The sequence below is a fragment of the Anser cygnoides genome, chromosome 13 (assembly GCF_040182565.1).
Source record: "Anser cygnoides isolate HZ-2024a breed goose chromosome 13, Taihu_goose_T2T_genome, whole genome shotgun sequence".
NCBI lineage: Eukaryota > Metazoa > Chordata > Aves > Anseriformes > Anatidae > Anser > Anser cygnoides.
Genome location: NC_089885.1, coordinates 6,340,122 through 6,401,069, shown reverse-complemented (window position 1 = coordinate 6,401,069; position 60,948 = coordinate 6,340,122). Strand labels below are relative to the sequence as shown.

Here is a 60,948-nt window from a genome sequence, read left to right as displayed (position 1 = left end):
GCAGGGATGGAGCTGTTCCCCGATTTGGGAGAGCTGAGAAGGCTTTGAGCATCCTTTAACAAACCTTTCCTCCATCCTAGGAGCAGCAGAACCCAGCGTGGCTGGCCATGCTACGGACAGAGAAAGGAGGAATATTTGGGGCTGGGATGTGCATGGAGCAGGGAAGAGCTTGTTTATTCCAAATTGAGGTGTTTTGGACCACCAGGATGGGCTGAGTCAAGAGGAGCATCAGAAGGAGTTAAATTCATGTTTTCTTTGGAAAAGCAGGGTCAGCGTGGGCTATAAATGGCTCCAACTACCTGCAAGGTGGCGGCGCTAATGAAGGGAGGGAATTGCCAGCAGCCCCCAGAGAGACAAGGGCCAGCAGCAGTGGGACGGGGGGGACAGACACGATTTTTGGTTGATGTACCTCTTAGAGGTGTCCTGGGCTCCCCGACCATGAGCAAAGCGAGGTCATGCTGCAGCTCTGCTCTTCCCTTGGTGGCTCTGGTGCTCCTGAACCCTTCTGGGGTGGTCCCTGCTTGGGGATGCTCCAGCAAGCATCTGGGATGGGCTCCCCATGGGTGGGAGATGGGAGAGGGCACCTGGGTGGTGGGAACTGAGGGATGGGGCAAAGGGATGGATGCTGGAAGGGAGCAGAGCAAGCAAGGGAGCAAAGTGTGGGGAGAAAGCAAGGTCTGAGCCTTGCTGAGGTTTATTAAAGTTTAACAGAACAGAAACCCTGGTTTGCGTGGAGGGGACCAGCTATTTTTAGCCGTGGGTAGGATGTCAGCTCTGAAAATAGCCCGCTACCAGATCCTAATGAAATCCCTCTCCCTTTGGCTCTCACCCGGAGCGAGTTTGGAGGGGGAGGATCGCTGTCACACCCGCAGCTGAGGAGCTCCTGACATTCACAATGACTCGCCTTTTTGCTTTTTTTTTTTTTCTTTTTCTTTTTTTCCCCCCTATTCTTCACCGACTCTGCCTTACGCCGAGCAGAGGAGTCACCAGCCAAAAAAGTGAATGCGGGGGTGGTGCTGCTTAGCTACGGCCAAATCCCAGGCAACATGTGACCAGATTGGCAATTTAATACCGAGCCTTTCTCCCCTGTACACACGCGCTCAAGTTAAAGTGACATTGAAATCGGAGCTCAAAGAGCTGAAGGAAAAGAAACCGGGGGGAGCCGCCCCCTGCCCCATCCCCGGGGGATGAGCTTTGCTCGTTGGGTTGGGTTTGGAGCGGGAAGGTGGTACCCGGGTGTGGGAGGGTGCTCGGGTCAGGTACCTGGGCTGGGAGGGGAACGAGAGGTGGAAGATGTCTTGGGTGCATGGGTCTGCAGAGAGCTGGGGACAGCCGGGCACCTGCAGGAGGACTTCCTGAAAGCTGTGGTGGAAATTCATCTGGCACCTCTGGAAAGCCAGGAGGCCCAAAGCGATGGCTGGCGATGGCTGCTGGAGAAGATCAGGGTGGTGGAGAAGCCACGGAGGGAGCACAAGGTGTAGGATGCAGGGAGAGAGGTGGCCCTGAGGTCTAGGGGACACGTGCCCATGAGCCCCGTGGAGCAGTGTGTGTGCCCAGGTCTCCGTGTTGCACATCCACTTGCTTCTCCAATGCTCTTTGCTCTGCACCGTGGTTTCTCAGCTGGGAGGGCAACGTGGATTTTGGTGGGGGAACCTTATGGTCCCGAACACGTTTTTTTTTGCAGAAGAAGAGCACGTGGAGCTTGTCGATGCTGGTACTCAGCACCAGCACCAGCTTTGGCCAACACTTGCTGCTCGCTAGCTGCAACGGGACGTGGGGAGAGGCTTCTGTGCCCACCATTTGGTGGGGATCAGGTGCTGGATGCTCCCCCCGAGATGCCACCTCCTGCCTCGCCGCCGCCGCGTGGGGACCGCGCCATCTGCACCCGTGAGTCAGCAGGACCCACTCAGCACGTCTCCCGCAGGATCCGGGCAGCTTCTGCTCCCTCCGCGTGTTCCAGTCTCAGCTCATTAAAGGGACGCATCCTGAGCTCTTCGTTGGTGTTCGGTGCTGCCTGGCTCCATCTTCAGAGAAAAAGCTCTCACTGCACTCAATGGCTGCGCCTCCGCGGTGCCGCAGGCTGAGCCAGGGGCGCAGGATCCGGCCCGCGGGGCTCAGCCCTGCCTGCTGCCGAGCCGCGCCAGCGCAAGCAGGGTCAGCAGAGCGAGGTTTGACTCCAAAGCAACCGAGAGACGTCTCCGGGCCAGAAGTCTTGCGCGGCAGTTTCTTTCCAGGGATTAGGAAAGGTTCGGAAGGAAAGCGCAAGGAAGGGCTTGCTTTCCTTCCCACTGCCTGCTGAGCAGAAGAACTGTGTGATACGGAAGGGAAATTATGTTTTCCCCCTCCCTGCGCTGCCATCTGTTTGTTTCAAGCCCGGTGGGGTGGCTGTACCTGGTTCCTCCTCACCGAGGCACGTTTTTGGAGCCACATGCCCCTGCACCCTGGGAGAGCTGCAGCCTTTCGATACCTTTCCCTGCACTGGCTGTTGCTTCTGAAGAGCGGGTGGCACTGTCTGGCTTCAAGTGGCTTTCACATAATACAGACTGTCAGGCTAGATGAACATCACCGTCCCTTCTGGCCCTAAAATCTGTGAATCTAAAAATTAGAGGGCACCAGCACTTCTTTGTTTCTGGCTGATTTAATCAGGGGAATCGCATGTTCTCTTTTTCCCCCCACCTTGTTTTCCTCCCCCTGCATCATCTTTAGCTGGAGATGAATTTTCCCTCCCCCGGTGCCCAAGCTTGGCTACCAGCATCAGAAGAGATCAGACACCTTCAGCCTTGCCCTGGGACATTCCCCTCTCCCGACTGGTTCGCGGCAGTGAATTGTCCCACCGCCTGCACAGGGTGACCGGGGGTGCTGAAGCTTGGAGGCACCAGGCTCTCCTGGTTGCATTAAAATCCCAGCTGAGTACTTCAGGCTCCAGATTTAGCCCTTTTGCCTTCGTTAAAATGCGCGCGTGTTTCTGCACATCTCCAAAAAAAAAAACTTTTTTTTTTTTCTCCTGTTGAGGAAAGGAAAATGGGTAACTCCCCACTTCTTTTACTGTCAGCTGTCCCAGGAGGAGATGCTCCAAAATAAGAGCAGAGAACAGGACTCAGGGGAGCTGCTTCTCTCCCCACCCCTTAGGACAGGACCCCAAGGGCATTTGAGGGGTTAAAAGGCGGCGGATTCAAGCTGGGAGGAGTGACGCCAACCCAGCGGGGGAGCCGGGATCAGGCTTGGCTGGCTGTCGCAGGTAGCTTGGGGACACGGGGCACAGCGCTGCGGGAGGGATGCTAAATCCTCCGCTCGCCTCCACTCATGGGGAGAGATTATCCTAGAGCCAAGGGGGTCTCGCATCATCCTCTGATACAGCTTATATTGTGGCAGTGCATGGCCAGGGGTCTGCATCCCCATCCCTATGGCGAAAATCCCTCCTAAAACCTGCTGGAGGCTCGGTCCCAGACCCTTCCTTTGGGAGCATCCCTAAACTTTTCTCCTCTGCACATTCATTCCGGTTCCCAGCCCTCCTCTTCGGAGATGCTGCGGTCAATAACTCCCCAGGAGGCTGCTATTCTCCCTCTGCTTCCCACCCTCCCACTTGTCTCGGCATCTCCGCATTCATGCCTCTCGGCCCTCCCTCGGCAGCCGGTGAGGAATAAAGCGGCGCGGGCTGAGCACGACGCGGGCTGCGCCAGGGATGCTGTGAGCCGGCGGAGGGAAAGCCTGAATCACCGCGCGCCTCGAGGTGGGAGTGAGAGATTGGGGCTGGGAGAAAGGGAGGACAGGACGCACACGTGCTGTTCGGAGGCAGGCGCTGGCAGCCAGCCGACGGTCGCTGGGATTTGGGCACCTCGTTCCTTTCTGCGCCTTTAAAGCCTGAGCTGAGGGCGATGTGGAGAAGAGGAGGGGCTGGTCGGAGCGTGGAGACGCGGCGTTAAGGCTCTGCCCGGAGCCCAGGCTGAGGGATGCTCTCAGGGCTGCCTTCACCCCTCCTGGAGGAGCATCTCTGGAGGCATCCCGTGTAGACGGAGAAATGCTCAGCAAAAAAATGAGCCTGGAAGGGCTCAGCTGGGTGCCACTGGAGGGCAGAGGCCCTGGTCGCTGCTGGCCTTCTGCTGGCGTGAACTGGGAGGGAGCCACTGAGGTCAGTGGGATCCTCCTGGTTAGTGCCCATGTGCTGTGCCCTCTTCTGCCCCCCCAGCCCATCCCGCTGCCACGCACCCAGACCTGCCCTGCCCTGGGGAGCGGGTTCTGTGCTGGCTTCAGCCCAGCTCCTCAGAAATGGGTCCTCAGCATCCCCCGAGCTGCTGATGTTGTTTGCCAGGCCAACAAACACCACTAGAAAAGGATGCAGGAGGGCTCGAGGGGAACAAAGTGAGGCTGGGAGCTCCAGCAGGGTCCGTAGCCCCGTCCAACATGCAGAGGTCTTGTGTCTTCAGAGCTGCTAATCCCCACCCAGTTACCTCTGGATGGGGCCGAGGGGTGTCACAAGGGTCCTCAGTGCACCCAAGCCTCACAGCAGGCAGCACGAGGAGGGAGGGCGCAGTGTTTGGGACAGAAGGTCCCCATCCCGTAAGGACCTTGAGGCTGAGTTTTGTTTCTGGGAGAACAGAGAGCCGGGGGCTGGTGTGGAGGAGCCTGGCACGCTGAAGCCCCTTCCCAGCCTCTGAGCTTCTATCACAGGAGCTAATTTGGGCATCAGCATGGACTTTTCAGTAGAGTAAGGTGTGGACAGCATCCAGGCTCCACTGATGCTCCTGAGATGCCCAGGAAGAGGTGACTGGGACGGGGATGAGAGGGCAGACGGTGACGGTGCCCATCGCCCGGCCAGTTCCGTGTCGAGGTGACAGCGCGGGTCGATCCCAGCCCTTGCTCCCGTGGCCAAACCCGACACAGCTCGGCCACGGCACTGATCTGAGGGCTTACGCCGGGCTGCCACCCGCGGCCCCCGGGGACCAGGGCCGGGGAGAGCGGGGCCGTGCCGGTGGGCGCGGAGGGGGGAAGCGGAGCCCGAGAGGAGACGGAAATGTTTAAATAGCGCCTGCTGCATCCCGCAGCTCTCGGCTCTGTTGCAGTCATTATCTGGGGAGCGGATGCACAGGGCTCTGTGGGGACCGCTAATGGGCCGATTCAATTTCAGCTGGATGACGCCACTTAGGTAAGCATTAAGAGCTCCAGCTCCGGGAAGGCGAGCGGCAGAGAGAGAGAGGGAGAGCGAGAGATGCTAACGGGCAGCAATAAATCCCTCCCTCCCTCCCATCCTCCACGCTGCCCCCATTCACAAGGAGCTCCGGGGAGCTGCCTGCATTCACAAACCCGGCCCGGGCAGCCCTCCCGGGCTCTCCCTCGCTGCCCCCGGCTGCGGGGCCGGGGGGGCGGGCGGTGCCCCCCGCCCATGCCCGCCGCCCGCCCCTAGGCAGCCCCGCGGCGGGGGCTGGCGGCGGCCGGGCACGGCGGATGGAGCGGCGGCGGGGTGAGTGGGGACGGGGCGGGGGGCACGCGTGGGCGCCGGGGCGGCCGCGGGGGAGGAACGGGGAGCAGGAAGAAACAGGGAAAAAGGTAGGAAAGGGGGGTGTCGGCCGCCAGCGCGGGGTGCGTGGGTTCGGGGTGTCCCGCGTGGGGGCCGTGCGGGGAGGGCTGCGGGCGCCCGGAGGCGGCGGGGATGGGCACGGGGGTGCGGGTGGGAGCCCGGCCACGCGTGGGCACCGGGGGGCGGCGGAGGGGAGAGCGTGGGTGAAGCCCCCCTCTTCTCCCACCTGGGAGCTCTGCGAGGCTCGGCCCCGGCTCGCAGCCGCCTCCAGCGCCTGTAAATCATTTGCTTTTACGATCCCCTCCTCTGGCCCATTATCACACGAACTTTATATGTTTGGGGCTGCTGGCGGCCATAAAGCTCGCCCGGTTTCCGGGGCTGGCATGCCCGCTTGGCAGGCAGGGTGTGAGGAGGAGGCTGGGGACACGCTGCCCCGGTCCCCCCCCGGCCGGGCAGGTAGGCAGGGAGGGGGGACAGTGCTTTGGGGACAGGGCAGGGACCTGCTGCAGCCCCCCCCAGCCCGGCTGGTTTCTGTCTGGAGCAGGGAGGGATGGGAGCGAGTGGGGTCCCCACCCCGCTCATCCAGCCCCTCTTCCCCCGTCCCGCCGTACCAGGGGACCCACAGGTCCTCCACCCCCATTTCATGTCCGCTCAGGTCCCAGAAGGGGACACCTCTGTCTAACCCCTGCGTCTGGGGATGGTAGGTCCAGGAGCATCCGGACCCTGCTGTGGGTCCTCCTAGGACTTGTCACGCCCTGGGCGCTGCATCCAAGGCCGGGACCCAGATCCCAAGTGTCCCGGCTGCAATGCGCTGTGCGTTCCTACTGCCAGCTCCTCTCTGCCCGCTGTCCCCCCCACCTTGCAGTGTCCCCCGCACTGCTCCTCCTGCCTAAGCGTGGCTCTTGTGTCTCCTGGGCTCTGCTTCTTGCCTGGAGGATTGGGCGTAGCTGTGCTGGGTCTGCTCTTTGCCTGCTCTCAGTCTCTCAGTTCCACTCTTTCCATCCCCGTGGGACCCTCCACTGTCCCTGGTCTCTCCCTTTGGCTCACACCTTGCTTGAAGCCCCCCATGGGAACCTGCCCAGAGCCCCCCGTCTGCCTGGCTGGAGTCCTAAAGCCCAAATCCCGTCAAATCCCAGCACCCAGGATGGAGGGGACGGACACCCAGATGCGAGGAGCCCCTCCTGCACTGGGTGTAAATCATTGCGATTCCCCTCCTGAGATGGGATATGGGTACTGAGGGACACAGGTCCCCACTGAGGTGGCTCTTCTCCCTCCTGCACGGTCCCATCCACAGATGTGCCACATCTCCGCAGGGGTCCGGAGGGCTCCAGCTCTCCAGCCCTTGCCTCAGCAAGAGCCTCCGGGCGATGTGCTCAGCGGCAGCAGGTAACAGAAGACAGGAGGCTGTTTCCCATCCTGGAAACATGTTCACAAAAATTGTCTGGGCCAGCCGTGCCCTCTCAGCTCACCTTGCTATTGCTGCTAAAGAAATCAGTACCAAACCAGCTGTGGGCAGCCAGGGAGAGTGACCCCCTCGCTGCCCGCGTTGCCCTGGATGGGGCGAGCGTCTCGCTCGAGACAGCTTGGAGATGGGCTCCTTGCAAAGGAAAAAACAACAAATCTAAGCAGATTGGTTGCCTTTTCTTTCCGGGAAGGGGGATGGGAGAGGGCAGATCTTGCTTTAACAGTCGAAGTAAGTTGCCTTTGCTTTTCCCTGCTCTTCAAGGTCAGCCTAGCTAATGAAAATCAATCTTCCCTCTGCCTCTCTCTGCTGCATGAGCAGATTCTACCTGTGGCCCCTCACCTACTTGAAAGCCACCGCCTGGCCTGCTGGCCACGGGGAGCGTCCTATCGAAACGCAGCCTTCCTGTGGGCACCGTGACAATATCGGTGTCACCTGCGGATCACATGTTTGATCTGCCAGAAAATGGCTTTGTCCCGGGGAAGCTGGCCGCACACGAAAAGCACGTATCCGACGTTGAAGTCTGGACTTGATTTTGTTGGGGGAAAAGCTTCTGGATGGGTACTGGCATGCAATGAAGGGCATCCCTGCTGCTGCTCCATTTTTGCATGGCAGCTTCGGTGCAGGAGCAAGACAAGCTGCTAAATCAGCTTTGCCAGCTTCACACTGTGTTTGTGGTGGGGCTAAGGAGACACTTGCCCTTCCTCGGTGTTCAGGATGGAGATGCAAGTGGGAAACCTGGACACTGCAGTGGGAGATGCCAGGACTTGGGGAGTCCCAGTCCCTGGCCAAGCACATGTCGTATTAGTGGTGATTTGTTGCTATTGCTGCTTGAAATTAAATGTGTTTGGTTCCCCTCCTTCTCTGTGCCTCTGGCTCATGACAGTCTCCTGATCTGGAGGAGATGCTGTTCCCAGCTCCGGCACTGGACAAGCCTCAGTTTCGCATTTCCCCTCCTCTAGGGAGGAAGGACAGCGCCCATCAGTGCTGGCAGGAGGATGGGGAACCTCCTCGGGAAGGACATGGAAAGCATGGGGAGATGCTGCACCCTCCTTTGTCAAGGGACAGCTCTCACAGTCCCACTTTTTGGAAATGTCCGGGCCAAAGTCTCCCCAGACTCAGGAGTACTTTGAGGCTTGCTGTGGGAATAACTTCGTTAGGAGCTCTGCGGTCAGTCTTTGCTCCCAGGGCTGTAGGGACGGTCTCGTTATGAAATGTAACATGAACGTTTTCTCTGTCTTCCTGCCCCGTTTTAGGATTTTTAGATGTGCCCTGATGCCGCAGGGTCTCTTTGCTCCTGGAAATGCAGCTCTCTTCCAGTGTGGCTGAGCTCAGCTGCGACGAGACGATGGACCCACCCGCCGAGGACTTCCAGCAGGTCCTGTCCATTGACCAAATCCGCTCCATCCGTGCCAGCAACAACTACGTGGAGAGGCCGGCTGCCTGCTTCCAGCAAGCCCGCTCCAACCCGTCCCTGTCGCAGCCACCGCACAAGCAGGAGTGGCCTCAGGACCGCCTGGTGTCTTCCACCTTCCCGGACCTGCACCGCAGCCACAGCCAGCAGCACCAGATGCCACCCCTGCAGCAACCCATGAGCCATTCCAGCACGGCCAGCTCCGTGTCCCAAAGCACCACCGCCTCCGACCAGCGCCTCCTGAGCAGCCTGACGCCGTCCCACTCGGGCCACTCGCTCATCCGGACGCAGCCCCGGGCCGGCGAGCTGAAGCCGGAGGAGTCTCCGCTGAAGGGGGCGGTGGAGAAGCCCAGCCTGCACGCCGGGCACCTCTTCATCTGCGAGGAGTGCGGGCGGTGCAAGTGTGCCCGCTGCACGGCCGCCCGCAGCCTGCCCTCCTGCTGGCTCTGCAACCAGCGCTGCCTCTGCTCCCCCGAGAGCCTCCTCGACTACGGGACTTGCCTCTGCTGCGTCAAGGGTCTCTTCTACCACTGCTCCACCGACGACGAGGACACCTGCGCTGACGACCCCTGCTCCTGTGGGCCGGGGTCCTGCTGCGCCCGCTGGGCTGCCATGAGCTTCCTCTCCCTCCTCATGCCCTGCCTCTGCTGCTACTTTCCCACCTTGGGGTGCCTCAAACTTTGCCAGCGGGGTTACGACGGCCTGAAACGCCCCGGCTGCCGCTGCCAGACCCACACCAACACGGTGTGCAGAAAGATCTCCTCCTCCAGCGGCACGCCTTTCCCCAAGACGCTGGATAAGCCGGTATGACCCTCCCGGGGAGGAGAAGCAGGCTTGATTCCTCTTCCTCCTCCTCTCCCCTTCATCCCTGTCCTCCTTTGTCTCCCTCCGCTCTGCTGCGCTCCCCCTGCCCACCGCCTCCTCTTGGGAACGAGACTCAGGGTCCCCCGGCCACCAGGAGCACGCAGGCTGTGGCTCTTCCCATGGGAGGAAGAGGTGGTTCCACGCATCCCAAGCCGGAGTCCTCCAGGAGCTTGGACTCGTTTTCTCCTCCTCTCCTTCCAGCACTTTTCATGGGTGGTCTCCACTTTCTCCCACTGCCCACAGCCCACTTCCCCAGGTGCTGCAGGGCTCCCCCAGGCAGCAGCGGCTTCCCCGCCTGCTTGGAAGCCACTGGGAGATGCCAGCTAGCTCTGAAATGAGATGGCATCTCATTTTGTGCTGCCTCCAAGAGGAAGGGAAGGTGTGGGAAGCTTTCAAAACCTTTTGGCTCCCGCCCAGCTGCAGCGAGGGGAAGGTCCCCCTGGGATTTGATGGAGAGCGAGACGCTGGTTTGAAATAGCCATTCATTCCTCCACGCCTGGAGGTGCAGTGCTGGAGGGGCTGCCTCCAAAGTGCAAACCTGGTGGGATGGGAGCGGGTTGGTGCTCCCCCCAAGCTCTGTCCCATCACTGAGCAGATGCTGCACCTCCCCTTCTACCCTCACAGGCTTGTCCTTGGGGGTAGGGTGAAGTAGCCATGGGGATAGGAGCTTTGTCCCACCATCCTGTTCCCTAGATCTGCCTTCTGCCTGTCTGGTACCTTCCACCAGCACTGAATTCACTTTAAAAGAGTCCCTAAACCCAACTATCAACAGCCAGCGCTGCTCTCCCTGCCACTTAGCACTGATGTGGGGGGACTCCCCATTGGGGGGCCCTGCTTTGGGTTGGGGAAAATGGAGAGCAGAAGGGGATGTCCAAAGACGGGACCCTGACCTTCTCTCCCTGCAGAGGTTGCCTTTGAGTCCTCGCCTTGCTTTCCTTTGCCATCAGCGTGCCACACCACCACCAGTGTCACTGCTGAGGGCATTCTGTGACAGCGCTGGCAAACTGGAAATGGGGCTGAACCGAGCCCTTGGGCTGGGCCATCTGCAGACCAGAAGGAAACCTGAGACAGGGTCAGTGCTCCATGATTTATGTGCTATGATAAAAAGTCAATCCCATTGCTGCAGCTGGGGGGAGATCCTCCTGGACCTGGACCCCCATCTCCGCTTGCATCGGCCATGGGTCGGGGGAGTTTGGAGCTGGGATGCTGTCCCAGCGCTCGGCTCTGCCCACCCGTCCCTCCCTCAAGACGCGTGTGTGCGGAGGGAAGTGAATGGTTCCCCTGGAGAAATATATGCAATGTCTCCCTTGGCTTCCTCCAAGACCCTGCCGTCCAGGGCTTGCCCATTGCATTCACTCAGCCACCTCTTTCCGTAGAGTTCTGTGGATCTATTTTTGTATATATAAATATAACGTTAGGATGGCTAGGACTATTACTAATAATATCCATGATACTGCTGTGAATGGTGCCAGATGCAAGGTTTGGCTTCCTGGTACACTTGCACATGCTGGAAGATGATTTCCAAGTCTGTTTATTGCTAATCCTAGACCTTTAGTTCCTGGGTAGTCGGGAGAGGGGGACAGGGAGGTTTGCAGGCTGCAGAGAGGGGGTAGGATTTAGTGCTGGCTTGCAGTGAGCCAGGAGGTAGGCTTTGACGATGGGATTCATCTTCCCATACATTTGCTATCTAAAATCCGCGTCTGATCCAAGCTCCCTCTGCTGCAGAGAAAAGCAGCTCCAGGGAGTGATTCATCCCCCTTGAAAACATTAATTAAATCGTGCTCTGGCGGTGCCCGACTCCCTCGGCTCTAAGGGACCCAGATGTTGAACTTGTGGCAGGGGAGGTGGATCCCATCCGTGGCGTGAAGTTTGTGCCTGGGGCGTGTTACGGGCACGACTGAGATCCTGACCCTGGTCTCACCTGGAGCCTGAGGGGTGCTGATGGAAGATGTTTCCTCTGGCCAGAGACAGAGAGCCCACCTCCGTGAGTGGTAGGGAATTCAGGGTGGTGCTGGGGCTTGCAGCAAGGATCTCCTGGTGTTCAGAAGGGAGAAGACGATGCCCATGCAGTTTGCAGGTCCTCCATGGCCAGCCATTTGGGTTTTAAGGCAATAACCTTCTCAGAGAATAGCCTGTAGGTGTCTGTACCACCACAAGACAAGTCCATCTCTGTGGCATTGGTTGTAAAATATTTTGTAAATGTATTTTTCCATATGCCAACAGTTGCTTGGCTCCCTATTTCCAAGCAGTGTTTTGGGGAGAGACTTCCACCAAGAGGCACCCTTCCTTTTCAACACTCTGTTCACTTCTCGATTGGTGCTGATTAAACTTATTCCTCGTAGAAAGTGTAAATCTTTTTAGGGTAAAAATCCAACCCCCCCCCCTTTCTTTTTTTCCATTGAGGATTTGAACTGTCTCACTTCAATGAGAATGTGAAATAGTTCATTGAAACTTTTAGAAGAAAACTAATGAACAGAATTTTCCAACTTGCTCTACTTTGATTTTTTTTTCCTCCTCCTTTTTAAATGGAGCCGTCTTGTAAATTTAGTTACCACCTCTGTATCTTTGCAATTCATTGCTTCCTCTCCTGATGGTGGAATGACTCAACATGTGAAGCTTCATCATTTTCACGGCCTCCCAAGTCATGCAAGCATGGGGTGACCTCCCCCAGGTGCTGGAGCTGCCGGATGAGGAGATGGCTGTCCAGATACCAGCTCCTCAGCGCCAGTTTGGCTTGGCACCAGCATGGCGAGGTGGAGCCCTGCACTACAACTGCAGCAAATTTGCCTTCTGTGATTGATAAGAGGCCAGGATGCCTTCTGCTTAATGGGCTTTTTTCTGGGTCAGTGCGGAAGTCCCATTTCCCATAGGGAACCATGCCACAGCCTGGGCGCAGGGCTGAGGAGTCCGGCCAGGTCTCTTGGATGCCTGATCTGCAAGAAATGCCAAGTCTGTGAGATATATCGTACGGAGTATGGGGCACGCAGACGGGCATTGACAGGAAGGGAGCCCTGGGTGGGCACGGAGGGCTGTCAGGCCATGCAGGGCTCGGTTTGGCTGTGTTGAGGGTAAAATGCAGAGCCACATCCAGGTCTTATAGTTGCATGGGCTGGAGATGTTCAGGACTGTCTGGCCCTACCCTGTTCATGGAGGCTTCATGCGGGGTTACTGCTTCCTGCTCATCTGGAGGGGCCTCGAAGAGCTCCCATTACTTGCTCTCGGCAGAAAAGACAGGTTGGGATTTGCCAAAAGCTCTCAGAGGAGGCCAGCTCTGGTTCTTTGAGCTCTTCTGGTGTCGGGAAGACTGTGGGCAGTCTCTGATCATTTTTTTTCTTTTTTTTTTTTTTCTCCCGAGCTTTTCCTAATGTCTTCAGACCAGATCCATCCTGCTCCTTCCCCATCTCTGGCTGCCAGATAGTTTGGTTTCCCTTTCGAGAGGACTCCAATTTTGGTTGGAATTGTGAGCCCCTTTCCTGCCCCACCCTGTAATGAGTCAGATAACATCTGCTCCAGATGTTTGTTTGCAGCTGCTTGTCCTGACAGTTTGGGTTTCTCTCTGTCCCGACGTGTCTTTTCTGGTTTTCTTTTTGGAGAGTCACATGTCAAGTCCTCTGTTTTCCCTGCACCCCTGTGACCCGACAAGGATGGATCTGCTTCGCAAGAGAGCATTTCTCCACGTTGTGTGTCTGTGCTGGTCGTGGGCTCCTTTTCCAAGAAACATGTTAGGGCAAATTTAAGGAAAGAGAGACTCAGGTGCCAAAGGAGCAGGAGGCAGGGCAGGAGCTGCTGAGCAGGACCTGAGCTCCCCCTGCTCTGCTCTTCCCATCCGGATCTCCAAAGACTCCTGATGGTGCTTGCTCTGTGCCATTCCCCCAGCCCCGCTCCCCTCCTTCAATACTGGTAAATGTATGGACACTGTTGAGGAGAGGTCACTGGGGACTGGGGTGAAGACTCCATCCCATGCCAGCTCCTCCAGCCCTCCTGGTGGAAGGGCAGAGGTGCTCCTTGGGCTGCTGCTCAGGTTGCCACCTACCCCTGAGAAACCTCGGTGCCTCGCATCAAAGCAGAAGCTGGCAGCTAAGGATCACCCCCCAAAAAAATAAATTGATTTGTAGAGTTGGGTTTGGGGGGGAGAAGCTCTTTGGGATTGTATTCTCATATCCCCATAAAATCCTGTTGAGTTGGCTCTTCCCCATCCTCAAGTATGATCCCAAAGACCGGTGGGGAAGTGTCATCGACCAAAAGATGCCAAAGCACGAAATTACAGTTTGCGGACAGCTGCTTTAGTGCAATAAAGAGGGATGAGCGGCAGGGCGAGAGAAGCTGCTGTAGGGTTTGTGCGAGTGGGCTGGCCCGGGGGGGGGTGCGCCATGCCCCAGCCTTGTTTTCAGCATCTGCTCTGTTAGGTTGCTCGCTCTCTCTGGTCCGTGGGTGTTTTGAGGCTGCATTGGATATTGGAAGGTCTATCTTTTTGTGATCGGCAAGTGAGGAAAGTAGAGAAGGATGTACCCCCTGCTCCCCACCCCAAAGCCCATTGGTGGTCTTTAGTAGGCTCCGGGTGAGGCTCGCCTCCTTCTGGGAGCCCACAGAGCCCACTCCTGCAGGATGCTCGCAGCAGCTGCACGTTGCTGGTTGGGATCTGAACCAGAGCTGTGCTCTCCTTTGGGCTCGGCATGGTTTGGGGTACTTTTCAGTGAGCATTGGGATCTCTTGCAAGCTCCGGCTCCTTCTAGTAACCGCTCCGTGCCCCCAGAGCAGGAACCTGCCCAGGCGAGGCTTGGTCTGCCTGGGGCGCTTGTCACAGAAGAATCCCCTGAGGGCATAATCCAGGGGGCTGAAAGGTGCCCCGCAAGGGCCCGCAGGCAGGAGGGGTGTTGGATGGATGGGGAGAGAACAAATGCCCCTTAGGGGCATGGTGAATGTCCCAGTGCTGAGCCAGGGGAAGCACTGGGCTGCGGGGGCAGAGGGCTCACACTGGGTCTCCGTCCTGCTGCTCCTTCCTGCAGCACCCAAAGGGCCTCAGCAGGACCAAACCCTCCCTGGTGTTGTGGCCCCCCTGGAGCTGGCAGGGCTGGTCCCCTCCTTCCCTGCCTGGAGCCCCTTTCCCCCTTCTCCTCCCCTTCTTCTCTGCCCATCTTCTCCCAAGGGCTCCCCCAGGCCTTCATGATGCTTGGCGGACAGGCAGCCCCCTGCCTCCCCAGGGGTCCTCAGCACAAAGTTCTCCTGAGAAGACGGGTCCCCTTGGCTTCAAAGGAGGGTCTCGTAGCAAGAACCGAAGCCTCTCCTTCTCTGTTTAATTGGTACAAAGGCATTCTGTACAGTGTATAAAGAGGTCCCTCCCTGGCTGCCTTTATTTGGGTTCCTTTCTATAAGGTATAATACATGTTTATAACCTGATGGCTGTTTTTTGACAATACTCTTGTACCTTTTAAGGGGAAAAAATAAAATTAAAAAAAAAAAAAACACAAAGTATTTATTTCAAAAGTTTATTTTAAAGATAAGAAAAAATAACCTATTTATTTTAATGCACCCCCTTCTGTTTGGTTTTCTTCTCTTGCAAAGCTAATAACTGTTACTGAACCACTGCTGAGATGAAAGAAGTAATTCTATGGGTGGCTTCACAAGCCCACTTAGAGCAAATATTCAATAAAAATATATATTAATTTTGAATGTGTCTTCTTGTCTTCATGGCGGCCAGGGCATGACTCAGGCTTTGGAAGGGCTCTTAACAGGTGCTGGCTCTGCATGGGCACTGCTGGCATGGGATGGGTGGTGGTGGGGATCAGTCTGGGCTCTCCAACATCTCCCCTGGGAACCCTTCTGATGCTTAAAAAAACCTCACGAATCTCAGTGAGTGCTTCCTTGCTGTGAATGGCCCAGATCCTTGAGACAGGGTGGGTTCCTGGGCAGCAAAAGGAGGGAGTGAGGTAAGAAATCGCTGAGATCTGGGGGATTTTGGTCACCATGACACATCTCTGAAGCCCTTCTGCTGCGTGGAGAGTTGGGGTGGTGCCGCAGTGGACATCAGCAGGAGGAACTGTGGCTTGTCCATAACTGTCTCTCCCCACCGGCTGCAGGAGGCACCTCAATGATGTGTTTGGCCTCCGAGGGACAAATCTATGCCGTAGCACCAGCAGCTGCTGGAGCAGACATATGCCCGGATCTGCCTGCACATTACAGGCCAGTGTTAAATGCATCTGCATGTGCAGAGCCCAGTAACAACTTCTTGGCTCACGAGTATCTTCTGTTCACGTGGAGCTCCCCTGCCACACAGATGCTGGATCTTTATTCAGGCACTTCCAGGACATAAAGTCCCTTCCTATAGATTCAGTGGCCAATGAAGCCCATGGGTAGTGGCACTTCCCGTAGCCCTGTCTGAACTCCCTGGCTTCAGTGCCCAGCCCTTGACCCTGTCTCCTTTCACAGGATGGTTTTGCTGAGGTAGACCTGTGCTCAAGACCCCTCTCAACATTTGTGCTTCACTAAAAGCTTGCATTCTCCAAGCCTCACACCATAAAGGCTTTTCTCAGTCTGTTTCATTGGTTTTGGAGTCCTCTTTGTACCATCTCTGGTGCCAGAGTGTGCTTTCCAAAACATGTGCCAAGGCCTCAGCCACAGCATTTGGGATTTGCTTCAGGGCTTTGGAGGACAGATCTGAGTCCAATCCCTGCTGTGACTCACTCTTCCCCTGCTTCTAAAACAAAAGATGACTTTGGGCCATTTGTCACCCATTGCCTCATTTCATTGACAGAGTCCCTCATTCTTAGACACAGCCAACCAGTTTTGTTCCTAGATGCATAGCTTTTTTTAAATATGCTGGAGCCTTTTTGGTTTGTGTAGTTCCACCTTCCCTAGCCTAATCTGTCCCTACCAGTTCACGCCACCAATCTTACTGGCATCTACATATCTTTATGATCTGTAAATCATAGAGGAAAGTTGAAGGAAAGCTCAGGACCTGAGCCCTAATGCCAGATTAACAGAGAAGCACGGGTCCACAGACTACATGAAAAAGCTGGTAATCACTTACTTAGACACTTCCCTTCTCTTGCACAGAGAAATTCATGATAGTCCCAGGAATCTCAGAGTCATGGTAACTGGAAAGCAGGGCAATCTTTTGAACTGCAGTCCTTGGTGCTTCGCGCCCCTGTGCAGACCAAGGCCCCGCAGGCCCAAGCACACCATGGCGCACGCTGCTGGGCCCAGCGCCACGGGCTGGCTGGTGGGGCTGTGTGGGTCATGGACACGTAGCTGTGCCACCGGGGGAGTGACTCACTCTTGTCGGCTTAGCTGAGAATAATAAACCACCTTCTCTTGGCTAACATGGCCAGATGGTGTCCAGACCTGAGCGGCCCGTGCCATGCGGTCCTAGGCCCATGAAGCCCTCCCCTGGAGGCAGAAGCAGGAGTGGGTTTCCACCCTTTTGGCGTTGAAATCTTCCCTTGTCTTCTGAGGGAGCAAAACTGGCCCAATCTCAAATCTCTCCTGGATATCCAGGCATGACCCAACACTCTGCTTGAACTGGAAACCCACCAGAAGCCAGCAGCCCTCCCCAGCCTGGAGAGCAAGGGTAGGTGTCTGCAGGCGAGAGGTTGGCTGTCTAGACAGCGGAAAGAAACAAGCCCTCTTAAGGACTCATTCATCTCTTCCTAAGATGGCTAAATAGGTCAGATGACTCATGCCCTGAAAGTGCCTATTTCTCTTCACTGACTACAAAAGGGGAAGGAGCTCTCAACAGCCCTCCGTGAGGGACGTCTGGAGGTAGTGGATCTGAACCTGGCTGCTGCTCCCGCGGGTCGGCAGGGGAATTCAGCTGCACCTGCGGATCCTAAACGCTGCCGGTGACTTCATCAGTCAGAGTGAGAAGGAGATGGAGGGATACTTAAATGCCAGCTCTTTTTAACCCTCATGCTGAAGGTGATATGGTAGGAACCTGGGCATACAGAGCTGGATAAGGTGAGGTAGAAGGTCAAATCTAGTTCCTGGCTGTCACCATGGGCTGTAGGGACCACACAGCAGAAGCTCAGGCTGGAGGAATTTGCAGAACGGCTTCTCCACAGCCACAAACATCTCCTAGGTCTTCCATAGTCATCCTCCACGTAGGGCTGAGAGCAGCTTATTGCTCTGTAGACCTCTGGCCCCTGCTCTGGCCTGAAGAAGTAAACGCTGCTTGGGTCCGAGCAGATATGAGAGCACAATCTGACAATGCCCCCAGGTCTGCTTTGCCTACAACTACTCAGCAAACTCTGGGATATGGGGCCCTGGAGAGATCATGGGGTAGGGATTCACCTGAAGCAGTGAGGGGGCAGCTGGGAACATCTGAAATAGCCCAAACAAGAGATAACACCTGCAAAATACTCTCCCATGCTGAGACTGCAGCCCTGAAGATGCAGAGGGTCTTGCTCCCTATAAGCAAGAGGGTCTCCATGTCCCCAGAGATGGCAATGTGCCACCGTCCTTTTGCAAAATGGCCAGTTTGCTTATGAGCACCCCAAAATGCCTGCAGTTTATGGCACTGTCCTAATATTACAGACCCATAGTTTGGCCCTGCAAAACATCACGAGGTTGGCTTAAAAAAATCAAGATGCAGCTCACAGCAGATTCTTGTTTTTCGCTGCTGCTTTTGGAGGCTGACTGAGTCATGCTCACAAGCCTCTTTTGCCAGACACCAGGGCTAGCAGCTTCACTGAAATAATTAAATGAGCACGGAGGTTCTCATAGGAGCCGCGGAGATGGCGGTTCAGCTGGTGTCCCAGATGTGACAGCCTGGGGAAAAGAAGTGGGACTGGACACCCCAGACACAGGTCAAAGAGCTCAGGAAACTGCAGTGTGTGGGAAGGACCCCGAATTGGGGGTTGCTGCATGAGTAGCAGTGAAGGTCTCAAACCCTGTCTCATCAGCTAACGCTACTGTGAAGTTCCCCACTGGGGTCTGAAGAAGCAATGCTTTCTCCTGGCCGGTGGACACTCCCGTGGCCTCCTCTCTCTCCGTGTTTCTGATGCTTGGGAGATTGAGGATATTTCTTCCAGGCATGTTCAGAGCAAAACTCTCTTCCCGAAATGAACCTCAAACTGTAAATTCTCCTGGGCAGATTCTTAAAGGATTTATTTCCTGTACCCACTTCCCCTGTGTCTTGCTGTTATTCGTAAGGACATTTGCATGAAACAGTAGGATCTCTGTCTTTTGATGTGCAATTATCATCTGCAGAAATGACTAATCAATTAAGGACAGTCACTACCAGGCTTTCTATTTATTTCTTTCTCATTGAAACCAGAGTGAATGTGTCCTTTTTCACAAGGAAAATGCTGTTTTTTTCCAGCCATCGCTGCTGAAAACTCCCCGACGGATCTGAAAATTACATCATGCCCTTCTTGGTCCCTGCTGCTGTCACCATCAGCGCTGAGCTGGCCATGCTGCTGACAGTGAGCAGGCAGACGAGCAGCCCATGCCACCAGCCCTGCCAGCTCAGCAGTGCCAGAGGGAGTGGGGACATGCCAGGGATGGCTCAGACCGCACTCGGAGAGCAGCTCTGGCAGGTAAAAAGGTGCCCAGTGCTGTAAGCAAGCACAAGGATATTTCGTGGTGGTCCACCGTGAGAACCCGCCGTGGGTTCAGCTAGAGGAGCAACTAGACCTAAACTCCAGGTCTGGACTTCCCCTGTCATCTGGGAATTTGGATTTGGAGGGCTTTAATTACAAAGCTTTGTGTCAGAAAGCAGGAAGAATCTGTGGCTAGAGGGAGGCTGGCTTGGCTCTTCCAGACACATCTGGAATGGCATTGGCATCTCCTCCTGCCAGGAGTGTCCCCATTTCTCTGCATGGCGCCGTCTGTCCCAGCAGTTGTCCCCACCCTGTTTCATGGAGCTAGGGCACAGATGGATGGACATCTGTGTTGGGCTGTAGAGGGACGAGAAGCTGGAGGGGCACAGCATGGTGTTGGTGTCAGTGGGAAGGAGAAAAGGGCTAAAAAGAGAGTCCATGCAAGCAGCAGGACGAGTCCTGAGCCTACCTGAACCTACCTTACCCTGAAGCTCTGATGGCTTTGGGGCATTGTTGAGTTAGATCTGCAGGCACGCAGTACTGCCCCAGATAAAAGGGTGGCCATGGTTGTTGGCCAGGAGAAGTGGGCTCTGCACTGAGGGCATGGAGGCAGCTCTGTATGTATGTGTGTGCACACAAGTGGAAACTGAAATGAGGGTCCAGGAGGTCCTGGGTTCCCACCTTCATCCTGACAGCTCTGCCTGAGAGTGTTCCCCATGAAATGGAGACTAAGACTCCCCCTGACAGCACAAGCCCCCTTGTTGCTTGCACACAAACTCCTGAGCTGGCCTAGTGTTCAGCAGCTGAGGAGGCAAATGAGTTTCAGAGCAATGAGGCAAGGGACAGAGCAGGTCCAGGGGCCTTGCGCTGGCCTCCTGGTCAGTAATGACAGCCAGATGTGCTTGGGGAGGAGGTTTGCAGGAAACCTTTGCAGCTTGAGCATGCTGGCACTGGTGCTTCCCTTGCTTATCGCTGTGATGAGCGCCCTGAGGAGCAGAGGGGTGGCTCGCACCCCAAGGACTTGGTTTCTCACCTGGTCACAGCTTTTCTCCAGAAACTCTGTGTGTCCCTGAGAAGGGGCAGGAAGCTGGGGGTGGCCTGGAGGATGAGAACAAGATGAAGCTGAAAGAGAAGCAGAGCTGTTTTGTAACAGTGTCCCCCAGGGAGAGATCACACCACACTGGAGAAGTGCCTCCGGAGAGGTGCGGCAGGCACGGAGGTGACCAAATGAATTGACACCAGGCAATTCTCACCGGAGCTAATGAGACAAAGTAATTGAAAATAAATGAAGGAACATGACACCTGGCTGGCGGATCAGTTATCTATAGCGTACCTTTCCTGAAATAACCGCCTCCTGAACATCATATGCTGAGGCAAAACCAAGGAGATGCACACGTAAAATAGGCCACTCCAGCAGGGACCTGAAGGCCCCTTTATTTTTAATCGAAGCAGTCAGAAGGGTTAATTAGATGGTGCGCAGCAGTGCCCTCTGTCTGGGGTATCAGCTCCCCTTGCCACCCACGGGTACTGTGCACTCAATCAAAAGTGTAAAATGTCCCATCGTCCCTGTCCTTGGACAAACTCTTGGGTCACAGTGCAATGCAAAATGGGGAACTCCTTGCTCTCCAGCCTCAGGGAATATCCCAGACACCTTGGGGAGAGCCAGGACGTTTTCACCCCATGGGTCTTCGGGTGTTTAGGGTAAGGGGGAAGTTTGCAACTCAGCTCAGCCCCAAAATGCCCCCTAACAGGCTTAGAGAAACCACTGGCCCCAAACTGAGAGGGTCGGGCAGAAGCGCTGTCATGACGGGAGTCAGTGTCCTGCAGAGCTTGGCATGTTCCTCCCTCTGTGGAGAGGTGGAAACAAAGGTGAGAAGGGAAGGTCTGCATGTGGCTGGGTTGGGCAGTCATGATAATACCAGGAATTAAACTCGTCAGCCAGCAGCCAGAACCATGCCACACAAATCACCCCACTGGCCCTCTCCAGGTGTTGCTGCTCAAGGTTTTGGCTTGGTCCCATCCTGCTCCTCTGGACACCTGGGAAAACAGATGCTGAGCGCCTTGGGGAACCAGGAGGTTTAGCAGGACGTGAGTGCTGAACCAGTGGCCCAGGCACTTCATGGCTTGCACGGTGGTGGCTGGTGGCACGGCCATGCTCTGTCCTGCACCTCTTGGAGGTCTGCTCCTTGTGTTGGGAGTAGCTTTCTCCTGCCTATGGACATGGCACTGCAGATGACCTCTGCCCAAGGCAAGCAGTGTGTTGATGTGTTGCAAACGGGGCAAGAGCACCATCAGCCTGATCCTGCCACATGGTCCCTGGCACCGAACACCATGGGGATGGGACCCACAGCAGCAGACAGAGAAGATGCTGTGCCGAAGGAGAATTTCTGTCTCTCCATGCTGTATTACTTGGTAGCTGGCTGTTCCTGGGGGAGTGGCTTTCTCTTAGCCTTAGCTGCTGGGTTTCCCTCTCTGACAAGGTGAGGCTGGGTTAAATCTCCCTTTGGAAGCTGTTCCAGCTCTGCTGTCCTATGGAGACACTGCAAACTTTTCCCTCTTCATCTCCTTCTAAAAATGAAAGCAAGCAGGGCAGAAAGCAGGCACATATACTTTTTCTTTGTGCAGAGTCAAAAGAGATGACTAAGAGGCAGGTGTGTGCCTGAAAAAGGGGTGGCTTTAAAATGCGGTGGCCCTTGACTTGTGTCCCCTGCGTAGGTGAGGTTCAAACAACCCCACACACTGCCCCACACCTGAAATGTGGGGTGCAGGGACATCTGGACATCCCCAGCATCTTCCTACAGGCCCATCCTTTGGGCAGGGGCTCGGCCATGTGAGAAGTTGAGCTTTTGGGGGGAGAAATTGGGTGCCTGCTTTGCAACGTCTCCAGGGCTCTTCTGTGCAGACCAAGCAATTTTTCATGGGTCCCTTCATTACAAGGGCCATCGAGACTTTGCACCCCCAAAGTGCCCAGGATATCTGAAAAGGACAGACACAAACAATTCCTTTCTTCCACCAAGATGTGCTGCCGGTCTTTCCATTCTAACTTCTCAGGCATCTCAATTTTCAGTGGTTCTCTTGCTCACTTTCATTAAATGAAGCAGAGGAGTCGACAAGCAGCCAGGAGCACTGGTGTTCCAGCTGGGCTAAATTTCATGAAAAGAAAGCAAGAAAGAAAGTGAGACAGAAAGGCTCTCCCTCCCCCTCCAACAACCGCAGCTGAAATCTCGTAATGAAAACATGGCCAACGCTCTGCTCTGCCCTCTGCCCTTTACGGTGCAGGTTGCAAGGTCACAGGGACGCGGTCCCCTGGTATTGATCAGGGCTCTTTTGGGCTGGCATATGGCACCAGGTTTCAAAGGCCGAGCAGCTAAAAAAGAATTAAGTGGGGGCAAAGAGTGGAACGTACCAGATTGAACTCCTGACATGCAGGGGTCAAAGATCACTGGAGATAAAGCGGGTGCTGGAATGGCCTGTGCAATGTCAAAAATAAATAAGTAAGCATTAAAAATCAAATACCACCCCCCCCCCCCCCGCCCCCCAGTGCCCAAGCTAAAAGCCCACCATGTTTCAGAGGGAAAGAAATGGGCTGAATGAGACTTAGAATAAATAAGGGGAAAAATGCCCTTTTTTGTACCTGGCATGAGAACAATCATGGCTTACCTGGGGTGTGTGCATATGGGACTTCATGAGTATTTTGGGGGGGGGGGGGATGCCATTTTGCTAAAAGTGCCTCAGTTCCTCAAGGACAAGAAGACCAACTTGAGAAAGAAAGGGAAAGAGAGCAAGAAAATGAACGGAGGATCCAGCACCTGTGGATGTGCAGAGACATCTCTTCTTTACCGGTAAGATGATGGGGGTGAGAAGAAAGCAGCAGCTTTACCAGTCCAGAGCAGGAGGAGGTGGGAGAGGTGGAAGAAGCCAAGGAGGACTGGAAATTCAAGCTTGTGTCAAAGCTTTTTTTCCTCTGCTATGAGCTGCTGTGGCCAAAGGAAGAGGCCAAGGGGCAGAGTACATGGCAAGGGACATGTAAGGAGGTGCTGAGGAGAAACAACCAGGTTTTGCCCCCTTCCATCAGTGGGTCCTTCTTGCATTAGGGAACACCCGGCCTGAAAGCTGGTGAAAAAGTGACCTGTGTGGTGAGCGAATCAACAGCTTCAGCTATAGAGCTCGTGGGATGTGTGTCTGGATTGCATCTTAGTGAAGGCTATAGCCTTGGTAGCACTCTGAGGGTCTTGTGGATGCTTTAAGTCCAAGCTACAGCACAATGAAAATCTTAACCTGATTCAAGCTCCTTCTTCATCTCCCAGTGTAATGCCAGCCTCTATCATCTCCAGAGCCATACTGAAGGTGAAAAATGGGTGGCCTGGAGGAAAAAGGGATAGAAAGGAATAAGCCTCTCTGTTAATGGACCTACCCAGGACATCTTGCAGTTGTTTCAATTCTTCCCAGTGTTGCGATGCAGCATAGGAAGCCCATGGCAGTTGTGTATCTTTGTCCTCCTTCCTGTCTAGGCCACATAAGACATTAATGAATCATGTGGTGCTTTTATCTCCACCACTCAATCCTTTACTAAAGCCCCCCAAAATCACTAGTGCTCAGTACTGACAGCCTGTGGCTCTTTGAACAAGTTAGCGAGCTTGTTTTCCCATCTGACTTTTGTTTCCTCCTCCTCTTTTGTTCTTCTGGGGCCTTTCATATCTAGCCAAGGTGCTCTATCTTCTTCTGCAGCTCTGCCTGCGGGGACACGCTCCGTCCTGCTCCTTAAGGCATCTCCTCTGTTTGGCTCCTGATAAAATGAATTGCTCAGCGTGCTGTGCAGCAGGGCCGGGTGTGTTTCCAAACACAGGTGATGCATCCAGAGCCACGCAGTTCCACTAAAACACTTCCACTGCGAGCACCAAAGCACCTGGTCTTGAATCTCCAACAGCGATTTTTCCACACTTGCTCTCTGGGCATTTCCAGTTATGCAGCGAGGAACAAGGATCTCCCATCATGCTGATCTTCTTCCAAATTGCTCATCAGGGTTAAAATCCATCAAAATCCAAGTGGGCTGAAAGGCAGCTCAGCAGCCAAAGAGAGCTTGGAGTGACAGGAAAGTGTCTCCCAGGGACACATCTAGGAGGTTACGTTACATCTAGCCTCTCCATTGACCTCGGTGTACCAAACTGGATAGGCAGAATGGGATTTTGTGCCCTCATATATTGCCTCTACATCTGTGTAGGTGGAATACTCTAAATGGCATATTATCCCTTCCGCTCTGCACTTCCCTCTAGATCCGTACTTCTCATGAATGTTAGAAAATGTTCTCTAGAGCTGCTGTACGATGAGCAATCAGTGCTTAAAAATGCTGCCTTTTTTTTTTCCCTCATTTTTCTTGGTGAGTTTAGTACCAGATGGTAGACTCCCAGCCCTGAGAATGAATCGACAGCATAACATGACTAGCAGCAGCGAAATCTTCCTTCCCTCTCTTCCACCGCTGAGACTCCAATGGTGCAGAGTGAATAATTTAGCAGCCATCTCTCATTCAGCAAACATTGCCGGTGAGCTGTGTGAAGATGATTTTTATTAACTGGACGGCTGGATGCAATTTTCCAGCAAACCCTGTGTGCAAACAAATTGTAGCTGACTGCTGGGTAAGTGCCAGTGCTTATGACTGTCTCCTGGTACGGAGAGATTAGATGCCCACATCCTGTTACACCATCTCCTCTGCTCGTGAATTATTTCCCAAGCCCACAAGTAACTTTGCTGGTGAACAATCATGGTTTCATATCAGAGGGAGTGTTTTCAGCAAGACACATGTTCGTGATGTTTTTTTGTTCCCTGGGAACACTTGAACAAAATCGTGCTGCCCAGCCTGGTCTGTAAAAGCCATTGCGGATACTGCTGATGGGGCTCATGGGATCTGACCAAGAAAAACATTTCTGAGCCCTTTTGTTTTTTCTCCATTTGTCCATTTCCGCCTCATTCCAACATCAGGGTGACTGCGTTAGGGGGTGAGAATGGCATCTGGTCTCACTGGGCCCCCTGTCTTCATCTGCCACCGGCAGGAGAAGCCGTGGCCATCCTGGGGCCATGCTGCAACTGCAATAGTAGCCAAAGCCGGGCAGGTGCCACCACCCAGGGGCAGGCTGAGCTTGGTTGCAAGTGGATGTTTGGTTTTAACTTGGCTTCTTGCATGCCGACTGTTTCTTGCAACCTGCTGTAGGTCCCCACAGATGACTTCCAGTAGGGATGAAAGATCCTCCTAGCCACTGTCACCGCTACAGGCAGATGTGACACCAGTTTTGAGGTCCTCCAGAGCTGTGCAGCTTTGCAGTTGCAGACCTAGGTGTTTGCTGGGATGTGATGGATGTGAATCCTGCAGTGGGCAGGTAAGGAAAAATCTGAATTTGCTGGACAGGTGCCTGGAACATTAAGCTGTTATTGGAAACATGAGGCTTTTATGGTAAGTAATTGTAACGTTATTGGGCGTTTTCCTTAAATAGTCTGCCATGCTCCCATATGCTGGCAGCCAATGCTGAGGGGAGAGGTGCGTGCAAGCTGTTTTATAGGGATCAAGAGCCCTGGTGTCTCAAGCTCTGAAATGCCTACTGCTACCCTGCTATGACCTCCCAGGGATGTGGGGCACACATCTTCCATAGGGAGAAAGGAAAGCAACACACCAGGAAGGCAAGCAGGAATCCCAGTTCACCTAAGAAGAGTAATCCCAAAAGACCCAAATGCTGTCTTTCCATGGACACGATGGTCACCATGGAAAGACAAAGCTCTTGTCTGAGGTCCCTGTTGTTTTCTCCCTGAGTAACAAGTGACCCTTTTGGCTCTTGCCAATGCAGCATGGGATCCCATGGCCCCAGGCCCCAGCATTTGAAGCCATTTTGCATTAGAAGAACACCCAGGAGAGAACAAGCAGAGTTCTGAAATCGGCAGCAATGTTGTGCAGGTATAATATAATATTCATCCTCACCTGAACCTAAGGAAGAACAGGAGCAACCCCAGAGCTAGAACCAGCAAGAACAGCTACGGCAACTAGGCCACCCTTGCTTGAAATAGCCCATGGGGAAGGATTAGCATCATTCCCCCTGAGGAGAATCCTAAAGGTTGAGATCTCACTGGGAAACTCTGATATATATATCTATATTTTGTAATATCCAGCCCGTTGATCTACTCTTTGCCACCCTCCCTTTCTGACTGTGCTACAGGACTATACGAAGCACCTCATCACTCGTGGCTGCTCCTGGAGTTACTCACAAGCAACGAGCCATTTCCATGGGCACATCGTCACCGTGCAGCTGTCCACGGAAGTGGGGCTGCCAACATCTGACACAGCCATAGAGGCAGGAAAACACCTCTGAGCTCCCCTGAAATCTGATGGAAGAGGAGAGCTTGGCATGGGATGGATCTGAGACCGAGAGGTGCAAGCGGAAGGGAGCACGCTGCGCTCAGTCTTGGGGTATGGACAAGTGGGGCCCAGGGGCCACATCCTGACCCTCCCGCTCCCCTCAAACTGGGCTTTGCTGCAAATCAGGGCTCAGCTTCAGCATCTTGCTGTCTGAATTTTTCCCATTGCCGTCTCCCACCTTCCTCCCCGTCCTCCTCCTCCTCCTCCTCCCGTTGTCCTGGAAACCAGAGGCCATGACGCCTTGCCCCGGGTGACAGCCCCGTGACAAAGGCGGCTTTCACGGTGCCGGTGGGATGGGGCCATCCCTGTGCCCCTTCCTCCCTGCACAATGCGGGGCGGCGAGTGCTGGGGGTGGCCCGCCACCCCGGGGGACAGCCGGTGGCAGCCAGCCTCCGCGGGTCCTGCCGTCCTCCTCCTCCTTCGCAGGTCAAGGGACAGGGTTCACCGGCTCCCCTGGGCAATGGGGCGGAGGTGGACGAAGAAGAGGGCAAGGGCTCTTTCTTGTCGCTCTTGCAGGGTGGAGGCCGGGTCAGCCGTCCCTGAAACCCCTCGCACACCCTGGTGGGTCCCCAAGTGTCATTCAGCCTGAAGGAAGTTGTCCATCAAAGCCGGGGGAGGCTGTGGGAATACCTGCAGGGCAGGAGGTAGGGCCCGTCTCAGCAAAGCAGCTGGCCCTGCTGCGTTTCTCCCACCCGGCACTACCAAACCCAAGGAACTCACTGTTGCAAGCCTGGAAACAATTTCCCCACATCAGGATTTCAGTAAATTTTGGGGGCTGGAAAACTTTATTTTAAGGAAAAAATCTGCTCTGCAGACAAAGGTTGGTCTGCTTGGTTGCTGCTGTGTGTGTGGCATGTCAGCAAGCCTGGCTGCAAGCCATGGTTGGAGACAAGCTCCTGAGCGCTGAGGACCATTCTTCTGCAGGGGTGTCATGGAGGTATCTCAGAAAGACTTGGAAGAAATCCCAGCTCCCTCTTGCAGATCATCTTCTTGCCTAAAACAGAAGTAAATCTACCACAAAGTCCCATGCCACATTAAATCTCCCTGCAGAAACATCGGATATGCAGCAAAGGCAGGCACCTGATTTTGGAGGCAGACAGAACAATGAGGCAAGCAGGTTCTCCCAGAAATATGGGGCAGGAAAGAAGAAATGCATGCAGAATGGATCAGACACGTGTCTGCTTCAGGAAATAAATACCAGCAGGTCTGGTCCTAATTAATCTGCTTGGTGTGCATGCGGACTGACAAGGGGACACGGACCCCTGGGCTGCCCACCCGTGTGAGCAGGGGTGAATGGGCGAGCATCTTCCCCTTGGGCGGTGTTTCTGGGAAGCTGGCAGCGTGTGACAGAGGAAGGAGCCGCGGTGGCTGCAGGCAGGGAGTGCTCCTCGCACCCACCCTCCAGCTCCTTCCTGCCTCGCTAAGCTACGCTTTCCTGCGGCCGAGCCCAAGCTCTTCTTGTCCTCTGCCGCCCAGAGCCTAAAAATAACTCCCCTACGCAGGTCTGGGGAAGAGTTTCTGGATGGAGTTCAGCCCTGGAAAAATTAAATAAGGAAGAGGCAGGCAGAGCCCCATGGACAGGATGATGCCCGGGAATGCTGTCCCCATCAGGATGGGGAACGCGGAGCAGGTTGGAGATGTCATGTCTTCCTCAGCTGCACGCACAGCCCAGGGCTCAGCCCCTTGCAGATCACAGGTGGACACATCACAGGGGGTTCTTCAGGTAGGAAGAGGGGATCCATCCCTGGAAGCATCCTGGAGACATCTGTGCCCACCTGGACCTCATGGGGCACTCTCACCGCCTGGCTGCTGACCCTCAGCCCTGACTCGGTGCTGCCTTGGGTTCCCTGTTGAAGGACAGTGCGCAGATCCAGGCTGCAGATCCACCTGCACACCACCAGAGTGATGATTTTGGGGGGGATCGACTCCCTGTGCTCCCTCACAGCACATTTTATCCCATGGGGCCACAGGCTAGACACCCTCATCAGGGTCCCACCTCTCCCTTCCCTCCATGCCTCCCTCCTTCCCGCTCCTTCCCTGGGAACCACATACCTTCCAGAAAATGGGGCATCATGTGGTGATAATGAGACTTTCTGGGAGAGATGTCCCTTCCACAATCAAGTGGGGCCGTGTGCCCCATGTCCCATGCTATGGAGCAAGCAGAAGTTCTCCCATTGCCTCCTCCCAACCAAAAGGACACCCTTGGCCAGGGGCAGCAGTGGACCTGAAGTTAGCAGCATTCGCTCAGAGTGAAATTTGGGCCCTGCTGGATGATAGCCTAAATCCTGCTAGGGTGAAGGGAGCTCAATGGCAATCATGGCTCTGGGAACCCCCGACTCTGCAAAAGGCTTTGCTGTGGGGATTTTTGTCTGCTGAGCTATAGCTTGGCTTGAAAAATAAAATGTGTGAAGGCTCCTCCTTGCAGAAACATCTCCTTTGTTTCCCTTGGCTTTATCTTTTCACGGAGGCACCTTTCTGCCGGCCTTGAGGGGAGGTCCAGCGGCTTGTACAGCATCAGATCTGCCCCACTCTGTGCGGGGTGGCTCAGCCAACGTGCCCGTCTTCACGAGGGGCAGTGGCCCACGGGCTGTCACAAGCCTCTGGCACGTCCCATGTCCCGCTCCTCCGCCCCCTGATCTTTATATAGCCGAGGCATCCTGTTTGCAGGGCGTGCGGGCAGCATTGTCACTCCCTCGCTCTCCCTTTCCCCTCCTGGCTGAGGGCAGGAGGCAGTCAGTGTCCTGGGAAAAGCAAAACTTGAAAGCAAAGCTGGGCTTTTCATTGTCAGGAGGACTTTTTTTTTTTTTTGATGCGTTTCCTCCGAGTTATTTCCTTTTCATTCGAATGCGGGTTAAAAATACGCTTCCGCTGACATCACCCGCTGTCCCTTTTCGGAAGAGATCTGCGCTGGTCTCCTGAACACCCCAGGGCTTTGCATTCCTCCACGGCCATGAGAAACATGCCTGGAATGAGCGGCCGGGGCAGCTGGTGGGGACGGGAAGGACCAGCCAGGGAAATGGGACTCTGGGGCTTTCTGAGTGTGGTTAGCGGGGCTTGGAGGCACTGCTACTCACACAGGGGACATTCGGCCTCGTTGACTACCCAGCAGGTGAGGGCAGATTGGGAAAATCGAGCTCCTCTCCTGTCCCAAGCTGGGGGTCTCACTGAGGAAGGGATGAGAGGTAGCGTGCTGCCCCATGGAGCAAAAGTTGCCGTGGCTCTGCTGGGGAAGCCCGCTGGGGTTCTGGACCCAACCAGTCCTATGCGGGTGCCGTGGGACAATCAGATCCTGAGACCTGCATGTTTTGTCACCTTCAGCCCCAGTCCATCCACCATCAGCACCACTTTCAGCCCACAGTGGTCCAAGTGAGGTGGTCACAGGTTTTTCCAGAGCTGGTGGGGCCAGCATCTGCCTGCCTCATAGATCCAGCCCGGGGGCTCCTTCCAGCCTCACGGGGCTCTCGCTGCACATCCACGGCCTCTCTGCTGCTCAGGAGACCCCCAGAACCCCCTGCATCCCCTCCATCTGTCTACCCTGTGGTGGCAGTGGGCATTGCCCAAGGGCCGGACCCATGTGCAGGAGGTCGATGGCTCAGAGATGCATGGAGGGATGGACACAAGGGTTCCTTGAAAAACCCAGACCCAGCTACAGTTCCATGGGAGAGAAAATGGAGCTGCTCCCACTCCGGAGCCCACTGGGAATGGGGGGGAGGCTCCAGCATTTCTTCCTCCCTTGCCACACACACGCTGAGAGGTCCCAGGGATCCCGGAGGAAGGGTTCTGGCCAGGGGTCCCAGATATTTGTACAGCTGCGGCTTCACGCTGTTTGCTTTTGTGCTGGGTGGCCCTGAACTTCCACAAAATATTTGGCACGGGGGGCAAGGGGTCTGGGCAGCCCTGCCTTGTGCTGCTGGCTTGGATGGGGAGTGAGGGAAGTCGCTGGCCTGGCCTCTGATGGACAAAGTTGCTGAGAAAGGAGCTATCTCACAGTTTTCCCAGCTGGATGAGCACTTTCGGTAAGTGGGAGGCCAAAAGACAATTTTGGAGCTGCTCGCTCCAAACAGGCCACTTTGTTGTGTCGATCAACTTCAGAGTGGGTTTCAGGAGGAAAAGCTGTCCTAAGAAGAACGTGTCTCTGGAAAAAGGGGACACGTCCACTGCTGTCAAATGCTTTTAATGAGGAGAGAACTGGAGGGGTGGAACAGCTCCAGCTGGAGTGAACATCATTTTCTGATGGAAGTGGTTGTTTGGGAGCATCCTGGCTGGCACGAGACAGAGCAGGTGCCTAGAAGAAGCCACACTCAGCCTCTTCGTGGCCACATACACGGTGCCCCTGGCCCACTGTCTCCTTGCTGCTACGGTGCTTGTCCCTCAAATACTCCTGCCATTCCCTGAGCCACAGGCAGCTCTTCCACTGTCTCCACCAGAGTTAGGAGGTGCATCCCAAAATACCAGGCTCTGAGCCCTGCATCCCAGAGGGGTTCTCGGGTACCTGCTGAAACCTGGGGGCACTCGGGCACGGAGATGTGCAGCCACGCCGTGCAGCCAAAGACATGCTCATCCCGGTGGCTTTGCTGAGCCCCGAAATTTGGGGGCAGGGACATTTCTGGGTGCTGCTCCGAGACCCCCACCCCAATCCAGGCTGCCCCAAACCCCTGGAGCCGGGGGCCGAGGACACCGCGGCGGTTTGCAGCCGGGGGAGGACAGATGGGGCAATTGCTCCCTCTTGTGACCCAGCGCACGAATGCAGCAGAACTGTCGGAAACCACGGGACGAGGGACGAGGCTGTTCCCAGGACAGCCTCTCCATGCCGAAGCCCACCAGAGCTCAGGCAGCAAAGTGCATTTTGGTCGGGTCATCTTTAGCCGGGCCGGTTCCTGACCCGTCTCCTCATGCCACAGAAACCACCGCAAAACCCACGTAGGACAGGAGCTCTGCGAGCTTGGGGGCCACCCTCCTGCTTCCCCCTTTCAGCTGGAGCTTCCCTCACTGCAGCTCGTGCCCACTGCCCTTTTGCAGCACCGCCTGGGGAGCCTGGGTCCACCTTCTCCACGATGCCCCATCACAGAGCACTTGGATCCTCCCTTTTGGAGTTCGTTTCTCCAGGGTAAGAAACTGAGCTTGCCCAGCGCCTCCACGTATGCCAGCTGCTTCATCCCCCCAACCATCCTGATGGCCCTCCAAATGCTGGTAGCCTCCAGAGGAGGGAGGGGTGGATGAGCAATGGGGACAACTTTTGGGGAGCAGTTTGGGTTTGTGTTGAGACAAAACGACAAGTGGCCAGAGCCCCCGAGGGAGTGCAATAGGCAAGGTGTCTGTGCTGGAGGGAGGCTGGGGTGTCCTGATGCAAGCTGGCAAGCAGAGACATGAGAGATAGTACAGGGAAATGAGAGTGATGGAGGCCGGATACAGACCTTGCAGAAGGGCAAGGTCAGGAGGAAATGCATTGCCGCTGGTAATGAGAATAATGACAGTAATCAGCTGGGACAGAGGAGCAGGAGTTACCAGCCTCCGTGGTCCAACTCCGGACACCTGAACTAAACATGTTGCTATTCGAAATGAGATGAATGGCTTCTGAAAAGGGATGAGGTGGGCCCTTCCCCACCCCATAGCCTGTATCCCCTCGAGGTCTTCTTCCCAAAGGGCTGGTCATGTTCAGGAACCAGCATCCCAGGCACTGTGAAGCTTTTTGCAGCCTCCCCACTTTTCTGCACACGCCGCCTCCATGGCGTTAGTGGAGAAGGAGCTGCTCTGCTCCTCCACTGCCCAGCGCAGTGGGTGGGACAGCGGCCTGCAGGCAGCAGAGGTGCTGGCAGGGACATGGGATGGGGTCTGGGGGGCCTGGCATACACCTGTCTTGGTGTATGATGGTGTTTCAGGATGCATGGAGGTGTGAAGCAAAGGCTCAAAGCTGATCTTTGTGTCCCTGGAGAGCTGACTCCTAGAAAACTTCTACAAGGAGGAGCTGAGCCCGGAGGAGTTGTTGGATGCTTGGGGGATGCCCCGGCAGGTGCAGCTGCATCTCCCTTTAGGACTTCACTACCTCCTTCCTCCTGCTGTGGCGTGGAAGAGGCAATTATTGGACACTGGCTGCATCTGTCCGTCTCCAGCTCGGTCTTGGGAATGGTCTTGACCGACAATGAGCCTCCTCGGCTTTGCTTTAGGGCTGCCCATTAATGGGAAAGCGGAATATAAAAGGCTGAGAGATGCCCAGGAGCTCTGTGGGAGAACCAGCAGCAATCTGTTGTGTTATAGATCATGCAGTTCCCCCTTCGAACATAAAAACAAAAATTAAAACCATTTACGAGAAAAGTCACTTGTAGGTAATTTATGGCCCTTGGCTCCGGAGCAGAGGAGTTCAGGGCTGTGGCGTGGAGGGATGTTGCTCTCACCACCTTCCCGTACTATTTTAATTTGGGAAAGGTGTCACCATCCAAATCAGTGCCCAAATTCCTATATCTCATGCTATTCGGAGGTAAATTTCCCTTCCTCTCCTTGCCCCCCAAATGGTTGATTGGAAGGTTAATTTAAAAGTCCTGAGTGCCATGGCTGTGACACACGAACAGTCACGTTAACTTTGATGGGGCTGCTCCATCTTCAGGGCACCTGGAGTCACGATAACTCTTTCTTTCCTCCCAGCCCATTTCGGGGGCTGAGGAGCACCTGGGGGTACCCACGTGCATGGCCACAGGTGACGGATGCTTCACGCCCTGTCCAGAAATGAAGGAATTGAAATTCATGGCCTTAAAGCAGGAGAAAATGAGAAGATGATGTACTCAGAGCTCCCAAGGACCCCAGCACCTGTATGTTGGGTGCACCTGGGGGGGATGCTCTGGATCCGCCGCCCCACCCTGGCTGCACTGAGCACCCACACAGCTTTGTGTCCATCAGCGGCGTATGGTGTGGTCTAAAAAGCTAAAAAACAGATCTCTTCACTGCACAAAGCGACAGGGTGCAGTCACAAGAGCAGAAGCCCTCTCTGGAAACTGCCCGCTCTCTCAGCAGGAGCAAACCTGGCAGTTCAAAAGCAGCCGCCGGACTTTTAGACTTGTCTGTGTATTTTTATTTATTTGTTTATTTATTTTCAGGAAAGCGCAAGCAATGTGTTTTCTCCTAGGAAGCGTTGCTGCCTGCAGGGCTGAGTGCGCCCCAGCAGTGACGGGTGTCCCCTGGGAGAGGCAGCAAAGCAGAAAACGCAGAGAAGTGGCGGTGCAAGGGGACGTGGCATGCCTCATGCATCACAGTCCGGGATGTCACCGCTCTCATGGAGATAAATGGCGAGGTGGCCCCAGGAGAACCTGGGAGTCACTTCCACTTATCAGCCTGCGGCTCTGGCCAGAGACGTGTCAGCAGGTTGCAGCTCAGCGCCTCGGGGCAGGGTGAGTCCTTCCGACCCCATAACCTGGCTGTGCAGGCACAGTACGTGCTTGGGGCAGTGCCATGGGTCGCAAGAGTCACGCACATGATGTATGGTGACATAGCAGGCCAACAGACCATCTTTGGAGGGGTTTGCTAAGGGCATGGCAGACAGGAGGGTGGCTCTGGTCATCGCCAGGAGACCCTCTTGAGCTCCCATGCCTCAAGATGAGGAAAGCATCTAAAATTTTAATGCATCAGAATAAAAATCCAGAGAGAGCAGGGAAAGATGACAGTCAGGCTGTTAGGACCAGGTTTGTGGTGCTCAGGATGGATGATACACGGAATTGTTTCTCTGTTTTGCTATCAAATGAAATGTGTGTGCAGGGAGGGAAAGGAAATGTCAGGGCATAAGGGGAACGCAACGAAGAAGAATGGGGCTTTTAATTGAAAACGAAATGCCCAGGGAAATGTCTTGACAAAGAGACATGTCAGGCCATGGACGATTTCCCAGGGAAGCTCTGGAGATCCCATGGGGGGCACTTGAAAACAGGTTAGAGAAAATGCTGTGGTGGCAGCACGGCAGGGAGCAGGGGTGCCGGAGAGTGCATGGCCCCTTCCAGCCTCAGTTTCTTCTGGTTGCCTCCATCTGGGCTTCCTATCTGTGTGGTTTTATCACTATTTTAGGTGGTGAAAGACCAGTCTCTTTCATCTTTGGACCAAGCTCAGAGATTCTCCATTTCACAGTGAAACTTATGAACTTAAGAGCTGCCCGACCCCCAAGGAGGCGATTTCTTCATCACGAAGGTGATGAAGTCTGGCCTGGTGGAGGGTCCCCAGGGCACAGGAGATGTCACTTCCCCAACCGCGTGGGGAACGGATCTGTCCAGATCCTGCCAATGACTGGGCCAGAGCTGCGTTTAAGGCTTGCATTTCTACGTGTCTCCTTTGATTCGACTAATTGGCCAGCGAGCTGCAGGGAGACCCAAGTGCCGTGTTAAAAGGATGAGATGAAATAAGAGCGCAGAATAAATCATGAGCCAATTTCCAGCATTTTCTTGGCTGAAATGGAATGGCTAATCATTTTGATGGCAGAATTAACATAATTACTCTACCCATCGTCCCAGGCCAGGCTGAACAGTGAGAAAAACAGGCTGCTGTTTCAAAAGGAGATGCTTATGGAAGTGATTGAGTGAGACATGGGATTTGGGTCTGGGAAGGGACTATCTTGATCACGGGGAGCCACGAGTGCTGTGCTGATCCTGAGCATCCCGCCTGCTTGGTGCAGTCGCTGCTTCTTAGAAGGAGCCACATGAGCCAGGTTTCACGTGCAGTATTTCCAACTTTAATGCACAAGATTCATGAAGGGATGACTGAAACTAGAAGGAATTTGGAACAGTGTAATGAAAGAAAGCTTGCAGTGTTGTGATACATGAGTTAGAGCAACAAGACCTCAGAAGTCCCCTTTCCTTATGAATCTTAGAGATTCTTGAGACTGAACCTAAGAAACTTTCTTACAGAACCCAGTCTTACAGGCTGGTTGGCACCTACACCTCCTGCTTTCGCTAATATTTAATTTGATTGTGCTGCAAGGGGATGCTGTATTTGTTTTCTTCTCATTTCTGATGCCATGCTGCTATTTGCTTATACTTTTATGCAAAACCATCATGGACCCCATACATAACATATAACAATAATTATGATTTTTGGCAAATTGGCAAATTGTTTGTAGGACATTGACATATCTGATTTGGGAAGGTTCCCATTGCATGAGACTTTGGCTTTTCAATAGGATTCACCTTGGGATCAGTGGCTTAAATTTGACATCAATAAATCTGACAACCTTCTCACCCAGGTGTCTTGATGTGGATGGTTTGTAAGGAAATCTTAATCCAGATCTTGCATCTTTCCAAATTTCCCACTTCAGCATGTCTCCTGCAAGTAGCCAAGCTGGTTAAGAGCTTTATAGAGCTGTACACTCCTTTAGCTCACACGGTACAAGACCATGTGCAAAGGTGCAGGGATTCCTGGTTTCATCTTCCTTTCCAAGCAGAGACATCAGGACATTGTTTATGATGGATTCAAGCCCTTCTGCTGCTTGTTTCCTTGCTACACTGTGGTTATCTAGGGCAGTGAAGCTGCAGCCAGCTTTGCCTCGACTCTGTAGCCATACTGCCAAACTATAGTCTTAGGGTGGAAGATGTCCCCACTCCTTGGGTGTGTTTGGGAATTTTATGACAGCTCCTGAGATGCTAGGAATTGGTCCATGAGGTCCTGTGCAGCCCTGTGTTTCTCTGATCCTACTGTAATGTTTGAAAGAAATTCTTATTCCATTTCGTGAAAAATAAAATAAATCTGATCAGCAAAGCAGAAATCCTTTTAATGACAATCCGAGCTAATGTAGTAACAGAGCCTCCAGCCACCAGAGTTTCCTATGAGGTTATCGATTGTAGAACAACACTTGTATATTGTGTTAACATCGCTCATAAGGAGGACAATCCTTGTTTACTTGTTTTGTTAACATTGGAAGACTCCAGGGCCTTCCCACACACATTCATTTGCATGTTTCTTCCAATGAAAAGTAATAAAATATTAATATCTTTAAAGGAAGGGGGGCTAGGAAGAGGCCTTGGACTGCTCCTCTGATTGAGCGAGTGGGTGAGCCGCCTGCTCTGCAGAAGAGCAAGGGAGGATGGAGGGCAGGGAGCACACACACACATGCTTTGGCCACCTGGACCTTGGGAGCTGGACTGCTCCCAAGAGGTGCACGGCATCCCCCAGCATCTCCCTGCTGCGCCCCACAGCTCGGGGTGCCACCGGGTGAGGTCCCCCAAAGATTCCCCTCCCCAAGCCGCATGTTGAGGTCACGGCTGTTGGAGGTGGAGGGAGACACGTGGCAGCAGCTCTCTGGAGCCTTTTATTCCTGGCTGTTTTCCTTCTCATTGTGTTTTGCACCCAGGCTGGCCCCGTTTCACACCCTGCAAGGCGCCAGCTCGTGCGTGCACCCATCACACAGCGCTCACCAGCAGGATCCCTGAGCCGTCCCCGCACGGCACGGACCCTGCCCGGGGTGGCCCATCTGCCTCTGCTTCCTCGGCGGGGAGCAGAAACACCTTGGACTCCACGAGCTGAAGTCATGGGCTAATCAGGATGTATAGCCAGCCACCGAGGCCATGTATATTTAATGAGCCCTGTTAAAGGATTTTTAGAAGTGCTCTCCCCATGGACGAGACGATGACTTCTTTGTTTATAATTTTTTTCCCCTTTCCTGTTGCCACTAATCACTAACTCTCTGCTCCTTAATGGCACCTTTGGGGAGCTCTGGGGAAGACTTATTTATTTATTTGCTCCAGACTGGAGAAAAGCCCCCTCCCTGCCCGCTGCGGTGTCGGCAGGCACAGCTGGGAGGCAGCTGCGGTGACCGCAGGTCATTTTGGGATGGGTAGGGTCTGGATCCATCCCCTCCCCATCTGCCAGCCAAGGAAGGCTGAAGCACGGGTCAGAGAGGAAGAGGAGGGGATGAGCATGGTAGAGGGCAGCTGAGAGCCCCCAGGCCATGAGTGGATGTTTTACGTTTATATCTGGTGCCCACAAGGAAGAAGTATTGATGCTGAGTGCTGGAGCTGGCCCACCAGCCTCCTCTCCCTGCCTGCACCTGCCCATCAGCTGGGTGGGAGCCCTCCTCTGCTCTGGAAGATCTGAATCTTCCCAAAGTATCCCAAAGCTCCTCCTCTGAGCTGCCTGTCCCAGGGACGGTATTCTTTAATCCTGAATCTGAAACTTTTGGGAAAAGCAAAAATTCAAAGGTTTTGGGTGAGATTTTGCTTTAGCCCAAAGGAGGCTGGGAAGCACATGGGCAGTGCTAGTTATCCGTGATTAATTTAGACGGGTGCCTCGTGTTGTCTAAACTCACATGCAGGCAGGCAGGAGGAAGAAGGGTGGCTCCCTAGCTTTTGGGAGCCTATAGTTTTGAACCATCTCTAAGTATTTTTCTTGCTCTTGGTCTCCTGAGGTTGTTCGGACTCGTACTCCTTTCTAGCAGACCTGAGGACAAGGGACCTGAGAACCAGAAGCAGGATCGGATCCTGCACAGGGTGGAGGAGCCAGATTGTATGCAAAGACCCAGACGACAACCCTGATGTCCTGGGTGACCCTAGATGGATACCTGCTTGTATTATTGAGCTCGTTGGCCCTCTTCTGAAGTGTCTGAAAGTGTCTTAGGCGCTGTCTCACCAGTTGGCTGTGAAAATTGGTTCCAGGAGAAAAGTTGTTTTATTTTTTTCCCAAAAATTTAGATTTTTTTTTTTGAGAGAGTGGAAGACAGAAAACTCAGTCTGCTTTCAGAGGGAAGTGTTATATCTTTAATTTTACTGAGAAGAAAACGTTCTGAGAGCTGAAACTTGCTGATGCAGTTTCCCACGCTTCTGCCCCCGATTCAATGCCCCAGTGTCACTCGCAATCTTCCTTCTCGCAGGGCCACGGACACCGATTTGCTCAGGCAGGCCGGGGTCCGGACCTCCCTCTGGCCTCTTGCTGACACTGCCCAGCTCGCGGCAGACTCCCCAGTCCCCGTCTCATGTAATGTAATGCAATTAGAGAAAAGCAGAGCAGGTCCCAGCCCCGTGCTCTTCCCAGCCGAGGCTGCTCCATGTCAGGGCTGCTCAGGCTGCTGAGTGGCACAAAACTCCCCTTCCTCCTCGCATGAATTTGCACTTGGTCCAGGCGCTGGCTCTTCCTCCAAGACGACGCGTAGTGCTTTTTAATTGCACGGAGGAGCCAGCTGAGCTGACGCAGGGCTCTCCAGGGCCTGAATCTTTTCCTCCACAGCCCTCTCAGCCCCCGGTGGGTCGAGCAGCAGGAAGCCAAGATGGGAACTGAGCTGGGAATGCTCCAGAACAACTGTGCTTGGAAACTGGTTTTCCAGCCCCAGTCTCCATCCGTCTAACTGGAACTCGGTTGCCAGACTGAGCAGGAAGAAGCAGGGCTGAAGTCATGTTTTTCAGGTGTTGTTTCTGGTTGAACTAGTGTGTTTTGGCTGTGTCACCAAAAGAGGCTTGCAGGCTCTTGGGGACACGTTCCCTTGCACAGCGTAGGACGTAGCACTGGGAAGGCAGCCCCCTGGCACTGCTGCGAGAGGTGTCATAAGGCAGTGAGCTGCTAACCCCAAAGTCCTGCACCTCCCTGGCATGCTGCACTTTGACAGGAGGCTGTGATCAGCACAAGACAACCCGTTAACATCATCTGAGCAGGGTCTCTTTAGTATTCCTGATGTCACACCAAGCTTCAGGCCCCAAACTTATCCCTGGCCAGTGGCAGCTGCTCACAGAAGCCAGGAGAAGTTGATGCATGGACCTGTCACTCATCAACCCTGAAGACATCCGAGAGCCAGGGAGCTCCCTCAATCCTTGGTTGAGCTCCCAGGATATTTTCCTACCCTCCCCTAGCCCTTTCCTTGAGGAACTGAGGCTCAGAAGTGATGGGAGAGCTTCTCGGTGTACTGAGCTCAAGACCAAGGACACAGTGGCAGAAGCCACAACACAACTTGCGGGTACCATGCATTGACATCCCTGGTGCACCTGGTGACTGAGCCGTGTCCCAGCCCATCCCAGGGTGAGAAGCCTTGTCTTGCACCCTGGTGGCACCCAAGCAGAGGCTTGTGGAGCATGGCCCCATCCTCTTCCTCTGCTCCCAGGTTAGCACAATGCCATTGCATCCTGCAGACTGAAGGCAGGAAGTACCCAAACCCTGGCCAGGATTTCTGTGTGTTTTACCCTTAAGACTTCCTTCCTGCCCCAAGGAGGCTGGGGGAATGGCTGCACCTGAGCCCTGACACCCAAGACCCTGCCCCTGTGTGCGCCTATGCGTGCATGACATGCTCCTAAAGTTCTGCAGCAATGCTAATGGCATGGAGAAAAGCCATTAAAGGAGGAAGAGTTGAGGTTACAGTATTGTGCTGAAAAGTTTATTGCTGCCTGTAGAGACATCAGGTCTGTACTTCCAGGATTACTCAGTGCTTAATGCTGAGCGCCTGCACATTAGTTTTGCCGGGAAGCCCATTTGGGGTTCTTCCAAAACGGAAAAATTACAGGGCTTCCCTAATAAAAGTGCTCTCCAAAAAAAAAGTAAAAAAAAAAAGTCTCCGAAGGCAGTCCAAGCACCCAAATCGAAGCAGCCAACATGGGAGAAAGGCAGAGCTCTGGAGCCGGGGACCAGTCCCGCTGTCTGAGCTGGGCACGAAGCAGCCTCTGTGGCTGGCACCTGTGGGAAATGGCATTTATATCTGCTCCTTTCCTCTGCTAGGGTCTCCCAGGACTCAGATACGTAGGGAAAAGACACAGATCCACACTAGAATTTGGGTGCACAGCAGGTAGATTTGCTTGGCAAATTCTGTCTGTTTTACCGACAGCAGGAAACTCAGCTCCGAAGTGTGGTGACTTGCTCATAACCTTGCTCTCCACCTGCTCTCTGCAGTGAGAAGCCAGGTCCTTTGGATCCCAATCTTACCTCCAGGCTGCTGGGCCACTCTTTTCCCAGCAGTTAGTGTACACCTGGGAGCATGATCAGTGCCTGAAATAGACGCAGACTGGATGGTGTAGGAGCAACGATTTGGGGAAGCAGCAGTATTTCAGCCCTAAGTCAGGAGGTTCGGCGCACTTCTTGCTCCTCTTCTGGCACCTGCCTCCTATCTGAAATCAATGGGAGTAAGGTGCCAAGATGCAAGTTAGACTCTGTGTCTCTTTGCAACTAGTAGATACCATAACTTCACATAGGCACTGACTGGAAACCGAGCAGAGTGCGGACCAGAAGTTTTGTGCTGTCCTCTGTAGGTCCTTAAAGCACCCATGCCAACAGGAAAGCCGCAAGGCTCTGCCTTGCACAGGCCAGGGATGGTTTGTCTGCCTTTGCCTTCTCCAAGAGTGATGGGGAGAGAAGTGTGGGGGGGTACCAGTGCTCCTAGGTGGGGTTCAGTTTGGGTGGCCATGCCAGGGGGTGCTGGGGAATGGCTCCGCGGTTCAGCTTGCCTCGGGACTGGAGGCGGGGAGCTTTGCAACAGGGTGATTGTTCGGCTGTCAGTGTCAGGTTTTCGCCAAGAAATCTTGTTGTGGAGCATCTTGTGTGTGAGCCCTGTCCCGGCAGATGGGTGGGATCTGCTGGGTTCAGGCATGTGCTGCCTTTGGCTGCGGGGCCGGGGGGCGGCCGCTCCCCAGCTGTGTGCTGCGCTGCAGCTGTTGTTGGCTTCCTTTAGGCAGTGCTGATGCTCAGGTTTAAGAAAGAAGCTGGAGGCTATTCTTGTTTTACGGACAGGTCATGAGATATCCAGAGAATTCTCTCACTTGGTTTCCATCTCGTTTCAAAATAGTATTTTTTTCCCCTCCAAACAAGCCCAATTGTCCGTTTCTGCTTCAATCCCTCATCAGCAAGTCATTGCCAAGAAGTGGATTTGCACATATGTCATTGCCCGCTGTTGCCAACCTACCTTGCTCTGGAGACTATCAGAGTACTGCTCATGGCTCTTGAGGAAAAAGCAATCCCTGTAATGAGACTTATTGCTTGAGAGTGCTTTGGCCACCCATGTGCAACACAATGAACTCACTGGGACACTTCAGACCCATAGCACGCGTTGGGTTTCCGTTGCAGAAAGTGTTTATCATGGTACTTTCACTCCTCCTCTCGCTTCCTAAGGTTCCTCCAAGTGTGGCTCCTCCAAGGCTTCCTGGTTTTCAGCCACTGCTCTTCCAAAGGGCTTCCAGGAAGGACCTGCCTGGTCACCCCTGGAAACTATTTGTTCCAGACCTCCCCACCCGCCCCGCCCCCCCCCCCCAACTAATGAGCACAAGCAGAAATTGTTTAGGTGACCTGCAGGAGCTCCAAGTGGTCTATCTGAGGTCAGGCACCCTCCAAGCTACATCCCTCGAATTGCTGTCCTGAGCACTTGGTGGCCTCATGCATTTATTGCAGATTACCCATACTCTGAAAAGTTCTGTGGTCTCCTAAAGGGAACCAGATGCCTGCACTCCTTTTTCCTAGCCATACGGGCATTCCTGAGGCCAGATTCCCATCCAGCACCTGGGGAGCTGTCTCAACAAACAAGGCACCCCAAAGGGCTATCCTGAACTCACTCCAGAGGTCTTCTGAAGGCACCAGCCCCAGCCAAAGCCCCTCGGTGTGGGAAGAGCTCGCATTCAGAGCCAGGTTTGTCAGTGTGGATGCTCACCTGAAGCTGAGTCTGAATCTCTCCATTAGCTGGTTCCAGCATTGGTAGATGAAAGCAGAAGCGAGAAGTGGCAGTAGAAGATGGGTGGGTGAGATTGCAGGTTATGGGAAAGCAAGAGAGTTTGGGGAGGGGAAAGAAGAATATTTTAAACTCAGGGCACTGTGAATTTCCTTGCAAAGACAGAGCATTTTGGAAAATGTGTGTGTTCAAGTTTTGGTCTTCCACAGTCTGGGTGCTTTGCCCACTGGGGGATCTCAAAGCCCATCTGTGTCTCCCTGTTTAAAGCCTTTAAATACATTTAATACTTTAAAATACTATTTTCCATTTACAAATCCTGCTGGGGGGAGCCGGGAGAACAGACACTTCGAGCTCCCCAGGCGGAGGCTTGGCACACAAATCCATCTGCATGGGGGCAATGCCAGCTTCTCTCCTCACCACAAATCCCTCTCCTGCTGCCCCTGGGGAGCAGCTCCATTCACTCTCCGAGCCACTTGGGCGGTAGGTTCATTAGTGCGCATTAGACAGGTCTGGTCCAGGGCTTACAAAGTGAGACAAGGAGTTGTGAACACCGGGGAATATGTCCTGGTTTCTGCACCCTTTCCTTCTCTGCAGCTCCTTCCCCAAGGCCTCAGTTTCCCAATCTGTGCAAGCCATGTTAATGTTATTTTGTTAAAAATGTTTAATTTAGGTGCTACTGTTGGAATCCATGTCTTCTTGTCCTGTTCCCCAAGAACTGCTGCCTCTCTTCCTGCAGGAATGCCTTGTGTGTTTGAGCATATTAATCCATCTCCTCTCTGGCCTCCCCTTTCTTTTTGCCATTGCCCCTTTTTCTAGACATCTTATCTTCATCTCTGTACTTTTTACAGTTGATATGTCTGCTTGGAGACAATCCTGCTTCTGCATCCTGGGGTGGTGGTGACAGCTATAGACAGAGCAAGAAGGGAGGTAAGGTCAGTATCCTAGTTTTTGGGGCTATATACTGCCTAGGGAGGGGTTATTATGGCTGATATCCCTGTGACTGTTATGAGGAGTTATTATGAGGGAGCTTATGGGTCAGGCAAATTCAGCTTTGAGAGAAATGGGAGAGAGCAGAGGCCTGAAAGAGAGGCTCCAGCAGGAGCAGGACAGGCACTCTGGGCAGTGCTGGGCAGGTGTGGGTGTGGGCAGCGGATGTCAGCAGTGGGGCAGGTGTCTTCTCCTCCTTACCAGCCAAGGGAAATCTTCTGATAAACAGTGCTGAGGGGCTGAGCAGTTCCCCCACTTCTTGGTCTGGTCTATATTTGCCCGAGGAGACTAGCTCGAGCTAGTTCAGGTTCAACAACCCACCCCAACTGCAGGGGAGCTTGTTGCTGTTTCCCACCAGGCTCTGCTCCCCATCTTGCTCCCTGATCCTTCCTCTGCTGAATTCTCCACAGGGAAAGCAGCAAGGTTCAAACTGCTCATGAGCTCAAGTCCAGAGTAGGTTGATGAGGTGGACAATTAATTCCCTTCTACCCAAAGCCTTGCCTCTGTCTTTGCTCCCTCCCCACTCGGTGGTCCTGGAATAAAGCAAGGACTGGGCTGCTGGCAGCCCTTCAGGAGCTGTTGTGCTGTGTTAGAAAATGCACAGGGGAAGGCAATGTTGTCTTTCACAGCTCATGTGTCAGCTCTGCCTTCCTCATGAGTCTTCCAGCCAGCTCTCTGATTAGACTGATGCAAATGAGCTTTTAGCACTGTTAGCACAGAGACTGGGATTCAGGAGAACAGGATGAAGTATCTGGCCCTGTGATCAAAAGCAGGACTGCTTATTGGCCCCATGACTGCCAAAATGCTGCCCTGAAAGAACAGGGAAGGGCTTGAGCTTCTCCCTTTTGCTGTTTCGCCCTTGTTTTTACTCAAAAAGCTCCCTTGCCTTTGGGGAAGAAGATCCATTGCTCCCCCATTGGATCCTGCTCTGCTGACCACAGCAGCAAGGTCTGCAGGCTGCCAAGGCTGAGTAATCCCAGTCTATTCATCTGGGGCTATCTTCAGTCTGGTTGTGGGACAAGTTTCTGGTGGACTTATGGAAACCTGCTTCTCGAAAACAGCTCTTTCCACCTGCAAAACGAGGTTCCCATGATGCAGAAGACATGCATGGAGGGAAAAAAAAGATGAAGAGCATCCAGGCTCATACCGTCATTTTTCTAACCAGAACTGCACTTTAAAACCAGGCATTTCCTCTCTCGAGTCAAACACCTGTTTCTGCTAAAAAGCTGCCCACCACTAGTCTCCCTTACTTGAGAGGCTAGTATTTTATTTAGGGCTGATCCATTTTTCTTTTAATTCAGATCAATGCGGGTTAATTGAGAGCAGCTTATTTTTACTTCTGCTGGTCTCTGCCTGCCAAGATCAATACCAGTCATTTCCACTTAAACCATTGTACCTTTACTGGAACTACCAGCGCGCCCGGGCTCTCGGCGCAGCATCTCACGGACCGGCCCCGCAGATGTGGTTCCTCGCGTTATAATTGAAACCAGTCCCTCGTCAGTCTGGCTGCAGCGGCATCCTCGTAATGCTGGGAGGAAATGGAGCCATGCTCAGCCCCAACCAGGGGATATATATTACAGTATGAAACATTTGCACGCTAAAAATACTCGGCGAGGGGCAACCGTTCATTGATCTCCCCCGCACTAATGGGGCCGCAGACGTCCCTCTGGCCACCCTTTGCCACTAGATGGGGCGATGCAGCAGCAGCTGCAGCCCCAGAGCTGTGTCTTGAGAGGTGGCTTCCCCTTCCCTGTCCCAAAAAACACCAAAGGGGTGGCTTTGCTCAGCCCAGGAGAAGAAGGAGCCTTGTGTTCCCGGACCCAGGTTTATATATGTTTTTTACAAGGGCTGGCTGGGTGCAAAATTCCCCGGGATATCCATGGGAAATGTTGGTGCACGGCTGGTTGGAGGTGGCATGGGCACTCTGTGTTTGGGTCTGTGTTTCTGTACGTCCACAGCACAAATCTTCACGGAGAGACTGACAAGGTGAGAGGTGCATCCCAAGGCTCATGCCTGCCTCACTCGAGGTGGCCCAGCAGAGCGACAGGCTGTGGCCAGGTTGGTAAATGCTGAATTGTGACACAGGAGAGGAGTTAAATGTTCTGTGTCTTGGCATTTTTGCATAGCTGGACTGCTTCAGATGGAGCCCTGGAAACTGTGCTGTTGTGGTTTAATCCGGCCAGCAGCTCAGCACCACATGGCCGTTCACTTGCCTGCCCCTGTCTCCCCCTGCCCCCAGTGGGATGGGGGAGAGAATTGGGGGAAAAAAAAAAAGTAAAAGCTTGGGGGTTGAGATAAAAACAGCTTATTAAGACAGAAAAGTAATAATAATAATGATAATAATAATAATGATAATAGTAATAATAATAACTTGGGCTGACCAATGCCCATCCCATCCCTGAGCAGTGGTCCAATGTCCCGTCTCCCCCCTACACCCCCCAGCCAGCCACCCCTTATTAATCATTCAGTATGATGTCCTATGGTATGAAATACCCCTTTGGCCAGTTTGGGTCAGCTGTCCTTGGTCTGTCCCCTCCCAGATCCTTGTGCACCCCCAGCCTGCCCACTGGCAGGACAGAGCGAGAAGCTGAAAAGTCCTTGGCTTAGTGTAAGCACTGCTCTGCAACAATTAAAACATCAGCATGTTATCAACATTATTCTCATCCTAAATCCAAAACACAGCACCATACCAGCTACTAGCAGGAAAATTAACTCTATCCCAGCTGAAGCCAGGACAGTATCCAATCCTTATTCAATACCATTTATGTCATGTTCATGTCCCACACTTTCCAATACATTCCAAATAATCACCCCTTTTCATATATGTATATGAAATGTCCACTGAGTTTGTTTAGTCTGTGACTGACTTTGGACCCCATCTGTCACAAAAATCATTCAGGGCAGAAAAGATGGTGTGTGGTGTTGGATCATCACATGCTGAATCCTGTTCTGGTTCCTTCACATTTCCAGTTCTACGGAAATTCATTCATCATTATCTGAGTGACTGTTACTGTGATAATAGGACATAGAGTAATCATGGCAGTGATGACATACAGTATTATATAATTATTAACATAATACAATTCAAATCATAGGCTATTCTCACCCAACATTTAATTCCCTTTAGGTACACATTTGACTTCCCCATTCTTCTGCATTACCCACCAAATGCATCTGATGGGTTTGCCTTTGCCTGAGGCAGGAATTGCCCAGACTGTCTTTCCCAGCATGTTTTTTTTCAGGGACTTTATCCCCTTCTGCAGTACATAACAGGTTTGATTGGGCAGGTCCAGCTTGCTTGGCAGATCCCCTAGTACTGACTAACCAGGTAGCCTTTGCCAAATGTGTATCACAATGTTTGAATGTCCCAGCACCCATTGCCTTCAGTATAGTCTTTAACAATCCATTGTATCACTCGTTCTTCCCAGAGGCTGGTGCATGATAGGGGATGTGATACACCCACTCAATACCATGTTCTTTGGCCCAAGTGTCTATAAGGTTGTTTTGGAAATGAGTCCCATTGTCTGACTCAATTCTTTCTGGGGTGCCATGTCGCCACAGGACTTGATTTTCAAGGCCCAGGATAGTGTTCCGGGCAGTGGCATGGGGCACAGGATTTGTTTCCAACCATCTGGTGGTTGCTTCCACCATTGTAAGTGCTTGCCATTGCAGGTTTGAGGGAGTGTGATGTAGGCTATCTGCCAGGCCTCTCCAATCAACCAGGCCTCTCTTCAGCCATTGTCCTCCATACCAAAGAGGCTTTGACCGCTTGGCTTGCTTGATTGCAGCACATTTCACAATCATGAATAACCTGTGCTATAGTATCCGTGGTCAGGTCCACCCCTCGATCACAAGCCCATCTGTATATTGCATCCCTGCCATGATGGCCTGAAGTATCATGGGCTCATTGAGCTATAAATAATTCACTCTTATGTTTCCAGTCCAGGTCCACCTGAGCCACTTTAGTCTTAGCAGCCTGATCCACCTGCTGGCTGTTTTGGTGTTCTTCAGTAGCCCAATTCTTGGGCACGTGAGCATCTATATGGTGTACCTTTACAACCAGGTTCCCCACCCGGGCAGCAATATCTCGCCACAATGCAGCAACCCAGATGGGTTTGCACCTGCAATGCCAGTTGCTCTGCTTCCATTGCTGTAACCACCCCCACAGGGCATTTGCTACCATCCATGAATCAGTATAGAGATAGAGAACTGGCCGCTTTCCTCATTCAGCAATATCTAAAGCCAGCTGGATGGCTTTCACTTCTGCAAACTGTCTCGATTCACCTTCTCCCTCAGCAGCTTCTGCAACTCATCTTGTAGGACTCCATGCAGCAGCCTTCCACCTCCGATGCTTTCCCACAACACGACAGGACCCATCAGCGAACAGGGCATATTTCTTCTCATTTTCTGGTAGCTTGTTGTACAGTGGGGCTTCTTCAGCACGGGCCACCTCCTCCTCCGGTGATATCCCAAAATATTTGCCTTCTGGCCAGTCCACAATCACTTCCAGGATTCCTGGGGTTTCCTATTCGAGCCCGCTGAGTAATCAGTGCAACCCACTTACTCCATGTAGCATCAGTTGCATGATGTGTAAAGGGGACCAGTTGGGGTACCAGGAGGAGCTGTGCTTCAGTACTGACCACTTCCGAAGCAGGTCAAACTCCTTCATATGCTGCCAGTCTCTCTTTTTCGGTTGGAGTGTAGCAGGCCTCAGATCCTCTGTATCCCCAACTCCAAAACAAAAGGGGTTGACCTCGAGTTTCCCCAGGGTCTTTCTGCCAGAGGCTCCAGGTGGAGCCATTCTCCCCAGCTGCGGTGTAGAGCACATTCTTTACATCTTGTCCTGCTCTGTCTGGGCCAAGGGCTACTGCACAAACTACCTCCTGTTTAATTTGTTCAAAGGTTTGTCATTGCTCAGGGCTCCACTTGAAATCTTTCTTCTTATGGGTTACTTGATAGAGCGGGCTTACAATCGGACTGTAATTTGACATGTGCATTCTCCAAAAACCCACGACTCCTAAGAAAAGTTGGGTTTCTTTTTTTTTAGTTGCTCTTTTCTGCTACTAAGAGGAAAATTAACTCTGTCCTAGCTGAAACCAGGACACTGTGCCCAAGCCACTGTCACCTCTCTGTACCATGGTAGTGCCTTCTCTCCCACCCCATGCTGCTGCAGAGCGGTGAACATCACAAGCTCTTCCTACCACCTCGCCCTGAGAGAGCTGGGTACAGGGAACACCACCCACAGGTGCTGAGACAGGAGTGTAGCAGCAGCCAAGCCTGTCCTGGTGGGGTTTGTGGCACACAAGGTATGTAGGACAAGCTGCATAACACCTGCTTTGCCTCAAACCCTGCGGGCAGCGTGGTGGCCTGGACACGACAGTCCCCCCATTGTCTCCTTGCCCTGTCTGCTCCTACCTTCCTTCTCGCCCTGCTGCATCCCTGTGCTACCCAGCTCACTTCTCGCTCCCTGCTTTTACAGCAGCTGAGCACTCGGTCCTGCTCTGTAGGAGCCTGTGGAAGCTTTTTAAGAATTATTTTTGGCATTTCATTAGCTCATACGTTAATGGAGAGCAAAGTCAGATGGACGCGGGGGAGGCAGAGGATCCTCTGTGATGTATAAGTGTTTAAAAGACCCTCTCCTTGCAATCTGCTTACTGGGCTTTAGCTGTTGCTTTGCTTTGCTTTCTGCTCCAACAGCAATCTGTCTCTGTCCAGACAAGGGACTGCTCCATGTCTCATCCTCATGGGGTACAGGCAGGTGAAGCAGAGGGAGAAGAGGAACCATCAGAGAGATGGAAAACTCATTCCCTCGCTCTCCTTCCCTCACCGCTGGCTGTTTTAAGCAGGGCCTTCCAGGTCTCCCAGCCCAGCTGTGGAGGCTGATGTTTGCAGAAGGCAAGGATTACCAGCTTCCTGACGGGCAAACCCACCAGGCTTGCAGAAGCAGGAAGGACAGAGCAGTCAGCAAGTCCTGGTCATAAATGTCAGAGGATAATGGCTTTGATCCATACCCCTCAAGCAGAACTGATTTAAAGGGGTCATTAAAAACTGTTGGTGTCCATAAGGGTGGGACACCAGGGCTCCAGCCTGTGTCTTTTATTCCCTCTGGCTGTATCAGTCAAGGTGATGGACTTGGAGAAGCCATATGTCAGCTAAATGTGTCTCTAATTGATTTGTGGATCTGCATGGAGTGTAAACATTTTACCAGTCAGGGAGCAGCTGATCAGGAGAGGAGGAAAGAGGTTGGTGGGAGGGGAAAGGGTGGGAGAAAGTCTGCTCTGAGGCAGCGGGGGAGCCTTGGAGAATGACTTCTGTCTGGAGCCAGCAGACCCCAGTTAGGCCCTGACCCTCCACGGGGTCTCCTGGTAATGGGGTCCTTCCCAGGGCAAAAGTTAACTCCAATTAGAGGGTCTGAAGGCAGGGTTTTCCATCCCACGTCTGCCCACAGCAGCCATGTCAGCTCACGTTATGGAGATGGGCAGGGGAGCAGCTGGGAGCAGCGTGTGACAATGAGGGCTGTCCTGAGAGCCGTCCTGGTGTCGGGGTGCAGCCCTGTCCCCCCCATCCTCCCTCCCAGTGATGGAGAACCAGCCTGTGACTCCTTCGTGCTTGGCTTGTCACATCTCACCCTCACGGAGCCCTGTGCATCCCACCCCCAGACCCTCCATAATTAACAATGTGGAAGGTCCATGGGACTCATCCCACATCCCATGGACCTTCATCCCACATCCCATCTTCCTTCAATACGCATTTTAAGTTCCCGAACTGGTGACCCATAACCAGTGTCCGTGTTCTCTCCTTGCTGGTGCCCGCTTTCCAGCCCCACCTGTGACCCTGGTGGCACTGGGTGAAGCCTGATGGGACCGTTCTCATCACCAGCAGCAGTGCAGGCATTGCTGAGGTCTTTGGAGAGGAAAGTCAGTGAAAAGGATGATGCTGCCCTGCAAAGCTTATGGACAAGAACCAGAAAATAGGTACAGAGAGCCAGGGGCAGGATGTGAGAAAGGGGATGTGAGGGGGGACAACATCAACCTATTGGGGCATAGATTTTTCCTGGGCAGTGGCACAGAGGAACGCAGAAGGACCAAAATGACCATGTAACCCCATGTGAGAGCCCTGGTGGCATCTGAGACCCGCTGGGAAAATATCTCCTTGGGGTCACCAGCACCACCAGCATGGCCCCCAGGGTGCCACTCTGTGTGTGTTCTCTTTCTCACCTCCCATGCTTTCTCATCTCCCCTCTATTTCTTTTACAGAATATTGTGAAACATTTTATTGGAATAAAACCTAATGAATTGTGATTCAAAACATGCATCTCTTTTTTTTTTTACTTTTTTTTCTTTTTCTTTTTCTTTTTTCTTCTTTTTCTTTTTCTTTTTCTTTTTCTCTTTTTCTTTTTCTTTTTCTTTTTCTTTTTCTTTTTCTTTTTCTTTTTCTTTTTCTTTTTCTTTTTCTTTTTCTTTTTCTTTTTCTTTTTCTTTTTCTTTTTCTTTTTCTTTTTCTTTTTCTTTTTCTTTTTCTTTTTCTTTTTCTTTTTCTTTTTCTCTTTCTCTTTCTCTTTTCTCTTTCTCTTTCTCTTTCTCTTTCTCTTTCTCTTTCTCTTTCTCTTTCTCTTTCTCTTTCTCTTTCTCTTTCTCTTTCTCTTTCTCTTTCTCTTTCTCTTTCTCTTTCTCTTTCTTTCTCTTTTCTTTCCCTTTCCCTTTCCCTTTCCCTTTCCCTTTCCCTTTCCCTTTCCCTTTCCCTTTCCCTTTCCCTTTCCCTTTCCCTTTCCCTTTCCCTTTCCCTTTCCCTTTCCCTTTCCCTTTCCCTTTCCCTTTCCCTTTCCCCTTTCCTTTTCTCTCCAAGCCTGTGTCATGCAAAGTTTTGGCTTGACTTGCATTTCATAAAAAGTTTTCAGTTCAGTTCACCCAAACAGAACTGAAACATGTCCATGATATCCAGGTCAAGATGACAGAAAAGATTTCATGTTAAAAATTAGGGAAATTATTAAGAATGAAGATTGGGGGCAGTGGGTGTCTTTGTGGAAGGGTAGTCTGGATCTTAATTAGTTTTAAACTGGGAAATGGCAAGCTGAACATCAATTGTAGTGTGAATAACTGCAAAATGAAACAGTGCTTTGTTCAGAAGTAAAAATAAGGTAACTCATTTTTCCCACTAAATAAATAAATAAATAAATCCATCCTTCCTATGTATCCAAACAGTTTTTTTTCCCGACGGGACTCGATGGTTTCGCTGTACGTGCTTGCACAGGTTAGTGCAGGAGCTGCCTTTTCAAGACGTGCACTAGCCGGGCGCTGCCTCCCCGTCTCAGCATCCCACCGAATCACCCGAGCTCCAGCTCAGCTCTCGCCCTGCTTCCATCCCCACCTTCTGCCTGTGCCCTCTGGCCACCGGCGGCTCTGCCTGACAGCTGACGCCGGCTCCGGTGACCCCACGGGTCCCCGCGCCGCTGCTCGCCCCGCGTCTGGCGCTGGACCCGCACGCGTGCGATGGGTGGGAGCAGCCACCGCCTGCAGCAAAGCAGCCCCACCAAGCGCTTTTCAAGCCTGGGCTGAGCTCACAAGCTGCCGGCTGTCGGGTTTGGGGAGGGGAGAATAGCTCTACACGGTAATTACAGCGAGCTGGAGATTGCCAGCAATATGGTGAGCATGGCAGGTAGCGGCACGGCCTCGAGCCGGGCGGCAGATGGAAATCTGTGCGGTTGAAGTGGGCAGGACTGCTGGGTTTAAGTGTGGGGAGGGAGGATTTGGGGATGGGTTGGGATTAAGCGAGAGAAATCTCCCGTGGGAGATGACCCCGCTCGTCCCCTCTCAGCCACCCGTGCTGATTTTTATTCCAGTCTCACCGAAGCACCCTCCCTGCGGGTCCAGAGGTGAGCATCTCCTGCACATGAGCAGCATGCAGTGCCAGGCGTTGGCTCTCAAGCCGCGTCTGTCTGTCCTTACAGTGCTGATACAACCCCTGTGGCTGTTCTGCCTCAGAGCATCACTGCCTGGCGTGGCCCCCTTGCAGTGCCTGGTGCGTTTTGCAGAGTGGGCGATGCCTGGAGCCCACCTGCAGTCTCATCATGGCCATGCAGTGGTGGCATGGAACCACAGCGGGCACAAGACATACCAGGAGGTGTCTGCGTGGTTTCTGAGAGTCCCAGAAAAATGGAAACACCAAGCCTTTTATGCTCCTTGGGATCTGCGGCCTGGCAGATTCCCATATGAGTTGTGCAGGGCTGCTCTCTTCCCTTCACATAGCTGGTTGCACGGGGACAGGAGAAGGATGCTCAGCCCCGTGACGTGAGGACCTCACAGTTAGCAGGTATGAGTAGGTCTAGGACATCCTTCCTCACCCCCTGGATGGTCAGATGGGTTCTTTCACCATCCAGAAGCCTGAAGGCACAGCTTGCTGAGGATCTGCTGGTCCTTAGCTTTTCCTGGCTGGATGCATTCCTTGGTGGTGCCTACACACCCAGGGATGGGGGAAGGATGTAGCAACTGCTGTGCTTGGGAACAAGCCTTTTCTGAGCCTCTCAGCCCTCCTCCTGGGAAGGATTGAGGAAGGCTGCAGGCTGCAGGGGACAGGATTCATGGTGCTGGCTTCTCCATGGAGGTTGGGACGCCCAGTTCCCCAGGGGATGCCAAGGATGTGCCACGTGGCGGGGAGGAAGCCCACCACGCTCCAGCTGGAGAGCGCTGGGACCACGGCCGGGGGGGATGTTGCAGCTGCGAGCACCAACCCCTCCCCAAGAAACAAGGCTCTCCTTTCCTCCCCCATAGACATCCACTGGCTGGGCACCAGACCATGCTCGAGGGATGGCCTCACAGGCGTATCGGGTGGCCACGGCTCACATTATCGGGCGGCTTCCCCGCTCTGTTCCTGTTCTATGTCCCTGCCACCAGGCTCGGGTTACCAGGCCTTCACAAAGCACCAGCCATCTATTATTCAGCCGCCGCCGTGTATGTTGGTGTGCAGAGCCGACCCGCAATGTGGGCGTCAGTAAGTGCCCACACGGGGGATGATGCTGTAAATCACCCGCTGCCAGCTATCAGGATGCGAGCAGACGGCTGGCGGAAACCTCCCGGAGGTGCCGGACTCCAGTAATGCTTTATATAGTGGGGGCAAAACCCACCCCACCAATTCCCGTCAGAGGGCTGGGCAGTGAGACCACGAAAAAGGGGGAATCTCTCACCGGGTGAGGCGATGGGAGGTGGGCCCGACCTCGCGGACCACCGGGTAGAGGGTGGCAAGGAGCCGCTCAGTGAGATGAGCCTCGGGGCAGGAGGCTCTGCAGAGGGCAGGGTCCAGCTCTGTTCACCTCTCCTCCTCCTGATGCAGACATGTAGCAAATGGAAAGCATCCCAGGCAGAGCAGAAGGAGCGATTTCTGCACTGTACCTGGGGGAAAAATTCCCCTGGGTTGTGCCTCCTGTTGGGAGATGTTTTGGTGTCACTGAACTGGGGAGTGGGAAGGGGTAAATCAGTTCGGGTGAGATTGCAGTTTGGCAACAAGCAGGCAAACAAAAATGAGCAGAGTTAATGGTGATGAAGATCTGGTTTATTACAATTAGAATGCAATGCTTTTATTTTCTGATTCCCAATCAACTTTTTTCCAGTTCATTATTTTGCTTTTAAATTTTTCTTTCCTTTTTATTAAGCCAGGTAAAAACGTAATGTCACCAAACTGAAATATCACATTCAACCAAAACACCAAGCCATTCTCCCCTCCTTCCTCTCTCCAAAGAATGTCTTTCACAGGAAGATCCAATCACTGCTTTCTCCATCAAACAGAAGTACAAGCTCCTGCATGTCTCTATATTCCTCACAAACGCACCTGTAGAATTAGCAGTCCCAAATATTGACAATATAAGAAAGCATCAGACGCCCATGCAGGAGAGGGTCTCCAGCAGCCCTGCCAATGGAAAATCATCTCATTGCTTCCCCAAATCCCCAGGGCCACTTCAGTTTACCTGGGTGCAAGTCCTGGCTGTGCAGGGAGAGAGGCTGGACCTCGGGGCTGGCAGGTGGTGGTAGGCAGATGAAGACCAGCTTGTGTAGGGGGGTGAAGGTCAGGCACCCATTGGGAAGTCACAGCCCCACACCTCCTGCTCCCACTCACCTTGTGAGCCCGGGGAGCACAAGGCTCAGTCACCACCAAGCCGTCCTCTCCCTTCTGCTGTCTCTTGCTCCAAAGTTCATTTTCCACTTGGACCTGTGCTTGCAGGACCGAGTTGTCCACTCCACGCTGTGCTGCTCGCCTTCCCTGCCCGAGGCTCGCCTGCCCTGCATTTTATTTCTCAATGGACAAGCTTAACAGAGATGTCTTGGGTTTTTAAAAATAGTTAATATTTAAATATTAATTGAGCCATTAATTACATCTGAGCCCCAGAACAAAACAGCTGTGAATAATTAATGAGAGGGCCTATGGTAAATGCCTCTAATAATTCACAAAGCAACAGAACCAGGTATTTTCAGAGCATGCAATGAGAGGAGAAGCAGGGGAGAGGGGAGGCAAGCAAAGGCCAGGGGGACGAGGGAAGGGTCTAAGAGGAGAAACGAAACATCATGGGCTGCTGGATGCTGTTCTCACAAGGATTTCTCAGCATTATTCATCACCGTGACATCCAGCTGCTGAGGAGGGGTCTTCCTCTGTGGTTCTAGTGGGGAAACTGAGTCATGGGGAGACAAGGTCTCCCCCAAGAGCAGATGTCAGAAGACCACCAGGACTCCAGGCACGCTCTCCTAGAGCTGTGTCTCAGGGTTTGGGCTGTAGCTGGTGAGGTCTCTGAGGAAGAGATGTTTCACCTCCTGCAGCTGTCTACAAGCCCCACGTCTCAGAGGCGATCGCTGCATCTCCCTCTTTGGCTGCCGGAGAGGGGATTTGTCACAGCTCCCCGCGGCTGATTGACAACCATTAAATGAGTGTGGGTTGCCATTCTCCTCAAAGGCCCAATAGATACATGACACACGCCCCACTGTTACCAAAACAGCTTCCCTTTGCAAGAGATGAAAATGATACAACACACCATGTGCTTGAAAACGGTGACCCTCCCGACCATATTAACAACCGTGTAATCAGCAAGCATCAGGGCCTTCCTAACGAAGTGGTGCTGTTCTCCCCAAGCCACGTCAAGTGTTCGCTAAATGTGCCTTTGTTCCTCTTAACAGATGAAAAATTCAGTCCTCTTCCTTAGCTTATTGACCTCCTACGAATACAGGAGGGACAGAAGCTGATGGCTTTCTGGCTCTGATAGTACGATTTTCTCAACTTACAGTTAGGTAGAGAATAACAAAATGTATTGGAATAATTATTACCAATGCCTACTTCTCTATCTGTGCAGATGTAGCATTTATAAATTAACCAAAAACACTTGCAAATCTGCATAACCAGTTACCCATGTTTCTAATGCTTTCAATTTATCCTAATAGACATTTAATGAATACTTTATAAAGCTCTAGATGGGGTATTTTAAAATCAATGGTGCTATTTTATTGCTGTTTGTATTATCTTTATTTGGATGGTGTCGTAGCACTCTGATGCCCATCGATTCCAGGCCTTGATCAATGAAAGAAGGTTTTGGTTAAATACATTGAGATGCAAAAAGAGATGCTGGATCTGGGGGTAAAGGGCTCTTTCATAGGTGAGGGAAGGCTGAATTCACGCTCGTGGCTCAGAGTAAGGGGAATGCAAGGTAATCCTGGATGGTGTCCTTGCATGGATCTCCTCTTACCTTTTGTCTTCTCCATCCTCGGGGATAACAACAACAAATCATTTTCAGAGCAGCTCTACTAGGGACCGCGCAATCCGCAGGTCTCTGCCCCTTCTTTTGCTCAGGCCTACTCAGTCCCAGGCTGCTTTAGCAGGTGTTTTAGCCCCACTCACATCATGGGTATTCTCCTAAATACCTCTGAAAGCCTCGTGCTAGTGCTAGCTCAGCAGCACTTACGTGTTGTGGCGACTGTGCCCAGATCTGATGGATAGATATGAAGCTTGACAGCTTCTCCCATCAGTATCAGCTCATTCAGCTCTGCATCCATCGATTTCCCTTTTCAGTCTCTGGTTCCCTCCAGCCTGGCCGAGTGCAGGTGAAACCCGTAAAGAAATGGATGAGGTCCATGGGAACACCAGTGCTTTGGGGCTGGGTTTTGGGGAAGAGCTGCCTGAAGCAGGAGACATCCGGGAGATTTTTCCTTGGATTTGAAAGCAAAACCAGGGGAAAAAAAAGCAGGGAATTTTTCCCCTGTCTGGAGGTGACTGCAAATTTCACTCGATTTGTCACACTGGGAAGTTGTTTAATGAAATGTGACTGTTGATTGCATGATTTACTCCGAATTTCTATTTAAAAAAACATGGAAACTTGCAGTGTTTAAAGCTCTGTTGTAAAAGGTTCATGCAGCTTTACTGTTCAGCCCATTGTATCATTCATGCAACAGTTGAGAGCCCTTACTACCTTTTCCTGGAAACTTAGGAAGTACCCTGAAGGGTTTTTCAGCAGCAGAAATTTGAATTAAACGCTCGGATTCATGTCTCAAGAGCAAAATCAGATCTCCTCTGGATCCTACTGGGTTCTCCTTGGCTAATCTGGGAACAGAGGATCTCAGTGTAAGGACAGTGCAAAAAAAACGTAGCTTTGGGGATCTGGGTATTTGGTTTCCCTCCCACTATGGCAGGAAGGTTTCCCTGAGGATGTGTCTTGTATCCCTCCTCTCCTTGCCTTGCACCAGGATCTTCTGGTGCCAGCTGATGGACTTGTGGTTTATTTGTAATTTATTCCACCAGCGTCATTCCCCTGCTGGAGCTGCAGGACTGGGGGTTAATGACCACAAGAAATACCAGTTACAACAAGCTGGGGAAGGGGCTTGGCTTGGCACCAACATCCATCCAAAGCAAATGCTACCAGGAAGCTCCTTGTTGAGCCAGAAAGGTCTGGAGCACCCCACCGCAACCTGGCATGCCCAGCAATGTGCACCGGTCTTTGGGGTAACCCTGTGGCTTCAAGGAGAACTGGGAATGCTGTTACATGCTGGAAGCAGCTTTCAGCCTTTCTATGGACCTGCAATAACTGGGGGAAAGCTTGGGTATTTCCCCAGGTTCGGCTCCAGCCATGACAAGCTGGAGAGTTTATTCCCTTTGGTACATGGCAGACCCACTAATGTGGTACTAGATGGTGTCAACTAGCAAAAAATAAACAAACAAATAAATCATCTTTTAGGAGCTGGTAACTCCAGAATGAATAGGAATGCACTTCCCCGGAAATCTGCCTTATTTTGCATCAATCACTTAAAAATTCATGAGAATAAGGAGTGAAGCTGAGATATCTTAACCACTGGACTCGTCATGACCACCCCATTTACTCGGTGGGTACTGGAGTGCTCCTGCCTGAGTGGGAGAGGTTTCAGAGGTGCGGGGAGCTCTGAGTCCCAGCACAGCCCGCGGGCAGGATTCAGCTCCAGCTCGAGTGACCTGAGTTTCAATCCCTTCAGGGAGAGATGGGAATCGAGCCCGAGGCTTCCCCTGTGATAACGAAGCTTTCCATCAGGAAAAGACAATCTTTTCTCAGTGTTGCCCCAGTGAGCAGCACAAACCCATGTCCTGCCTTCCATCCCCACTCCTGTGCTTTGTGACACTCATCTGCTTCGCTTGGTCATGCTGGCTGCTTGACCTGGGAGGTTTTTAATAAGAAAATCCCAAGTCAAATCACTTCTGAAATTTCCCTTTTGCTCTCCAGCCCTGATCTCTCAGTTCAGCCAAGCAGCCACTGCCTGCAGCGCCCTGCTATCACGGAAGGGCTGCGGCTCAGCTGCACCCCTCCTGCTAATGCATTGCTGAGGGCATTAACGAGGGCTCCCAGGCTCCAGTTCACAGCAGGTCCTGCCCGTCGGACACTTGCTGGGCAAGGCCAGAGCTCACCCCTTAAGCTCAGGCTTTACGTGAGCCCTCCCTGACCTGTGTGCAGCAGCTTCTCCACCTAACGGCCTGCTGCTGAGCTCCTCGCTGGCTTGCACACCTCCAGGTTTTTCCACAGGATGAATCCTGTCCCATCTCTGAGAATTCTGCACCTCCTCACAGGCACCCTTCTGCTCTTGGGGTGCTGATGTTCTTTGGGAGCACATGGGCTCCAAGGGATGGACCTCTCAGAGCAGAAAGCTGACCTGCCCAGATAACATTCCCTGTCATCCCTGTGCATCCCTTCCCCTTCCAGCCCTCTGGACCAGGGACATCTGAGAATTTTGGGATTCAAAGATCAGCCTCTCTCTCCTCCGCCCTTCATCTCCGAAGTGCCTGCGGGGCACAGACTGGGTTAATCTGCTGTCTGCTAATCTCCCCAGGGGCAGGGGATAAGGAAAGGGACAATGTGGGGCAGCCCATGGCCTGGAGGGCTTTTAACCCTTTCCTTCTCTGAGCACCCTCAGTCCTGCCTGGAAGTATGCTGTCAGAAAGGACAAAGAAAATTTATGGACAAAGGTCAAATAAACCATCCCACTACAATATTTCCCCCGTTGTTGCCCTCCTCTTTCTCTCTGAAAAACATTATTTACTGTAGGACTTGCCTGACACCTTTCTCTCCTATGGCTGCAGAAGGTCTCGGTGGAACAGAGCCTCATTTAGGCTCCTAATTGCTGTTGCCATCTGGGTGGGAAGTTAGAAATCTCCACCTCTGATGTGCGTCCTAGCCTATGAGCCTACCACTGTGGTGGAGATGGCCACGGACACTTGGTGTGAGATTTTTGGTTACTCTCGTGTGGTTGCCAAACAAGACAGCTAAAAAGCAACTTGTATTTGATGGTGCAAGGGCTGAGCCCATTTCAGAGGGTTTTCTTCCCAACTGCATTGCTTTGCAGCTGGCCTCACATGGTGCATGAGCTCCTCCAGGCAATCCCAGGGATGAGATGTTCCTGCTCCAGGTCATAGGACAGCACCGAGCAGCCACCCTTGGGCCATTCACCTGACCAATACGAGGATGACCACAGCTATGGAGAAAAAGTGCTGGGCTCTTGGGGACGGTACTGGTGATATCTGGGTGCACCGTGGATGTTTCTGTGACCGACAGGAGACGCTCATTTATTCAGGCGAGCATATTTGCCTGCGGGTCTCCCAGCAGCAAAGCACTTTCCTCAAGTGGCTTTGACACTTGGAATTGCTCCTTGAGTTGTGCTTGCTAATTGCCCTTCTCTGCTGTGGAAGGGTCGGGATTCAAGATGCTCGTGTGATCGGCAGGGCCATCTCTGCTTCCTCCAGACCCCACCGCAATGAGTCCCACTGGCATCAGAGGGTTTTGGCTTCAGACCAGGCTGGGGCTCCTGCTAGTGGTGCTGGCTGGAGGCATCTTACGCATTGCAGCCCACGGTGTGTGGGTGAATGGAAAACCAGTTATTCCTATTACAGGTGGTCCCAACAATGCTGGTGATGTTTTGGCACTAGGCAGCAACCCCTGGCTATGTTCACAGTGTCAAAGGCAGAGTGTGGGTGAAGCAAGCTGGGGGACAGATGCAGTGGGGTGGGATTTGGAATCAAAGCTGCAGAGAAATGGTGTCCACCTGCCAGAACACAGCCTGATTGCCTTCACTTAACTCTGTTTCGATGAGATGACCTCCTTCTGCACTGAGTTTCCATCCCATGAATGTAAAGGTATGGTTGGTGCTCTAGAAACTGGGTACTGTGTCCAAACTGGCCTGAACCCAGGAGTGTCCAACAGGGCTGTGGACGTGGATGTGCTCCGGAGTCACAGCAGAGGCAGCTTTCACACTGCCAGGAGCAAAACACTGCAGCAAAATCAGAACAAGTACAAGCAAAAACCTCTGGATGTGTCTTTGCTGGCCCAAAATGCTGCCTTGAATGCTGACATGTCCTGGTCGGATGCTTTTCTTGATAGCATGTGTTGATATGTTTTACATTTGACAACAACTGCTTGAAATGAAGCCTGCTGTTTCTGCTCATAAAAGTATTTCCAGTAGTTAGAAAAAAATCCAAACGAAGGTGGTGAGTCTCTAAATTATCTGATAAGCTTCATATCAAGACCTGATGATTGATGTTAAAGATGTGTGTGTGAGGCTGAGATATTCAGTTCATGAGAAGGCGCTGGGTGATAATGAGCACCAGAGCAATGAGTATCACTCATGAAAACATTTTTCCTGAGATCAGATTGCAAGGTGCAGTGAATAACAGTATAATTAAAGCTACTCAGGAAACCCAAATAGTTTTTACTTTGGCCAGATAATCACAACTTTATATTTCCCCACTAATTACAATTTAAATCACAAACAATTTCAGAAGAAAGCTAACAGGGAATGAGAAAATAAAAAGTGTGGGCTGGAGGTGAAAAATTTTAGGTTTGAGGTTCTTTTCCAGTAAAGAATCCTTTAAGGAATCAGAGTGCCTCCCACAAACACTATTGTTTGATCAAAAGGGTGTTTCCATGAAAACGAAAGCAGTAGTGGAAAATTTTGATTTCTCTCTTACATAATTTCTTCCGGGGTTCAGTTTGGAAAGTCAGATTTCTAGAGGGAGGACCGGGGACGTTTTGGGAGGATGACGGACATCCCTTCGCAGCTGGGGCTGGAGCCCTGATGCCAGGCACCAGGTCTTGAGCCCTGGCTGGGAGCTTTCTGAACAGGATCCAAGTCACAAAGGGTGCAGAGGGGGCTCCGCACGCCGGGGTGCCTCCCGGTCTGTGCCGGGCGGTTAAACCCAGCAGAACACCCTTGTATGCCAGAGAGGTTCTCCTACACCGGGGATGCTCTCGTACTCTGGGGATGCTCTCATACGAGGGATGCTCTTGAATCCAGAGATGCACCCCATGGGACTGGCCCTGGGGGCACACCGGTGACGTCCCACATGCACCACAGCTAAAATGCTCTGATTAAAACCTGTCAGCCCTGCTCCCTTTTCCACATCCCAGGGCTGCGGCTGGAGGAGGCTGCTGCCGGGTGCCCCCTCCCCTTTCCCCCGGCCCCCTCCTCCTCCTCCCAGGAGCCCTGCCAGCCCCGGCTCCTCCAGGGGTAATTGAAGCAGCACGTAGAGCATATGGCCAGGCAGGGATCCCTGCTGGTGCACCAGCTGTGAGCTGGGTGCTGGCAGAGAGCAGGCGGTGGGGGCTCCGTCTCCCTGTCTGGCTGCCTCCCCTTTCCCCAACAGTTGTTCAAATGGCGTGGTTTTGGGGTCTCACTGGCTGTCTGGGTGTGCAGGGGGGCAGC

At 53.0% G+C, this 60,948-nt stretch overlaps 1 protein-coding gene and 1 long non-coding RNA gene across 6 annotated transcripts; one reads left to right on the top strand and one right to left on the bottom strand.

Annotated features, from left to right (window-relative positions):
• The first annotated feature begins 3,184 nt into the window (after positions 1-3,184).
• SPRY3 (sprouty RTK signaling antagonist 3) lies at positions 3,185-14,925 on the top strand. Of its 4 annotated transcripts, none has more exons than XM_048070682.2 (2): positions 3,185-3,238; positions 8,234-14,925. In XM_048070682.2, exon 2 carries the CDS (start codon positions 8,281-8,283, stop codon positions 9,199-9,201), a length of 921 nt encoding a protein of 306 aa, XP_047926639.1. In that variant the 5' UTR covers positions 3,185-3,238; positions 8,234-8,280; the 3' UTR covers positions 9,202-14,925. The 4 variants fall into 4 exon arrangements, with proteins under 4 accessions (XP_047926639.1, XP_047926640.1, XP_013054517.1 ...); XM_048070683.2 differs by lacking the exon at positions 3,185-3,238 and adding an exon at positions 3,338-3,730; XM_013199063.3 differs by lacking the exon at positions 3,185-3,238 and adding an exon at positions 4,545-5,143.
• A 6,659-nt stretch (positions 14,926-21,584) lies between these two features.
• Positions 21,585-25,443, bottom strand: LOC106047488 (uncharacterized). 2 transcript variants are annotated; one of them, XR_010834857.1, is made up of 3 exons: positions 23,206-25,443; positions 22,198-22,261; positions 21,585-21,934 (listed from the first exon to the last, which is right to left on the bottom strand). It is a non-coding gene; the product is annotated as an uncharacterized lncRNA (long non-coding RNA). The 2 variants fall into 2 exon arrangements; XR_001213789.3 differs by lacking the exon at positions 23,206-25,443 and adding an exon at positions 23,070-23,157.
• Positions 25,444-60,948: the final 35,505 nt, after the last annotated feature.

Coding starts and splice junctions, on each gene's coding strand:
- SPRY3 (XM_048070682.2), top strand. CDS start 8,281: ATGCAGCTCTCTTCCAGTGTGGCTGAGCTCAGCTGCGACGAGACGATG.